We start from the raw sequence: 60,948 nt of genomic DNA, 5'->3' as shown, positions 1-60,948 counted from the left end.
AACTAAAACATAACTGTAAACAATCTTACTTTGACAGTTAATTCTCATTCAAATTAGCTGTTTTCATAAATACAAAAAATATAGTGCTGCATCCTGTTGGTAAATCTTATAACTTTTTAATGCTTTTGCATATCATAGAACCAACTTTTTAAGTTGAAACAGCTGACTAAATTCTTTAATTCCCTTTAAATATGAATACTCATAAGGTTAACATGGACAACTAAAGAGCCACTGGGGCGAAGCCCGAAAGGATTTTTGAGATAAGAATACGCCTATATGCTAATCGGGAATGTGAGCTATAATCATGCCAAATTTCAGCCCAATCCATCCATTAATGCGTGATTGAACTTCAAACAAACAAACAAACACACAAACTTTCACATTTATAATATTAGTAAGATTATTTAGCCTCCAGTAAACTAAAAACTAATATATTATTAGCATTAATATCTTTAGTAGAAAACAAAAATTACATGTTTAAGAACGGTTAAAGATGATTTTGATGTTAAATGTCTCCTTTAGGTATGTTAAAATAATCAAAGAGTTTTGGCATTAATATGACCAAAAAGAAATTATCATTTAAGGTTTGTCCTATGTATTCTTATCAGAAAAGCTAAAACGATAAACTTATTGATTATCTGTTACCATTTCTCTTAAATTATCAACTAATGTATCCCTCCATCAACAGGTGTGCTTTATATAGTAAATACACCAAGGGCGTAAACTTTCCTCTTCCAACCGTTGAAAAACCCGTAAAGCATTCAATTTGTATTTTTGAACAAATAGACTGATTCAATACAAGCTTAACATCGGCAAGAGTTAAAAAGCTTGATCCACTACAGTGTTAAACTAATTAAAAAAACCTGCATTTTTTATAAGTCTTCTTATTATCTCCCTACATTGGCTTCTCTTTTGTTTCGAGGTTTTAAAAGAATCGGTGTTATCGACTGTATCTTTTCTATTTTATCTCTCACAGTTGTGTAAAATATAAGTTAACAAGGAAGAAAAATGTTAAGCGGACATTCTCGACTCCAGTGGATTTCTTTTTACACTTGAAATAAAAAGATCGGCTCTAATCCCACATAGCATAGATGCACATATGCATAGTTCTATTGGTGTTAACATAAAAAAGGGAGCCTATTTTATAATTGTAAATTTACTGGAGAAAATCGGCTGTTTTTATTAGAATAAAAACAGCCGATTTTCTCCAGTAAATTTACAATTATAAAATAGGCTCCCTTTTTTATGTTAACACCAATGCCAATATATTCAAGAGATTGACTTATTTACTAAAATCATGCAACATTACCACAAAATCAGACACCAATGCCGTAACCAAAATTATAATTTGTACATAGTGGATGTTGACTTGTTTAGAGAGCGCAAGGCGGAGCAGGTGTGTGTATGTGGTTAGCTTGAGGTTGTTGAAAGCTTCCGACGAAAATGGTTTAACGTACATTTACTACATTTATGGTTTGTGAATATTAACAATAATATTGTTTAATTCGTTATTATTATGACGTGTCATGGGTAATGTTGTTTATAGTTTCATCTCCAAATACAAGCTACAACTATCTAATTTTAAAAACGGGAATTTCTTAATCAATAAATGCCTGGTCAAAGTTAATTTATTCGTAGAACTTCAGGTCAATTTAATTGAGCGATTCTTCTTGGATTAAACAAAAATTGAAGCGTAACATTATTTTAAGATTATGTTTAAAAATGTCCAGTAAGTTTCGATGACGTTAATATGCTACTAGACAGTAAATTTATCAACGTGTTTTACTCTTTGCTTAAAATATAAGAGGTAAATAATTAGGTAACAAATAGATTAGATACGGTTGTTACACTTTTATGTCTGGAAGATGTACAAAGATGTTAACTTCAAAACTTTCTTTATTTTCTGAGACAGAAGCAGAGCATAAAATTATATCCACCTAAACCAAAAGGTTATAAAGCATTTTATTATGGAACATGTTAAACTAACATGAAATATGTATGGGATGAATTCCCTTGTGTAAATTCGCTATAAATACGTCGGCTGCGCTCTAATTTTAAATCTAAAATTGTTTTGGTTGACCGTATGATTTAATTTACATTGAGCACACTGTCAACGGACACAAACTACGTATAATGATTTATTCAAACATAAAATCTCTGAAACTACTATGGTTAGTAGTACGTGGATTTATGGTAAATTCTCATGCAGTTTGTTAATATAAACATTGTTTTAGTGTATTCATGATAAGCAATAATTGTCATTTTGTCTTTTTATGGATTGTCAGTTTTTTAGAGGAATGGTAATAAATTTCCACTCAATATTGTAATCCTAAATTGTTTTAGTTATATGACTGATGAGTTATTGTGCAATGACATAAATAATTGATTGTCAGTTTCCTGAACCGTAGTAAATTTCTAATTAATATTGTAAACTAAAATGATTTGGTTTTGGGCTGTGTAGGGTCCATTAAGCATTCTGCCATCACTTATAATGTAATATTCTGTATAGCTATTTATTCATTTTATATACAGCTATACGCCATTAACAACATTTCGTTCATTTTTGGAAGAAGTATTAATAATTAATAACCGATATAATTTTAATAATAACAATAATAAAGTATAATTTTACGGTTGTATAATATAATGTTTCATTATATAACAAGCATGAAACTGTGTCAATAGACTTTAGAAAAAGACAACATGACAGGGACCTCAAAAATAAAATAAGCTCGACACGAAAAAAAACTCACACAGAAAACCTTATGAAAAATAATCAAGAGTAGCCATTTAAAGACGCCATCAACCTCACAACTATCACTATAATGCGACCCATTAAAGGCACCTCTTAGAGACCAACAGTATATCACCGCTCTGCAGAATCACAAAGGAAGAGGCCTCAGGATAGCTGCCGATTTGCTGTTTTTGAAGCCCAGGAGAGATGGACCGAAGAAGTAAACCTCAGAGGAAAATCGTCAGGTCTCATAAGCCTTGGGACATGCAATTTCTATCACATTTAATACGTCGTAATGAGAATAATTAAAACAACTGTTCTTTTAGCGTATTTATGATGAGTGTTTTTGCATTAGACACTGTCTTAGGTTGATAAACTGCTACTATCTGGGTTGTTCTAAGTTTACTGAAACGTCCTTGTTAAGTCCCCAATTAATGTTTTGGCTGCAATGACATATGCACTTACCCGTTCATTGTAACAAAGTGGATAAATACTCAATCAATATTGTAATAGAAGTAGTTTTAATAGGATGGATGAGGTAATTAGATCATCAGACAGAAAATTTAACAGCCCAAATAAATTTTAATTTACTATTTTCACGTCTGTAAGTTTCCAATCAATTTTGTAAGTTCAAATGATTTCGATTGTAAACATGGGTTTTTGGAAATTTTTATCATGGCTCAAACTGCAAGTTTAGTTAACTCTAACAATATCATTAAATTTCCAATCAGTTAGAAATCCAAAATCGGTTTGGTTGTATTTATTAGGCGTTTACTTATATAGAGAATAAAGTAATCAGGATGTAATGCCCTAGGTTTTGGGTCCATTGATGCCCATTCCCTAAAACCATTTTTATAATAATTTCTCGATAATTTCGTAAACACAAAACAGTTTTGATTGTTAAACTATGCGGCTATCATCAAGTGCAATCTGTATTGTAGAAATATATAATCCTATGTATATATATATATGCATCAATAACTGTTAGTTTATCATAATCACAGATTTTAATAAAATTCTGTACGTGAAATGAATTTTTTTTGTAACGAAAAAAAGTGTCAACAGACATAAACTGTAATTTAAATAATCGTTAGCTTAATCCACTGCAAAGAGAAACTTCCATTCAGTGTTGTAGTTAAATATCGTTGTGATTCTAAGCTTTATTTACATTGTGTAAACTGTCATTAAGTAAAAATCACCTAAATATTTTCCCTGTAGAGAGAAAAATGTTATCAGTAAACTTGCAATCAATCTAGTAATCCGACGGTCCAATACTCGGGACGCGTCCATTGGAAACATTAATCACGCGACTAAAACCTCATTTAAAAACTCGTTAACCAAACCAACACTTTGCAATTGAATACGTGGAGCGTGAAAACCCCAGTAATTTATTTCATTACCCCTCTATGAATACGGAATACGAAGTAAAATGAAACAGCAATTAATTAAAAGCCATTCCGAGCTCGGACAATCAAAGCGTTCACGGTGCGGGAAACTGAGGTTAGTTTTGTAACTTAGGAAATATTTGGCACACTGAAACTGCAAAAGGAACTTTGTGAGTTGTGAAAACAACGAAAGCTTATGCGAGCCACTTAACTGATTAGAAGATTATCTAATTATCTCTGCATCTTTCGACGGAATCAACGATGTCTCAACGAGTAATTAGTCATTCTTTTATCGACGCTAGTTGCCGAAGTGAGCCGAAGATGCCCGATGATTCCCAAGCCACCCCATCCCCCACCCACTCGCTGAATGTTCACAACATAGCGCGCTGACGCTCGCCGTGTACGTAACGTGTTGTGGTTGTGTGTGTCGAAACTTTTGTAGTGTAAGGTTTGGGGATTTATAACAATACTTATAGGTAAGAAAATTGGCTACAGCTGTAATCTTCTATATACATTTTAATAGTTATTCTACTACCTTGTTAGGATTTGAATGGATTAACATTTTAATCGTTAACTGTTTTTTATACATAAAAAAACTTCAGTCAGATGAAAAAGAAAGTAAAAAAAAAAAAAAAAAAACACGATCCATGTGTCCATGAGGAAAAATATTAGAAGACAAGGCTCAGATTAAGACAATATGAAAATTACGGATAAAAGAACAACACATCTCAAGGGATCAGCTATATTTTGTATAATTGACAGCATTTATCGAGTTTCCCGTTAATGTAAAATGAACAACGTTATACAACGGTTGAAGTTTAACAAAGTCGGAGGTGCCAAGTTATTAGAAGTAAGGCTACAATAAAAGGTGACATAAGTAATTTCAGAAGTTTTATGCTCTATATTCTTCGTACAAAAGTAAACCCATGACTTTTCGATTAGAAGTACATAAAAGCTTACGTCGTGATGATAATTTATAAAGCAAGAGCGTTTTTTGCACACACCTAGTTATATGTTGTTTTGATCAGCATGGACCCTTAAGATAAATAAATGTCGTATTAAATATATGTCATAAAACCCTTTTAGAAAATTTCCCCTATAAGAAAGACCTATTAATATGCGTGGTGTTGACTTAGACTTCAGACCGATTGACTTTTTGTTGATGTCCCTAGAAACAAACACAGAATTCGTTAACATTTATATAATATATGAATCCATGTGTCTGTGTGTGCATAAACACGGTAAGTCAATTTCCCCCATTTTGATGAAATTCAGCGTGAATGTGTATTGTAGGCTGAATAAACTTAATTGAGTCCGAGAACTATCAAGGTGATGAGAATAAAGTGTTATGAGATTTTTATAAATTTTAAAAAGCAGCTTTTTCGAATAACTACCATTCAATCATAAAAGTACCTAATATTTTTTAGTCATCGTGTAGAACTAAAAAACAATAATGTTGTGCAAAATAGAAATGCACCTTTATGTGTTCATGTGTTTTAAATTTCATTTTTTGTTGTAAAAAAATAAACAGTTTTTTACTTTGCTTTTCTATATTTTCAAAAATTAGGAAAATTCTTTATTTTCATACTTTGTCAACTGTTTACCAAAAAGAATTTCATTCCCTCTAGAAGCAAACCTAAAGTACTCACAAAACGTAAATCATTCGAATCGGGAATACATCTGACAACTTCAACGAAAGCTTTTGGTTAAAATACAATGCGGCAAATGGAAATTCGCCTAGTCTGCTGGTTTGCTGTTGCAGGGGTTTTATGCATCATAAAACGGTGTTTTGATTGTCTTACTATTGAATGATTACCCTAAAATTGCGTATATAAAATCGTGTTTCAAACATATTTGCCTACTTAAATTAATGTAAGTACACCAATAAAAGTATAAAAATTAATACTAAGCGAACTTCTAATAAAGTATTTTTAAAACAGAGTACTAAAATAAACAATAATAGGCCAATAACATAGTTGAATACATAATTTATAAGACAATTACAAAGAAAACTTGTATATAAAAGTTATGATTATTTAAACACGTTGATGTTAAATTACTTTAATGAATGATTGGAATATTTTTCATCCATTACCCACTCACCTCTTCGACAAGAAAATACCAAATTGTTGGATGCGTTTACATTCTTTCCATAGCTTATGGATTTTTAGAAATTATCATATATTATGAAATACTATAGGGTGTTACTGAGTCAAATAGGAAAGCATTTCTGCTAACGCAGTTGGAATTTGTTGCATGTAGGAAATAATTTTATACAATATTCTAGTATCTTACAATTTTTACGTAGACCTATTTAAAATTTAACAAACTTAACATAAATTCTAAGGCTTCTGTCGTTTTAATTAAAGCCTAAGAAGGTAATTGAACTCGAATGATACGTTTTTTTGCCTTTTTAAGTCGTAGAAATCTGGACGTAAAGTGTATTTTTTTTTCGTAATTGCCCTTGTTGTATACGTAAACTTCGTCTTTCATTATCATTACTATTATCATTTTCAACAAACAAACATTGTTGTTATTGTTTTCATTGCAAACAATTGAAATATATCAAGACTTCAGTTTGTACGGAGTATATTTAAGTACATATTAGAACGTAATTACATTGAACCGTCAAGCTATAAATACAAGTTATTAGATCCAACAAAGTACACATCATTTTTTGGTTTACAAAAAAAAAATAATAGTGTAAAATTCAACTATCATTAAACTAAAGCAAATTTATTTTTTCGTCTCTAATTGGAAAGCAATATCCAATACATTGAACCGTCAAGCTATAAATACAAGTTATTAGATCCAACAAAGTACACATCATTTTTTGGTTTACCAAAAAAATAATAATAGTGTAAAATTCAACTATCATTAAACTAAAGCAAATCTATCTTTTTCGTCTCTAATTGGAAAGCAATATCCAATTAAGAGAGATTAAACTCCAACTTAAAAATGTATCGTTTAAGTTTCCTTAAAAGACGAACCCAAAGCGACAGTATGATTTAGTCAAGTAGTTGTCACATTGTTTGAAGGTTTTGGGAATTGTTGTGATTATATCAATCTCAGATCTCCAAAACTGCTCCAACTTTTAAATTAATCTCACATAACCTAACCACGCATCATATCATATAAAACTAATGAAACTATAATCCCTAAAAATAAACTTATAAACAAGTCCGCTCATCGTCCACATTTTCCCCGTGGTATCAATATTATAGAGACCTGGGTTTTTGTCACTCTGGCGCTTGAGGATTTATTCATGTAGACTTTGACATGTTATATATAAGGGTTTGTTTTTACATTTCGTACCTTCATATTAGTAAAATTATTTGAAGTATAATTTTAAATGCTGTGTTGTTTTTAATTGTTTACACATTTAACTGTGAGTCAAGGTATTAATTTTCTCTCGGCACAGTTTTCATGAAACATCCACAAAACTGATAATGCACTCTTGTCAATGTCCTACATTTTCCTACGACATCTCTATAATGTCGCCAACATGCACTTCACATGAGTATACTGTCAGCCTGTGGGCGTAAGTAAGTTAACTATCTGTTAGCTAACATCAAATTAGGTAAAATCGGGTTTTTTATAACATAACTATACAAGAGAAATACATTTTTAAATGAATTGTATATCAGAAATGGGACCAACATTTCAAAATAAATTCCGCTGAGTATTCTATCTTTGCACTTTAAGCACCGTAACATACGAAGCAGTTGAATTTTAGATTATGCTGGAAGATAATATATGTAAAAGTACCGAATATGAAATTCTGCTTTGTATACAATTTATACTTGTAAGTCCACGGCATGGTCTCAATATCGGATTGAAATAAGTCCTCAGAATAACAAGACCTGTTTAGCCTATGAATAGGGCAAAATTAAAAGATTGGCCAACATTAAAATACTCCATCTTAGAATTATAAATGCATTTGTTTACATTTTTAAAATGGTTTAGGACAACAAATCTATTTTAGTATATTTTATATTGTGAAAAATTAGACGAACAGAATCACAAAAATGCATAACTCTTCCGTAGATATACACACTGTATACGTAATTTATGTGTACTAAATTTACGTACTGATTCCTAGGGTCAAATTAAAAAGAAAGTTAAGCATAACATTTTTTTAAAAATCATTTTTTTAACCAGATATCCGCCATTTTGTATTTTTACATACACATTTTTATCTTTGAATTTTTTCAACCGATCTTTATGAAAAATTGCTATGTATGTTGAGGTTGAAGAAACCCATGTTAGAAAGAAAATTCATCTTGATTCAACTAAAAGTTTCAAAATGGTGCCAATTTCGATTTTCTTTACTTAAATTACAAAAAAATGATAGATTTTACGAAAAAATCTTACGAACACTTTTAAATGGCATTTGTAATTCCCTATCAAACAGAACCAAGTTCAAAAAGATCGATTAAGTAATAGCTGAAATATTAAGATTTGTATAATGGGGCATACCGGCATACCTGACTAGCTTCTGCCTTATTCTACCCCATTTTACAACTAAAAACCTATTGCTTTTTCAATCTCTTTGAACTTTGATAGGGTATCGTCTTTTTTATTTTACCGTATAGGCCCAGTCTTTTTTGGTATCGTTTGACAGGGAATTAGCTAAATAAAAGTATACTTAACATGTTATCATAAAACCAGCCATTTTTGAATAATTTAAGTTTAAAATTATAAAATGGCCACCGTTTTGAAATTTCTTGTTGAATCAAGATGAATTTTCTTTCTAACATGTGTGTCTTCTACCAATACATACAAAGTTTCATAAAGATCAGTTGAAAAAAATCTAAGATAAAAATGTTTATATAAACAATAAACAATTTGGGATATCTGGTTAACGGAGCGATTTTGGGAAAAATTTTATTCTTGATTTTCTATTTATTTTGACCCAAGAAATTAGTACGTAAATTATATGCCCACCTTTTTTGAAAACGGTTGAAGGTTTTTGAAAACCTTTTTTGAAATAATATTGCACATAGGAACCCATGTACTATCTATCTATTATCTATTTATGATAATTATAATTGAATTAATTAATACAAAAGCAGTTGACTACAGTAAATGCTTTTAGAAATTTCCATCTTGGCTAAAAATATTTTGAAGAAACCACATACATGATTATAGGAAAACTTTCTTCCAAGATTGCAACAATAGTTAGTCTTAAAATTCACTTTTTTCCTACAAGGTCAATATAGCAGCCATGTCAGAGTTTCGAAAGTACATATTTGTAGAGTTAGTCGAAAAAGTTTTGTATTTACTTTGCGGAATGAACAAGGAACCTGCGTTCTGTTTGGTTTTCTGTGTCCCCAATTCACAACTCACACACTTGAGTCTTAGGGAGCAAAATCCTGGAAATATGACGTCAAACAGAAAGTGTTTTAAGTACTGTAGTATTAAAACGTTTTTACATCTTCCAAAAAAATGGTATTAAATGCAATCTTTATTAATTAGTCAATAATACAAATTTTGGATCAACTCAAAGTTGAATTCGCCTCATTACTGAACCTGAATAAGCATAAATGTTCCACATAATTAAGTTTTTTTTTGTAAATTCAAACATCTCTTATGCCATTAATATTCATTTTTACATCCCTGTAAATTTTATTATATCAAATATCGTACTGAAATACACATTAAAGCCAATACTCGAGGGAAAAACTACACTGTTTTTCAAACTACTGTTAATTTGTGTTTAGTTAATTTTTTGGTCTGTTTGTTTAGTTTTACCACAATATAATTAACTTATGTTTTAACTACTGTTTGCACTGGAGGCTGGGGTGATAGATTGGGCCTAATAATGCCGCAACATTTAATAGGGCCCTTTCACACGAGGCCACTGGTGTCCTCCACCAGTTACCGGCCGGCAAACTGCAGTGGATGATACAGGCAACTCACAAGCCACTCTACTATAGCCACTGTACAATGGTAGTTGTGAAAATGCTGTCGAAGTCGAACTATGAACGTCTCTTTCTTCTCGCGCTGATAATAAAGAAAATAAAGCAAAGACACCGTACTATACCAAATTGCCGGTTACTTTTCAATTTCGCAAATTAGATCTTCAGTATCCACTTAGTCTTCTATTATTTTGTTTATTCTCTTATTCTGTTGTTTTTCTTTGTCTTTTTCTCACGGTGGCGGCCACTGGTTGCTACGTATGAAAGCTCCCATTTAATTCAATGCCCCGCGACGAGTTGCCGCCACTGCAGTTGCCGGCGGTTGCCGGCGGTTGCCGGTTACTAGCAGTTGCGCGAGGAGACACTGCTCGGCCACTGTGTAGTGGCGGGCTACTACAGTGGCTGCGTATGAAAGGTCCCATTAATAATAATGTTAAAGCTGTGGCGGCCACCAGTGGCCTCGTGTGAAAGGGCCCTTAGGCCTAGCTTGAATTGAAGTAATATATAAACAATCCTGGGCTTGATTCTACAAAAATCAAGTTAAAAACGCGTACTGACATTATTAAAAAATTAAAAAGTCCTGACATTTTGCTTCGCAGTGCAGTAACGCAGTGTTATATGGAATATGGTTCGGAGTCTTACTTGAGATGGACTACCTTTCAAGGGAAAATATACCTCTAGGAAGTGGTTAACTGTATCTATGCTGGAGCCCCTCTTGACAAACCAATCAAATATAATATTTTCCTCATTCTGTATAAGAAAATAGTTCATAGCTGAACTTTACGAAAACCATCGTTTTCCATTATGTCAATAGGAGCGCTAGTGTAGCACTGCATTTGTTTATTACAGAAAATATTCGACAACTGACTTTTGAAAAAAATTGAAAACTATAAGATATGAAAACAAGAGAATCACTAGACAATGGAATGGTGTTTTATTGTTTTATTAATTAAAACGAAGAAGCTTTGTGTGTTTATTTGCATAGTGACATGTATCGTTCACCTCTCGTCACGAAGGATACATTCCGTGGCTGAATTTTTGTAAACCACTAAATGGATTACTTATCGGAACTAGTTGTGAAATATACCATTATCCGGGTAAGACACAACCACACCTTTACATGGTTGCAACGGTTTTTGTCACGCAGCAGATAAAACAATTCAAGGGAAACGTAATATAGAATGAAGTTTCTATATCGTCATAACAATATTTCAAAACAAGTCCTTTGAAGAAATCACAAACATAAGGCACATATCTGAAAAATATACGTCCTTAAGGCCAGATAAACTTAATGATCCTATATGTTGTAGAAATATAATCTTATACATTTAAATAGTTATTTATGCAACTAGTGAGCAGTTGCACTTTGCACTAGAATTGCACATTATATTTTTCCTAAAGTTACCATAAAACAAACAAATTGGTAAAGAAACGTGACATATTTTTACACAGAAGTAAACTTTTAATATGACATTTAATATACAACAGTGCAACAGCTGACCAGCTGATTTACAGCCAGTGCTGCCAACGTATTTCGCGCGCATACGACCTTGTCTGCATGTTACGCACTCACTATTTCGTGCATTCACGTTGCAAATCTGGAGCGAGTGAGACAAAGTAATTAGAGTGAGACAATGTCAACATTGTCTCACTGATGAGCGAATTGGCCACTTTGCTTTCTCAAATCAGTGAGAGAACATGTACATTGTTAGATAACTGTAGGAAAAATATTTTTTTTAAGATTTTTGCTCCAAAAGTCAAAAATAAAAGATACATTTCAAACTATATACTCTTATAAATAAAAAATTTTAAAACGATTATTAGATACCATAGATACCATTATATTTAGATACCACGATTAAATCAGTTTCTGTCAAATAAAGCTCGTCGCTAACAACAGTCTAAGAAGTGTTGAAACAGATTTCATCCAGTGTTCTTGTTTTACAGTTCTTTATTAGGCCAAACTTTTAATACTCATTTATAAGTAATTGCCGTGTTTCATCGTGTAAGTAATTTTTTCTTCGAAAACAAATACTTTATTGTAAATAATTATGCTATTCACTGATGTCCATTATATTATTCTTGTCTGGGTCGACTTGTGTGTTACTTTTCTTTAACGTATGACTTTCAAAAGAGGAGGTTCTTCATTACGAAGAAGGTTCTTCTGATCTAAGAACTAAGCTTTTTGCACCCACTTGCAGCTTCGGTTAAGCAGTCACGGCCTCACCACTTAGCTTTTGTAATGACCATATTTGAATCTAGGCTTTTAGAACAACTAGGGTCCCTTATTTAAACCAATAGATTAACCCCTCCCCTTAAAAAAAACACATGTTTTTATGGTTTCAAAAGCTACAGAGATTTTGTTGGTGTCCAGTCCACGTGAGGGCTTATACATTGATAAATTAAGAATAGTGAAATGAGTTGTTCGGTTTCCAATACGATTTATTGATTTAATACACGATTGCGGGTAAATTATTTTTTGTGTGTATACTTAAGCTTTAAAAATTACATGAATAATTTTGTTTTGTCCGGCCTGAAATTGTTGAACTAAGCACCAGGGTTAAATGGTTAATGCGTTAGTCTAAATGTAAAGCACGTTTCTACTTGCAGAATGATGCGTTGTTTTGCAGCTATTTCACTGTCCTGGGAATTTAAATTTTAGTTCAAGGGCAAAGGGACATTACGTGTTTTTAATATTCATTCTGCGAGATATCTCCATGTCTGGTTAATATTTCCATTCTTATAATTTTGGCTGTCAAAAACAACACATATAGTTTTGGTTGTGTTTACATTTTATTTTTAACGTAAAACGATAATTGGCTTTTACCATAATACGTTTTTATAACCATGACAAGTAGCCTACTATGAATATTTTTGTTTGTTATTATTTGTCTTTGAACACATATTTGTCCACGAAGTCAAGGGAGTAACATTATAAAACCTGTGACCTCTAGATTTTTGTAATACTTAAGTCCCTGTGATTAAATTCAGATCCAATTTCGTTTTGCATCATATATTATATGACACCGTTGCATGTTTAATATTTTAAATAGGTTTCATGTTATGGCAAGTTTTTATTCAAAACTGTTAGAACGCATCGTCGTCGTCAATACGCATAAATACAGCATTTACCAAATTCGATAAAAATAGATAAAATTTTCCCAATGTACCTGGTGAGTTAGTTATTTGTGCAACTTATCAAGAAGTGCTGCTGGAAACTAGAGGGAAATGATGACGCAATCGCCCGGTCTTGTCCAGAGTTCGGAAAGACACTTTGAACATGGATTCAACATTAAATATGCTTTACTGTTTTTGTGTGTGACATCTAACAAAAAATATGTGCTCAAACAAATGTTTTAAATGATCTTTACCGTAAAGATGGTTTGTAGCTGAGCTGAATTATCGAGGTGACGGAATAAACAATGTTGCCATCTTTTAAAAGCGACAAACGAAAAATACTCTCAACTCACGTAGCGAGGGAGAGGAGGGAGATTGGTGTGCAGTGTAGATTGTTAAGGAGCTTACTGTTTTGTAAATTAATTCTAGATTATTAAATGATATAATGTTTTGACAACTCTAGACAGATTATTTCCAACTCTGAGGGGCAGGACATTTCTCGAGCCTAGCATAATGTCAGTCTACATTATGAACATGGTGTCTTTTTGTCTTTGTACTTGATTGGTTCTAGATAAAAATATATGTTGGTGAAGTAAATTAATTACTCAGACGTTACCCAGAGGCAGCCATTATGCATGCGGCAGTTATTTAATATTTTGAATATATAAGTTTCATTTTAATTTTAAAAGTTGTAAAAAATTTTAGTAACTAATTTGTTGCCAAAGTCAGTGGAAAGCCGAAGCTAGAGACAATTTACCAGCTTGACTTGGCCAGAGTCGAGACACTACGGACACTCAAGGCTTTTAGACGCATTAAAAAACTTTGCTCGCTCAGCAGCTTAATTTGGCAAACCTTTTACTAATGGGGAAAGTTGATGTCTTTTACTGCAAAGATTTTAGCAGACGACGCTATTATTTGTAACTAAACATTGGGTAATCTTTGTTTAAAAGTTTTAAATTTTAATTTCTTTCACAGGTTAAGTTGGTAATGCAGTTTCATATCAAAGATAATCAACTGTGTATTTTATATTTCATTATGGGCAATGACCATAGATATATAAACGTTAGTTTCTATGAGTAAAAGAATTCCAATGTCAACAGACCAGAAACTGTAGACAAGATGTACTTCAACACAAATGGGTGTACTTAAACACACAAAAGGGTACACAAATAGATGCTCATTTCAATGAACAGTAAATATTATTTTAATCCATAGCTGGTCACTGAACTGTGATTTGGTGAACAGAAGCAAAACAAAACTAATAACAAAAGTTCGCGTATCAAATGCAAAGCAGTTTTTATTTTCAAATATATTTTACAGTGCATAGGTTTAATATTTGTAGAAAACTAACAATAATTGTTAACACCCCTTCAATAAAAAAATTAATTTATTTACAAAAAAATCCCCTTATTGAATTTACATTTTTGTAAATACCGTTAGAAATACACAATGAATCATTTTTTTATAGTAATACTTCTTTTTATGGTTTACAAATAAATACTGCATTTTTAGTTAGTTTTGAGCAAAGAACTACTCAGTAAATTTAGTTTATCCCATTGGTAAAATTGTATTTCGCTAAACACAGTACATATCGTATTATGAATAAATTAATTGGAGATATAGTACACATACAGATCCAGGTTTAACCATGGGTAAAGGAATTGAATTAATTGAGAAAATGAAGAAAATGCTAACAATGTTTTATGAAGTTATAAAGTCGTTCAAAACTAGTTAACGGCTTTGAAAGTGTGTTAACTATGAGGCGTTTAATAATTGGGGTAGTCGGGCTTTAGTATATTAATACTTTATATTTTATCAATGTACATTTCAATGCATGTGTAAATTAGTTTTGAAATAAAAGGGATCTAGGTTTAAGAGATTTTTATAAGCACAGTTTGATAAATTTTATACTTTAGGTTTCTCTTGTTCTAATCACCGCAGATATCAAGGCGCAGAGTAGGCAATTGAGATACACCTGGCACTCGGACACGTTTAACCGTCTGAGTATAAAACAAAAGTGTATTATTGATACATAATTTTTCTGTGTAACGTTTTTTCCACAATTAAATATAAAAATCTATTTGTCAACTTTTACTTGGAATTCTACCATACATATAAACAAGGTTAGTTGTGAACTCTACTAAAAAAACAGAAGGGCTACTACAATTCTACTATCCAGTTGACAACTGGGCATTAAAATCAGAAACACACGTCAAACGTTTCTCCATAATTCAAAGCTAAGATAGAAAATGGTTACTATTTTAATTCAATTACTAGACATAAATCGTATGTATGTAGTTTAAAGGCTACGTTAAATAATATCTGATACAACATTAAAACGATTTTGCGATCTGTTTGTAAAACGTAACAAAAAATCTCAATCAAATTCTCATAATTTCATCCTGGCTGGGGCATCTAGCATAAAATGGAAATTACAGCTGACATATTGATAAGTAAACGTATCCGGTGATTTATGCTACACACTAAAATTGAAATGCACAGATGTCTCTTTAAAACGATACATTTCCAAGTTGTAGTTTTGATGTTTGGATATTTATGTTTAATCTATTTAGTACAGTCAGTTTTAACGTTGCAATTTTTATGAGTTATTAACGCTAGGAATTCTAGTTGACCTAAAATGCAATGGCATATCAAACTGTGTGGAAATTCAATCTACTACATTAAAAGCAAGTTAGTAGTTGCAAAAATTGTGTCAATCCTACTTTGGTAAATTTTAGATCGATCAGCATATTACGGTTATAAATCGCGATACGAAATGAGGGCTATGTAACTTTTATAGCTATACCATCTTATTATAGACAAGACAATTCATAGGTTGAATTTTAACATTACAGAAAAATCATTTTGGTTTTAGTTCTTAATTTAAAACATTTCAGTTTCACATTGAAATAAAAATTAAATTGAAGAATAATTTGAATTTCAAGGTCTTGGGTGTCTGCAATTACTTGACAATATTACTTTAACTAACTGTTTACCACTATGATATTTGTCATTTTGCAGAGTAGACCTCCTTAATCTACCCGAACGGGACTGGACCTAGGTCGGATAACTCAAAAGGTCGGTTAAAACGGGCAATCCCTAAAAACTGAAAAAAGAAGTGCTGTTCATGCGGAATCATATAATCATTATTCTGAAGTCATGTGTGAATTATTTACAAAATAAACTACACTAAAATAAAAAACTCAACCCAAAACACGGTAAAGTCCAATTATTTCAGTGGAATAAATTATAGTTGTAAGCTAGAGTCAATAAAAATTTTCATTTTAGTGCCTTAAGTAGTATTATAGGATGTACCTTGCTAAGACCAATATGACAAACTGCAATACTTTTTAGGATAAAAAATAACTTTTTTTTCGTAGCATCCTGTACAGCTTAGCGTATTGTTCCCATCGCCGAGCATGAGAGCGTAAATGCCAAGATTCCTAGACAGCAGCAGTTAAACCGAACTGCTTGTAAAACAAGGGGTGTTAAAACAAACTGAAAAATGTTACAAGCGAAGGCGGATAATACGATTATCGGCTATGAGGGGGGTCTTGGTCCACTGTAGTTTAATACGTTTTATAGTTTTAAGTGAATCCTACAGACATTGAAAAGCTGAAACTCCATAATGATAAGTGTGACTGAAGTAAAATCCTTTAGAAGTACTCTGTAAATTAAAGTAGGTGTGTTGTTAGCCTAGGTTGGCGTCTCGGACTTCGGTACACGGGCGGGTTTGATTCCCAGCTTATCCACAAAACTTATGAGTTTGGACCCCTTCCCTAAAAAGGGTTCCATTAACACTCTCTGTTTCATCTCCTCTGAAAAATTACACCGTCGTAAACAAAAGCAAGAACAAGACAACATTAGATCTTTACTAGATTTTTTATGTCCATCATCTATTTCTTATACAGTGTTCTGAGATAAGAAGTAGTATATGTTGATACATCAGGTGTTATCTAACACATCATTATTAAAATAGCCAAGGGATAGCATGGTAAATCACGGATACATCAGCTATGTTCTATAACATAAGGCTTATTCATGTCAATGAATTAATGTAGTATCTAGTGTTGCAGTAGACTTGCAGAGTCAATATTTGCCTAGATGAAACTAAATAGATATAGCGTTGGTTAAGTGTTGACTATTGTTGGTTTATGTTGCAGGCCCCGCTATGACGTAACACAATGCTTTGGTGGGTCTTTGTAATGGCAGTTTTGGGTGAGCTATCTTGTAACTCTCAGTCAGGTAAGTGTTAATCCATATTGTATCTTGACAATACTGATTCGTAACTTTGAATCTTATAATTTCACTTCTCACATACAAGGATATTATTACCTTATGACTTAGTTTTTTTTTATTATAATACAAATTACTCACTCAAAAAAAATACTTTCCTTCGTGTAATATAACTATTGGAGTACTTGATCGATTGTTTGTAGCTACACTGTTTTCAACAATTACTCTAAAGTAAGAGTTAAGTACTTAATTTTTACTTAATTTGATAAAAACCACTCAGCTTCACGTTTAACTTAATTTGTTTGAAGATTGTTTATATATACAAGCAAACTTGTAAAGATTCTTTTACAAAATTTGTGTTGAAATAAAAAAAGAACCATTATAACATATTACATAATGTTAAGATACCCAAAAGCAAAGTCGTTTTATCGTGTTTTAACGTAACAACCACAGGTACGTTAAAATAGCGTTTAATTATCTCTATACGAAGATGAATTTAAGATGAACCAACAGACCGGTCCAAAAAAGAAATGTAACATTTATTTTAACTTGAATTATGTAAGTAAATAGTATATTTTCTATCAATAATATGAACATAATACAGATATTGACAATATCCGTTATTAGCTTCAAGTGGACAACTTAGCTCACTCAGGTGAGCCTAGTATCAAACTCCGCCAAATCCACTTTTTGGTCAAATTAAGTTAAACATCCTATCCCATGGATTCCAGCACGCTGAATTTAAATAAAACATCAGTGTTTTTAGCTAAACCCTCTACTGTAAAACAATGTTAAAATTGTGCTTTAGTTTCAAAAACCATCAGATCCAACGTGGTTTACGCCATCATTGGTTTCAAACCCCTCCACATCCGTTGCAGCCAATGAGAACGCCCGCTTTGGTAACTTCCCGCCATTCTCACCGAGTGTTTAATTGTTTAAGGTTTTTACTTTACACAATTTTTGTTATAGTTAAAAATAAACATTTTATTAATATACGTTTACACCTAGGTGTTTATTTATTTATTTATTTTGCTTCCAACGGTCCAAACAAACCAATTTACAATTATTTTTTATATAATGCTTACTCAATGTTCCTATAACTAAAGGGTCAAGCCAAACATGCAAAGGGGCTTAAGAATCTACTTAATGAGAGAACTTGACAACAAAAACAACAACTAAATCTGAGCAATGTTGACTAACAATGATAAATCTTTGATATAATTAACATTGAATATAAATGTGTAGCCAACAAAGATAACAAAAATAACAACAACAACAACAAACAACAACAGCATAAAATACAATAGCAACAATAATAAATAACAACAGGAACGAATAATGACAATAAAATATAACAAGAATAATACTACAATAACCCTACACTCACTATAACCCTATTAGTTTTACCAGTTTTTTTTAAGATTAACCCTTTGAAGCAAAGGTTGAATTCATTTAAGTTTCCAAATCCAAATTTCAAACAGCCATTTTCTTCGTAAAAAAGTTTGATATGGTTGATATGGTTGATATGTTGTCATAAGCTGTGACTTCGATAAAAAAGATTTAGGAATTTGTTGTGAAAAAAGTATGTTGTCTGTCAGGTACAGTTTTAGTCACACTCACGAAAAAGTATGTAACTGTATGTGGCGAGTTTTGATTCTAGGCACATCTGAAAATTTCTCTCTCAGTCCTTTTAAGTGGACAACTTAGCTGTCAAAACAATATTTAGAGTTAAGGAGCTTATATGAAGCTAAGGAGAGTGCCCCAGAGCACGTCGTTGGTTTAAGTAGAATAATTTAAGCATTTAGAAATTAATTCAGTTATTATTTGCAAACAAAATCTAATATAAATTATATTTTGTTTCTTTTCACAATAATTACGACTCTAAATTACAAAGAGACACACTTTGCATATATATTCCTATAACCATCCTATATGATCCTACTGTAACTATTAAACGAATAGTACTAACTATTCGGTTAAAGGTGTTTTTATGTGTATTTTTGTTAAGAACACTTTTAACACACTCACCATATGAAAAAAGCCATATGAATCTACAATTTACAGAGTGCTTTCACAGAAGGTTTATTTACGTCCGTTGTAAGCCCCTGGGTGCTGTTTATGGCATCTCTAATTCAGGGCAGTAGCTATTAGTCAATATTGGAAGCCGTTCAGTATTATATACACAAATGGACCTTTGTTGGGTAACAGCTGTTTTGCATCACTGTTATTTCCCAAAAGGTAAACTATTCCCTTTCAATATTGATTCCTAAATAACGCGAGTCCCTAGCATCGGGCCAAAATGTGACAGGTTTGATCCCCTATGTACAGGAGTTTTTTTTTAACGCAACCCAAATAGTTAAAACTACGGCGAGACACCTTTTTAAAACAAAACCAGCACATATGTTGGTATTCCTGTTTTCTTTACTTCATTGCCGATCAGCATTGTTGTTGCATGGATATAATGAGGTTTAGTGTTATTGATAATTTTAAATACGACTGAGCACGGTTTTTATCAATCTCAAATCGAGTATGTATTATAGATTTAGGGTTTTTTGTTTTTATGGATCCGGTTTCCTTAAATTTAAAGAATTCAATGGGTCACCAAATTGAGGTTACTAATTAGACGAGGAAGAACTCTTAACTTATTGAGGAATCCAATTTGTCCTACAGGGAATAATGTGAAAAGTGGAGAAAGATAGAGCCAATTTAGTTGTAAAGGGTGACATTATTCACAAAGCGTGATGGAAACTTCAAAGTATCCAGGTTATGTCGCCACCAAAATTTCAGTCGCTACTGCAGATGTTGTTTTTTATGTATAGACGTATAGTAGGTCATTCCCTATCTTTATTTTTCACTTGTATAAGCTTAAGTCATGTCTCCAGGTCATGACGACACCAACATTGAGTCGCTACTACAGATGTTATTCTACGAGTCCACATTTTCCCCCGCCCCTGCAGTCTCTACCACACCCAGGGTGTTGCCGTACTTCGAGACAACCTCCCTGTCCACCAACCTCACAGCTCAGCTTGGAGACCCGGTCGTGTTCCACTGCAAAGTCAACGACCTCGTGGACGACGCATCGGTAATGCTAAACAAAAAAAAAATGTTAGTGTGTAAGAATCAGTTTGTGGACGTAGGCACTAGATTTGTTTGGCAATATTGATTTAATCTCAATAATCTAATCCTTATGTCTGGGATCTTTAAATTACCTTACCAACTTAACTCTTACATGCCTTATTTGGTCAATATTTGGTTGACAGGATTCGAGGAAGACAGGTTAGCGTACTGTGCCAAAACTATTGATAACATACATATATACATTTCAGAAATTAATTAAACCTTTTCGGTGACGTAAGAAACGATGTATTACTGGATAACGAGGAAATCCAGTTCTTTGTCTAGTCTTAGTTCCTGGAATTCCATTTTCATCGACGAATGTTTGATTTTGTAGATGACACATAGCTACGTATTAACTTTGAAAATGAAAATATTTGCTAAAAAAGATGATAAATGTTATATGTGTAAGTAACGTGGTACTTAACCAAATGCAGGTCAAAGTGAATGAGATGAGATATTTTAGTTTGTTGAATAGTTTAAATTATACGACAAAAAATAAACTATACTAGAGACTTTTACCCAAGCCTTTGCCAAACAAAGCAAACTATTAAACCTTGATTAGTAAAATCCCAAAGCTTCACTGACTACACTACTACTGGTGTTCAAAGGTATTCTTCGACTTTTACACACTATTTGCATTTCACTGTTGCAGACCAAAGACGAGGGAATATTTAATGGAAACGAATTAACTTGATATCTTCAATGCTAGTACACGTACATGTGGCATAATTTATTTTAACAAGTGCAGGTTTAAGTAAGATATTGTCTTTCAAAAAGATCGGTTGTAGTACAATTAACTGGTTGATCATACCGTTAACTATACTTCAATGGATTGTTTTGTTGTCGTCAACAGACAACAGGTATCTTAAACCTTCATTTGTTAGTTTTACGACCAAACTACCACTTATCAAGAAATCGTTTATTTTGTTGTCAATATTGTTTGTACACTTGATATTTCCTTAATTGCCAGGTGTCGTGGCTTCGTCGGCAGGACGGTCAGCTGCTTCTGCTCTCGGTCGGAGTGGAGGTGTACAGCAAGGACACGAGGATAGCCGCCCACCTCACCCCGCCCAATGACTGGCAGCTGCGACTAGCCGCCGCTCAGCAGGGTGACCAGGGCGGCTACGAGTGTCAGGTCTCCTCTCACCCGCCCATCGTCCAGACAGTCCATCTACATGTCATAGGTGAACATTCACTGTACATTTCAAGACAAAATTATTCAGGGTATTTATAAATGTTTTGGTTATTTTTAGAAAAAGAGACCGACATTGATAAAAGGTAAGACTGATGTGAACTCCAAAACACACATCAAATTGATGTCAACGTTGAAAGCTACACCAAATTTTGTTTTAGATTTGTTAACTAATCTATAACAATCTAATAATCCAATCTAATCTAATCTAATAACCTGTGTACAAGAGTTATTCGAAAAATGTGAGTGACACAAATTGTATTATTTATCGTAATCATAAAGTGAACTATACGGATGATTATTTGTTTTACCAAAAAAATATTCACTACTCCTACTGGATGATTCATTACTTATAAAAAAATCTTCATTCGTACTGTAGGATGGATTAGTCATAAGATGTCAATAAACACATACTGTATATTTACATTATTTACAATATTTACATTTTAATATAGCATGGTAGGTGTATTTCAATGTTATTATCGGTAAATAGGCTCTTCACTAAGTTTCCCCAATGAATACAGTGGCCTTTTTACCAAAGCTCCACGTATAACCTTTCTAAAGTTAAGGAGGTCTATCTCACGCACTCGCAATGGCAGAGCATTTAATTGACAAGCTTTTTTAGAGCTGGGAAACTTTAGAGTACGAACCAAGTGACAGCATAGCCCGTTAACATGCATGACCTTTAAAAAATGCTCGCAAAGCGTTTAACATGCAAATTTCACAGTAGCGTAAGAAATTAATTACTTAAAGAGAGCAGTGCGGTAGGCCAATTAACATTCGTGCAACCGCATGGAGGCTTCCTTAATTAACATCTGTGCCTTCACATTCTGAAGTTTGGACGGAAAGTTCTGTTCAACACATGTAGCGGAGAATTTACTAATTACTGGAATAATTACTGAAAAAAAACGTATTAACTGTTTAGTTCTAAGCCAATAGACTTTGTTCGTTTTTAATACAGTTATTGTAAAAGCCAATAGACAAGGTTTAACAAATTAATGGCGTAAAATTAAGCTAATTTACGTGTGATGGTATTGTGACCTGTAGCAACAAATTGAATTGGATCTAATTGCAAAGGTCAAACATAAATTTGTAGTTTTATTTAATTTATTGATAGTGTTTGAATGAATTAAGTAATTATGAGAGCCCCAGCCAATTTCACTACTATACAATTGATAAAACAACTTACTGTATTACAATACAGTAACACCTTTTTTACAATTTACTTATAACATGATAAATTAGATAATAAGTATGCTTCTCAAGAAAATTTGCATTGCTTTCTCGCTGCTTCCTGGTTTTAATTTATAATGAAATTGTATTTACCAAGTAGTTCTAACACATTACCTTTTACTAAAACTAAATAAACCCACGAAACTATGTATCACACTTACTTACTTTACTTTCCGTGTCCGGATATATTTATCACAATGAGCTTCAAACAAGGTAAATTGAAAATTATAAAAAAAAATTGAACCTGAATGAAAAAATCAATAATTATCAAATTATCAGTATTTTCAGGTTGCTAACACTTAATTTATTAAATTCATCGGTGAAGATTTAAATGAGGACAAAATGAACAAGAACATAAATCGAGAAGGTTTGTGTGTTGGTGACTGGTCAGTCGCCCATTTGTCATAGATCGTACATGGTTTCCTTCACTTCTAGGGCCCTGTGTCCCTGATATATGGGACGCAGGGTTGTGTAAAAGGATTGATTTGTTTGACGAATACAAAATATAGCATAGTATAAAAGAAGAAAAACAAGAACTAAAGACAGATTAATCATATTTTATAGTGGATTTTTCGTTTTGTGCTATTTATTGCGATTTACATGTAAGGTGCTCTAGGATCTTACTGAAATGTAAAAAAAAATCATTATTATAGCTTTTCGCACTTATATATTAAGATATGGGTTTTTAATGTGGTATTTTAGAAGCGTGTTGTTTTGTAAAAAAAACCTTATACGGTATAAAAATGCATTAGATAAAATTTCTATTTCTTTGGTAATCAATAGTTCGGGTAAAATATTATCAATTCCCACCACACTATAAAAGCTACACGAACTTGGGATAAAAGTATCGTATTATATATTGGTGGTCGATGCACTGCAGCCTTTGATGCAACACATCAATAATGCCCCTAATTAAAATTACCCGATAAATTAGTTGTCGGTTAAACAAACATTAGCTGTTCGGTGAATACATCAAAGTGAGCCACTTTTATAATGGTTTCCCTGAACACTGTTGCTCGTTTTGTTTGTCCATGTATGAGCTGCCGACGTCATAAATAACATGACACGAGTACTATTTTATTATTATTTTTTGTTTTCTCGTAAATGTTCATAAAAATTATGTTCATAGTAGTGGATTAGACAAATAACTGTTCAAGATGAGTAATTTCAGTCGATAAAGTATTTTCTGGTCATACTATCCCACGGCCTTTTATATTTGATTTTAAGAGGCAAAAAGTCCACAAGCTATTGAAACTACCTACAAAATTTAATGCAGTTAACACTTAAAAATCGAAAACGCTAATAACCTATCAAAATCTTTAATTACAATTATTATTTACGCAAGCACAACTCACCATGAACAGCTAAAGCTGTATGTGGACATCTGCTGCAACCTGTGAGTCGTCTGACGAGTTTTTAATCACTTAGGAATTTTGACAACAACATGATTTTAATTCTGACTGTTTACTGGTTCGAGTACTCACTGAGGGTGTGCGTGTTTGTTTGTTTGTGTATCTACCAACAATGTGTTATTTACTATTTAGAAAATTAATAGTTATCAGCTAAGGGGATTCATTTCAACCTAAAAAGTTGAAACGAAACCATAAAAAAATATCTGGTGCTAAAAGGAGTTTGTATTATCAAATAAATATTTATCGAAACACTTAATATGTACTTGTCTATGTTGATCAGTTCCTGAGCTGGTGATTGCTGACGAGAGGGGGTTGCCCATCAGGAACAAATTCTACAACGCAGGCAGCACAATAGAGCTGAAGTGCATCATTAGTAGAGTACCACACCCGTCCAGTGCCATCACCTGGAGACATGGCACTAGGACAATCTCGTCGGACACTTCTAGAAGAGGCATTAGGTGAGTAGTTTCAATTAGCTTTTAAACTAAATAAAAATGCAAAACGACATTTATTCTTAAAAATATGTTTTGTTTTCTTGGTGATCAAATAGTTGCACGAACCATTACGAACGAAAACTTCTTCCATTTCAATCTTGACTGGCTTGTTACTTATTTACTTTTCATTCAGTTGTTGACGAACTCATTTAAGAGAGTATGACCTGTCCTGTATCATGTTACTGCCGATGCAATGTCTGTGTGTGTTGGTTTGACCTATATTTTTCCTTAGCCTATTTCATAAAATCTCACTGGAGCATAAGACCTCTGGAAGTGTTTTTCCCTAGTTCTGCCATCTCTATCTAGCCAACACTTAATTTACAAACATCCTTTGGAGTTCCTTATCCTGTTTCGTAACGTGGGGTCCGATCAAGAGCTATCACTGGATTTTCTCACTTGTGTTCCATTTTTCCTACTTCGTCTTCCTTCCCTCATATACAGGAATTTTTAAGCTTACCAGATAAACTCAAGCTGTTCCTTTGTTGGATATCATTTCTGGCCACCAAATGTTCATGGTACTACTAAGACTGCGATTGACTATTAATTGTGTGTGTGTTTAGATAGGATGTTGGTTATTACTCCGATTTCAAGGTGAATACCTCCATAACTCTGGTACTGATGGTCTTCTTCGTGTTCTAGTGTCAAGACTGAGGAGGATGCAGAGGGCGCCACTAGTCGTCTGTTCATCGCCAACGCCAGGACAGTAGACTCCGGGGACTACAGCTGTTCTCTGGGCAGTCTAGTCTCCACCTCAGTGGCGGTGCACGTTCTCAATGGTGAGCCACTTCAACTAAGTAATACACACTTGTAACATGTACACTTTGGGGCTCAAGAGGATCCCCATTATAATGGTCACAGTCGTTCTTGACTGATGATGCTAATTTCAATCTTTCGGGATGAATCAATAGGCAGAGCATGAGTTATTGGAGCTTACACGTCCCAAGTATACTTCTTGAGTGGGAAAATTGTAGTTTCAGCTTCAGCAGTGCAGCACCATAGCACATACTACGAGTGTCAATAGCAGTTTTGCAGCAACACTTTTCAGGGCGGATCATTTTGTGATGCGATATACATTGGTCTGCGTGGCCCTCCAATTTATACCTCTGTGACTACTTTCTATGGGGTTATCTCAAGTCATTGGTCTACAAAGATTGTCCAAGTGCTCTAATAAGTCAAAATACATCATTTGCCTCGCTATTGCAAAAACAAATGTGGATGCGCACTGCGCAGTGGAGAGCTTATAAAGTCTTTAAAACTCAACTGAGACCGTGCACTCATAATAATGGATCTATGTGCACATAAATTACAAAACATAAATAAGCATTAGTTATTAATTTAAATTTAAGTAAACATACATTTCTAATGCTATTCTGTGTGTTATATAAGGAAAAGCAATTTAGTTTGTATACATTTTGTTTTGTTGAGTACCAAAATACGCAAGGTTGCCCACCCTGTACCAAGCTAAAAAAAGCTGAAGCAATAAAACCTTCAAACTATTTCAATAAACATTCTTGATACTATTTCAGGAGAGACACCAGCGGCGATGCAACACGGGGGAGGCTCAGTGGCATTCCCCTGCCATTGCTTCTACTTGCTTCTCATCATCATAAACCTCTTGAGCTCAAGATAACATTGAATCTGGCTGTGCTTGTTCAAGATTTACGTATAACAACCGATACTTGTATAAACTATTTTTCCTAAGATGTAGCTGAATGTAGATTTTTGTACTCTCACACTTGGGTTATTTCACATTGTAAATCTTTTATTAGCGGTTTTCGTTGTGAATAGATAGGTTAACGTTTTCTCTGTACTTTCGTATAAAAGTTTTAAAATTGCTGACATTTTTCACTATCAGTCTATGATAAACTTGATAAAAGAATCCTTGATATAAAACTTCAAATTTTCGATACATTAGCAGGAAATATGAGGCATTATGATGTAGCTTTCTACTAAAGAATGTAAAAAATTACATTTATCAAAAATCTGTTAGAAATTTTAAAAATAATTTAAGTTTGATAGTTTTGCATTTTTAATTTTAATAACCTCTCACGGTGAATTAGCTAAAATATGATATTAAGTGATAAGATTCGTAATGTTTTTGGAAGACTTCGATGTGGTGAATGTTATAATTTTGTCTATTAAAAAGTAAAACATGTTTTATTGTAAAACTGCTGTTACACGTAATTGATGATTAAACATTGATTTATAATGATTTATTTTGTTTCCCTCTCTGCAAAAATATAACACCTTATTTTTACCGTATACAACACAATAGTACCAACAAATGTATTACATATAGTTTTAAAAATTTCAGACTAGGACATTAAATTCAAAGTTAATAATTTAAAAAAGAATATTGGTCATGTCACGAAGCGAACACAGGTTATAAAATGAATAAATATCAATGTCATGTTTGAACTGTTGAATAAGGAGTTTCCAGACCAGAGATTAAGTATCGCGCAGTTGCGCACAATATTAGTCTTATAAACTTTATAACTCCAAACAAATCTTTTCTAGTAAAATTACTCTAATGACTTTGCATGCATTTTACACATAACTATTTTGGAAAAATTAAAGTTTATCCACTAAACAAAGTAGTTTGCAATAAAAACTGAATAAATTTTAATATTTCACAAACTTGGTAATCCCACAGCAAAATTGTTTATTAGATATTCATTGCTACAATGAAGTTAAAAAATATACCACCAAGCACTTAGTCTAAGTCTAGGAAAATTACAAAGTTTTAATGCACTATGAGATTAAAGAACGGCACAACTTTCAATGCAGTGGAAAGTAAAAAAAAAACTTCAACGTTAAGTAGGTTTTCAACCTCCGTTATGACATAGTTGAAGTTTATTTTTGACATCTTTGAAAACACGCAACGATTTATATAATCATGTTTACTTTACAGAGTAAGCTGAATGTGACGCTTTTATAATCATGTTGTACTTTGAGTCCACCCTTTTGAGCATTTCCTTTGCTAGTGCAAATAATTTAAACTATTCTATTTATTAGTCTGCTAGTAATGAGGAAAATTAAATTTACACAGAGTTTAATGTTATTAGAGTTAAAACCGACCAATTATCTAACATACTCCAATTAACCACATTATATGCATTCAATTAAAAATGTAAACAATGCCTTGACTGTAAAACGAGTTTATTACTGAAAAGTACCTATATTTAAACATGCTGTTAACAATATTATCAAAGATTTCGAATTTATTTACAAATTTCATTGATTTTAGCTTATATCCAGAAGATAAAAAAACATCTTAGTGTCAGATCTTAAATTTATTTTCACCAACAGAGAAAACTATATTCAATAAAAAAAATCAATATACCTTTTGTAAACATAAATAAGTATAACTATCGATATCATGTCATCATGCACAGCTGTCAGTAAAAACATGAAACCTCGATGTTCTCGACAAAGCGAGAAAAGAAAAAATATTATTTATTTTATTTGATAGGTAGAATTAAAAAAATGGGTTTATTACTTATAAGTAATAAGCCCAAACACTATTAAGTAATTGAAAAAAAAAATATTTGAAGTGATTATACTTGAGGCGTCGAGAGGCCAAGGGAGATATGTGACTTTTTAAAAAATGTCATTGTATTTTTTTCATAGTCATAAAAAATAAAATAAAAATAAAAATAAATTCACTTATACCCCTTGGCTTCCAACTCTTAGGTGTTTAGTTTGGAGGCCAAGGGATATAAGTGAATTATTTGTTGAAATTCCACCCTTTTTTAACAAAACCCGTTACCATGACAACATTTTTTAAAAAGTCACATATCTCCCTTGGCCTCTCGACGCCTCACTTGTACTTTTATTTTCGGTGTTGGTTTGATTTTGCATCTGATTGAAATCATCAGTTCAGTGACGGCTATGTATTTACGTGGTGGGGACAGTTTATTCAAACAGCGCTGTATTTGTGAACCGTTTCGTGTTTACGTACAACACTTTTTTGTCACAGCCCTTCGTATATTTAGTGTCTTATATTTTAATATCTGAAAATGTTCCCTCTAATAATATCTGACATATTAACCATGGGGTAATTTACCCAATAAACTAAGTTAAAGTGGTGATGTATTTTACTAGTTCACTTTAATATAAGAAAAAAGCATAGTAAAATTTAACGGTTGTATCATTAAACAATATCAACATAAATTAAGATTTTACGATGAATATATGGTTACAAATAATAGCATAATCTGCAGAAAAACCTTTGCAGTAAAATACACCAAGTTCCCCCATTAGTAAAAGGTTTGCCAAATTAAGCTGCTGTGCGAGCAAATTTTTCTAAATGCTTCTAAAATCCTCGAATGTCATAAAGTTGGGCTGGTATATTGTCTCCTACGCTTTATACGAAAATGTATTTGTAACATTGTTGTTTTAAATATTACGAAGACATCATTTATGAAAATGGAACAATTTAACATGGTGTTAGCGAGTTCCAGAGTTAGCCAATTCCGCATACCCAACAGATTAGATATGTGCATAATGATGTTTGAGTCCAAGACCTTAGGAAATCTATAAACGTGAAATAAATACTAGCAAAGGTTGAATTTGTTTGAAAGCCTGGCAATGGTTAATTTATTTAATATGAGAAAAACATGATCTACGTACGTGGTAGTACGTGGTAATTTTCATGCTTTCATGCTTTTCTGACTTGGCAGTGTACATGAGGTATATTTAAATTTATTTGTTTTCTACTTGCTAGTTTCTCGGAAATACATTGAAAATTAAGTCGTGTTTGTAGCCATATCAAAATAAATTCCTGTTATCCGTAAGAATTTCAAGTGATGGAGTGAAAACCAAATATTTAAAGGGGTTCTGCTTAGACAAGTATGAGAGCTGTAAAGCGGTGACACAGAAAACTAAACAGAATGCAGTGCTTTGTTAGTTTCTAAAAGTAAATTAGAAACTGCTACTACTAGCTCTACAAATGTGTGTCTGTGCTTTTACGTAAAGTAAAGCTGATCAAGAAATCATCATTATGCGTTTTTAGAATTCTGGCCAGGCTCGGACTGCAATATTGCGCCTGTAGAGAATGATGATTTCTATACTGAGATTAGAGACCTAGTGATTGATTAAATCTTGTAGGAAAGTTTTCTTATCAGCTTGTTGTTACTTTAGGCTTTTTTATACATGAGCACACCATAAAAATTTGGAAAATGATTAAATCGGCTAGAAAAAGTATTTATTGTAGTAAATTAATTAAACCTTCTTCTGATTGGAACTTAATTAATAGAAATATAAACATTCTTAATACAATATTTACTATATTAAAATACACTCTATTAATAATAGAAATTTAACTAAGTATTTATAAAAATTCTAAAGAATGATGCAATTTGGTTTAATTTTGTTCGTCTGTTTTTCACTTTATAAAATTAACAAAACATGTTAAACACTAAAATTACCATAAGGATTGTTTAGTATTTAGCTTATCACTCAGCCTCAGGCTTTAAAGATCTTCAGGTTAAACTCATTGGAGAATTTTATTATTTCTATATCCAGTAAGAACAATATGAAACCAAGATAATAATAATTTACTAAATGTATAGACATTCATTTAACGGCAACTTAAAGAAACCAGACAGAATAAACCCGAGTTTTTAAACTACGAAAACACATTACAAAATTAGTTTTTAAATACCATTGTTACAGCGACAGTGAAACTTAGGTTCGTAAGGACTTTATCTTAGTTTAAGGAAATTACAAAGTTTTAATGCATTGGATATTGAGGAACGGCAAAACTTTCAATTCAGTAAATAGTAAAAAATAACGCCAACCCTCCAGCCTGTTGATTGCAAGACTGCAGTTCTTATATTAGATTATAAGTGGTAACTTTCTTTGAGTTTACGCAACCGTTCACATAATCGTGTTAACTTTACATACATAATCGGGCTACTTGGATCCATGATAAATGGAAGCGAAGTATGCCCTTTTCTAACCTTTTTTTCTGAGAACCAAAATAAGTTAAGTCCATTAACAAGATCATAAGGTTATAACCATCTAGGATGCACTACATTTGAATATTAGTTTTGATTACGTTTTATGGAAAAAAAGTTATATAATTCAAGACCAAACAGCTCCATTTGGTTTTAGTTCAGTATTTATCTAGTCAATAAAACTTTAAAACTCAAATCATATATCTAAAGAATAATATACTTAATAGCTTATTATAATATTTAATAAAAAGTGGTACGTTTGTTTAAAGACACGGAATAAATTGCACACTGTATTACTTACTAATAGTGAATGAATTTATAACAACGGCAAAGTAAGAAAATCCAAACCCAAAACCTTCTGTCCTAGAAAGTCATGCTAGTTAGCCTTTTACTAAGTTTGAGTTTTAGAACTACATTCAAAATAAATTTAAACATGAAGCTTCACAAAAAAGTACTTAAACATGTGCAAAATCAGTGGAAATAATTGATGCTTTGTCATTTTGAAAATCTCATGACTTTATCCCTAACAAATTCAGAAATAATACTAGATACCTTGAAATTTGATATTAGTTTCCTGCAACTGAAAAATATCAGGCCAGTTTTTACTTTGAACACTTAACACAGTGTACTTTGAGGGACAAATTAACACATTAAAAACAATATGAGCGAAAACATATTAAAAAATATATATTTTAAAACTCCTATTTTGTTACAAAGTTCAGTCGACATCATCATTGAACGGAATCTCCAAGAAGTTCACTAACTCTTGTGATTTAATTCTTACGCTTCGTATATCTGACAACTTATGTCGCCTACATCTGTGCAACTTTTCAGAAATAAGGAAACGTGTTGCAGTAATAACTAAAATACTTAGTTTAGAATGTCAGAAGAATGGACGCACCTTGCTGGACGAATCGTGTTGTTTAATGTAATAATAAAATACAAAAATAATGCTCGTGTCCTAACAAAAAGGTTGTTCGTTCGATCTCGAGTAAATTCAGATTCTATTTGATAATAAATATTTTGCTTGGAAGCTACATTGACCTTAGTTAATAAATACAGTTGAGAACGACATATTTGACCTAAACGGAACTTTGTCAACCCCAGAAGTAGTAGGGAAAAGCCGGTTCTGGATCAACCCCGACAGACCAGGGATTCTCATCTGTTTACTCTTCCACTCATCGAAAAGTTGTTTCTGCACCAACCTCCAGTAGACTAGAGATTTGCCCATTTTCAAGCCACCTCCCTTCCAGCCAGTAGAGTATATATGTTTGTCCTACTCTGGGATCCAATATAGACCCTTATGGGAGTCAAAATTGGGAGGTAACAAAGACCCACCACCACTTTCCCTAGTAGTATATATATCTGTGTCCTACTCCCGGAGTTTATATGGGCTCTTATGGGAATACCTCCCCACAAAATCCGGAGGTGTTCTTCAACCCCCCACATGGAGTATGTATGTTTGTCCTGTGCTGGGGTTTAATATAGACCTTATGGAGACAAAATTAAACCCTTGACTCATTCCTCTGGGGCAAAAATAATATTTTTTTTTTCTTACAGTGATTTCCTAGAAATTGTTTACAGTTGTCTAATGATGTTTCTCGAAATGTCATAACTGAATCCAGTTTCAGAGACCACGACTACGTATGCTGTTGTTCCGGCATCGGCTTGTGCGGTCGCGATAGCATTTACGAAATCTAACTCAATCTGGATGTCACTTCTTGAGCGATCTGTGCTCATTGGGTGGAGATGAGTGTCTATCACCAACAGTGGATAATCATTCTTGAACTCTGAAGGAGATACAAACACATTGGTGTCTCCAAAGTTCACCAGACGATATCTGACCAACTGTTCGTACAACAGTCTCCATTTGCCTTCAGTGATGTGTATGTTCTGCATTTCTTGAGGATAACGTTCTCCGTTGATTTTCACTGCGACATTTTTTATGTTGCAACTATCAAAACGGGAGGGAATTTTCTTCTGGTCATTCCAACGGCTAGTTTGCAACCCCACAATGACAAATTTCGGGTTGTATACATTTCTATAAACGTTAGTGATATCGAAGTTGAACGAGGCCCCGAAAACACCTTTTTTCTCAATACACTGCCACTGGTAATAGTTGTACACCAATTTGCTATGATCACTCAAACGCGTCAACCCATCTATCAATTGAATCTTGCTGGTGGCCGTATACTCGACTAACGGAACTCGAAGAACGAAAGATTTGATTTCGACTTTTCCATCCTCTGGTATCGTGTCTGTTGCGGCTGATCCTTTCCAAATGAATAGTGCATCGTTATCTTCAGCACGAGTGAATACGACTTCGAATCCGCCTTTGTACATAGGATACCGTAGATGATCGAAGAAGCCGAGACCGAGGTGTGCAAGGGTACCGATTACTTCAAAATTACCTCCACCAGTGAACGTGGATACGAAACCACAGTTTGCTAAAGAGTTCTTGTTCGAACTGGAATAGTTGAGGATTCCCTTGACCGTGCTTGTGACACCAGGATAGTCGACAGTGTCGATTGTGGTGTTGTGTTTCTTGAGTTCAATTCGAGTAAACAGAAACGGTACGAAATTGTCGATGAGTTTAATGTTTGTTTTATCGGCATAAGCTGCCCCGTCAGATTTCTTGACGACTTTACCACAAATGTGAAATTGTATTCCTGAATCGTAAAACGTGTCACCGTGATCGAGTTTGAAAACCGTGTAATTATTTGGAGTGTTGAAATTGAGTTCAGACACCGGCATGACAGAGCGGTATTCGCTCTTCACCACACCGCTTGAAAACTGATTGTATGTAGCATCCATTTGTGTTGGTTACTTAATATAGGCTGAAAAAATATACTATGTTAACATTATGATTTTACTCTTTAGGCCTCATGCTCAGTAGCGAACTCAGGAGCCGTGTATTAAATCCGTGATTATGTTCGTGTTCTTCGAGGAATTCCTTGGACACGTTTTGATACTTTATGATGTAGTACCAATCTACGTTGCCTGCAAAATCGTGTATGAATGATTCAGACAGTGTTTGATATTTGCTGACCACATACCAGCACTCGTTAAAGTTGATAGCCATTTCCCGGAGGAAGCTCTCATCGAACTTTGTCTTTTTCAGTACGGCATACCAGTTTACATGATGGAAATACGTGCGTAACATGTCGATGCTGAAATCGTAGTTTTCGGATAGGAGACCCCAGTCGAGCTCCTTAGCGTACTTCATAACGAACTCGTCTGTGAGAACGCCCTTAGGTGCTTTCGCTTCCCGAGAAAGAATCGTCCATGCGTTTTCCATGTTGTACTCTTTCTCCCACTTATATACATACAGACGTTCCTAGCCCGAGACCGAGTTTGCGCTTCATCCACATTGCACCAGTCGTACCGAGTGCGACAGCGCGTTCGTTTAGATCGGCGTCAGAAGACGTGACCCTATTCCAAGCAGCGTCTTGCAATTTCTTATCTGCCACCCATCGGTCTTCGGCACGCCTATGATCCCGATACCATATGTCATGTTTCTTGCATGCCTCGTCTAAGGGGTTGACTCCTTTGTCACCACGAGCCAGGCGATCAGATAGCTTCGTACCAGGTCCGCAATAATTGTACGTATCAAGATTCCAATTACGTGGAGCGTGTAGCTCAAACGGTAAACTGTTGATTAAGTTGTTCAACAACCCCGATCCTTGAATAGCGTGTTCAGGTAACGCTGACAGACAGCGTATGAGATACTTCAATCCGTTTGGTCGTTCGATTAGCTCCTGCATGCGGTCGTATATGAATTTCACGACTGACAGTTTCTCATTGTGAAAGTTATTGTTTCCAGCAGCCTCCTCAGCGTGTATGAAATTGAGCCGACTGATCAGTTCGTTTAAATCCTTTATGTACCGATATTCGATTGGTGTTTTGTCATCGTACCGTTTCAACCCAGACCCAACTGTCTCTGTGGGTGTTGATGTAGTTGGGGTTGCGGATTTATTCATCTCATCCCAAATGGGTTTGATCATCTGTTTCCACTTTTGACCCTGACTTGATTTCGGTCGTCTAGTCGAGGGATCGTTCTTTTGATACAACGAGTTGGATGTCAACAGAATTTCCTTGTATGAATTCCAATCGTCAGATGTGTACTCATCAGACTTAACAAAACCTTTATTCGTCAAGAGTTTCCAAAGACCTTCACTGCCGACAAAACTTTTACCTGACATCACTATATCATCGTAATTAAAGGTGATTGGTTCTGATCCAATTTTCAAACGTTCACTCGTCACATCATAATAAATACCAAACTGTGAATCACTTGCACGAGGTAAGTATCTCGCACCAACACTGCCCAAATTGATTACATTTGAGTCCACCAACTGTCTGATTGATTTGTTCTGAACGTTTTCAGTTTCCACTTCATCTTCGTTATCGAAGGGAATTTGTTTACGATCTGGTGTACTGTATACTCTGGGTCTAAAGCGAGCAACCATTTGATTGTATTTTTGCTTTTTCAACCACTCCTTTGTCTTTTGTTCTAATAGATCATCTTTTTCTTTTTTCTCTTTTATTGCATCGGTAATGGTTTGATATTTCTTTTCCCTTTCTCGTTGTTCCTCTCTATCTAAAATGTGTACGTTAGCAAATTTTTGTTGAAGTCTATTTTTTACATTTTCTAGTTGCTTTGCCTTGGTGACAGTCAATGGTTGTTTTTGGACATCTCTTGTAATGATTGTGGTGGATGGACTTTTTGTTGGAGACGATACAACTGATATCTCTTTAAGTTTTTGTTCACGTTGTTTTTGCTCTTCCAATTCAGCGTCATGAAACTTTTTCATCAGGTTACTCTCGATAGCTTCAAGTCGCTTAGCAGCTTTTGCATCCATCATAACCTGTGTTCACTTATATTATACAACGTCAGAAAAAACGACATATATCGTTTCTAGTATAAAATTGGCATATCGTCGAAAAACGACATTTCAATCAAAAAACGTGATATAACGTTTCTAGTATAAAAACGACATATCAATCGAAAAACGACATTTCAATCAAAAAACGTGATATAACGTTTCTAGTATAAAAACGACATATCCATCAAAAAACGATATTGCATTCAAAAAACGTGATATAACGTTTCTAGTATAAAAACGACATATCCATGAAAAAACGATATTTCATTCAAAAAACGTGATATAACGTTTCTAGTATAAAAACGACATATCCATCAAAAAACGTGATATATCGTTTCTAGCTTAAGATGTGACATTTCACTTTGAGGTTGTAAATATAGTTTTCTTCAGCATGCATTTATATTTTCCAGAGTGTGCTTTTTTAGTGGTATTGATGGTTACAAATCTATGTTGTTCCTGCCAACACCGACGACAGAGCTTTTCAAACTCAGATAACGACATATCGGAACTGACAAAATCCTCATGAATACGTGTCAAGTAATGCTTGTTCTGTTGAAACACACACAGCAGATTTAGGTTGTTACGGATTACTTGCATATCGACACGACCATAGCTCTGACTCAGGTATATACATGATATATTTTTGTGACGACCTCTGATGTAATAGTCTTTGATTTTTGATTGCTCATCAAGTAAACAGTCATCAAACACAACCAGTGAATTTAGTTTGCATTCATCCAATGGAACCAAGTCGGAACAATCAGAGAAGAAGAACGCAATTTTGCAGCCGAGGTTTTTCTGCACTCTTTCATAGTGTTTTTGTAAATCATGGTACGCTGGTTGTTCTATTGATCGACTGAACACGTAGAGATGTTTAAAAGTCATACCATCTTTGTTGTATATGAGATTAAGCAGTAAATTCGTTTTCCCACACCCTGATGGACCAACGATCAAGCAACGAAGTGGTTTTGGGAAGACACCACCTTCCACCCTTTCACCATCTCTATAGTAGACGTTTATTTCCATTGCCTTTACTTATAATACCACTTGGTTGGTTTCATAGGAAACTCCTTGACAGCCTAATGTCTCGCTCTGTTGATTTAAACATCGACTGTTGTTGCTCTAGACCTACCAATCAAAGTTTCTACTCGGTGTAGACGTTTAGACAGCTCTAGAAGTTCAATTCCGTTAATGGCGTCATATGCACTGTTGCTGCGACTGATGCCACAGATCTTTCTACCTCCTTTGATCTGAATACAGTCTTTTGTGACTTCGAGACCTTTTAAAATACCATCAACTTTATCATTTACTTCTTCAAGCTGTTCTTTAACAACCACATCAGTCTTATCTATAGCTTTTGCAACTTTCACTATCCTTTTGTTCTTGGCACTAATATAATGTTTCTCGAACCCGACTTGTTTGTTTATAATGGAGGTCAGATCCTTTTTTAACTTATCAAACATGTTATCTACCTGAGAAATAAATTCTCTTTTCATGTTACTGATCTTTGAATCTGTATCGTGACTGCAAGTGAATTCCAACGATGAAAGTTTTTCATTTAACTTATCTGTTGAAATGCTATTTTGGTTAGCACTGCTGTCAGCCAGTTCTTCTCCGAACCGATCGAATTTAAATATAGACATCATGATGCTCTTATAATGATACCAAGTCCAAGTACACCAGGTTTTCAACATTACTATTGAGTATCGGGTTGTTATCTTGATCAAGTATGTTGATTGTTATGCAGTGAATTGTCCTCAACCCTGGTTTCAAATCAACATATAACCTTTCCTTCGGTTGTTCAGATATCTTATACCCATGTGGAACTTGAGGGAAGAACGTGTATAGCAGTTCAGTTTCCGCATGTTTGTGATCATGTGTGTCATGGTTGACGAGACTGTTATGCACTATATTGCAGTGTATCTCAATAGTATCTACTGCCCTAAACTTTGGAGGTCTTTTTCCTGTCACTGTTTGATTCTCAACATAGTATGAGCTACTGTCGGCTCTCTTCTGTTTTTCTTTTGTTGGAGGATCAAAACCAAACAACTTGCAGCATGCTTGATCCATATAGAACTTCAATGGTGAGTACACAGAAAGAAAATCACCATTTTTACTCAGTCTAAATTTAGTAGGATCAATGTTCAGATTCAAGGATTTTATGTAGTCCTTTGCAGTAACTTCCATAGACTCAATCGTCCAGTAACCTCTTGTGAAAGTGAGAGGATTCGGTATTGCATGGATGTCACTATCCCAGAAGAAAATATTCGCTTCATCACGGACGTTGTAAATATTGTTGTCTGTAAAAAACGCAACAAGTGCCATACGATGCTTCACGTTTTCCTCCAGATGGATTGGGTGTTCCAAGTGGAGAGTGACGCGAGAGCTTGTACCTCTAAGTTTTAATAGTGGCATGGTACACTTATAATTTGCTCCACCAAGATTGCCACGAGTATTTGTCATCTCTTAAAGTGTTTATGATCGTGTTCCAATTTGTATCATCGTTTGAACATCGCTTCAGAACTTCAAGGCAGAGATGACCACAAATAGGAGGGTCTTCAAACTCCTGTACTCGCATATCATTATAAAGCAAATCACGCTCGCCTAAATACTTCACAAGTTCAATTGGTGGTGGAGCGTTGCCAAATGAATCGAAATACAGCTTTTTACCATTATGCATTTTGATATAACAGGTCCAGTGTGTACCATTCGAGTCCAAGTCACCGAGATTCAAAATACCACATTCCATTTCCCATGGGGATTCTGGCAAAACTTCACGCATGAAAACACCTCGAAATCCTTTCAATCCCAACACTTTGGCCCATCGTTCGAGGTCACCAAGCGTTAAGGGGCTTATCCGTTTTTTTGTAATAGTAAAGCATCCAATTTCCTGTTGATACATCTTTTCAAACCAGCGCCCTTAGGATCCTTGTCTATTATCGTGTCCAACTCATTGTCAATCAAATGCTTCAACCATGGAATAAACCTTTCCTTCAGCATCGGTGCTAGGTGTCTTCTGACAACAGGTGAGATGAAACGTTTTCCACCAGGAACGGCACCCTCCACAAATTCCAACACTTCTTTTAGGAGGCCTCCCTGTTTATTTTTCAATAGCTGATCGTAGCTGAGGTTCAGCCGGATACCTGTTTGGTTTAGTCTAGCTTTCTCAATAGCCTTATGCTGGACACTGTCTAACAGGATATGGTCCGTTCCACTACGACCTATGTCGTCACTTGTCAGTCCAATTATAGCACTCCTCCGTTTCTTATAGGCGATACGAAGCTTACGTTTCTGCCCTTCAGACAGACGAATGGTGTGCCTGTGCAATTCACTCATGTTGTGCTTATATCACTATAAGTACTCTTATTATAAGCTCAAAATGGTATACGTATTTTATTGTGCCAGGTGTAAAAGGAAAACCGCTTCGGCTGATGTGGAACGTATCAAGACGGTTAACGACAAGTGGCGGTTAAGAGGCCGATGTGTCGAGTGCTTAAGCGAGAAGAGCACATTCACAAAAGCACTTATACCGGGAATCACTGATGTCAAATTTGAAGAGGCACGAGAGCTACATCGACCAGTAACAAAAAAGTTTCCAAAACGTAAAATCGTCACTCTCTGCATAGACGACCTGTGGGCAGCTGACCTGGTTATAATGGACAAATTCTTCCGGGAAAACGATGGATATAAATATATGCTAAATGTGATTGATACATTTTCCAAGTACGCATGGTCCGAACCATTACTCAGGAAGAGCGGTGTCGAAGTGACAAACGCGTTTGAAGCCATCATACGAAGAGCTAAGGGCAATGGTCACAAAGCACCTAACCTATTACACACTGATAAGGGTAGAGAGTTCGTCAACAAGGATTTTAAATGTCTTCTCACCAAACATGGTATAAAGATGTATCATACGGAGAATGAAGAAAAGAGCTCCATAGTTGAAAGGTTCAATCGCACACTCAATGAACGAATGAAAGTGCATTTTGAAGCTAGGGGGTCATTCCGTTGGATAGACATACTGCAGGGTCTGTTGAGTAAGTACAACACAAGTGTACACTCCACCATTCACATGAGGCCGGTCGATGTGACTGTGAAAGTCGAACCAGAAATTCGTAGCTTGTACCTCGATCAATTTCGATCAGTTAAACGTCCACGACCTAAACTGAGGGTTGGCGATCGAGTGAGAATAGTAGCAAAGAAAGATACGTTTGCCAACAAGTACGCTCGAAACTGGCGAACAGAGATTTTCACAATTTCTCACATTCAGTCAACAGCACCGGTAACATACAGAATCATCGATGGTGATGGAGAAGAGATCCTGGGTTCGTTTTATGAAAAGGAATTGCAAAAGAGTAATTTCTAATGGTTTATTGAATAGTGACCCCAGGGGAGGGAATGGATTCCATCATCTAAAATGTATCGTTTATCATCTTGGTTCGACAACACTACTTTATTGAGTGCTATGGTATAGAGGTCGTGACTGAAACTTCTAATCATATTTATGGTTTTAGTGGTTTCCAAACCTTCAAACAAACATTTTTTGTAGTCGTCAAATGTTATTTCCTTCTCTGTGACTGACTTTTTGACTCCTTTTGACTTTTTGCATACACTACCATCCTCGACTTCATGAGCATACATCTTAGATCTTAGAGCAATCTGTTCTCGCATAATCCTCCCACTCAGTTCATCTTTCATTTTACCAAGGACCTTCTTGTTGACTCTAGGCATCCCATACGGGTTGTTCTCAGGATAGTCACTTGTATCAAAGTAATCTATCATGGTTTTCATATCCTGGTAAAAATCGGAGGTGGCAATGGCATATTTCAAGGAATCAGTGTCTGTATACTGCAATCGTGCTTTGTCACCGTACTTCGATTTAATCACATTATAGTGAAAATCGTATATTAGAGTCTTTGAAACATCCAATACACTCATACCAACATATATGGGTTTATTGAACAGGAGTTTTGTCCTTTTCATGTGAACAGCAGAGAGGTTTTCAGAAAATATTGTACGATCCTTGAATGTAGGTTGAGCAATCCATTTTACAATTTGTTTTTCCTTTGTCACCAATCGCACATCCACTCTGTTACGTATGTTCTCCATCGTCTTCCCAAACACACCATTATTCATCAGTTTGTAAAACTCCTTTTCGAAATCGTTCTTTGCCTGAGTTCTCAGTTTAGTATTCAGGTCAATATAAGTAGCTATCCAGTTTGATTGCTTAAAGGAAATGACTCTATGGATCTTCTTCAGTTTCAATCCAAGCTTGAGGTACAGCTTGAGATTCCAATAATGAACCACGTACTTCTCTTTGTCGTAAAGTGTTGTCAACAGTTTAACCTCTTTTCCTCCTGGTGGTACTCTCTGCTCTGGTGCAAGAGGAAGATCGGAATGCAAGTCGTGGGCATCTTTAGGATATTCCAAATCCACTTCAAGTATATACCCCGTATCGGCATCGTCAGGGATTTCGGTGACATCGATGTTTGTATCACACCATTTGAAATCTCCGTACGGCATGTGTTGAACCATTGCCCACCCATATAGGTTATTCGCATCTAAGTATACCAGATACTCAGTTGGTTTGCTCGAATCGTAATCCTTCATGTAGGGATTATTGGCTTTAGCATGGCGATTAGAACTTTGCGATACACCACCTCTAATTCCCTTCTCAATCATAAGTAGCATATCGTAATCTGAAATAAGTTCCAGTTCAACGTTTGTCGTTTTTAGCATAGCACTCCAAGCAAGACCAGGTGTTGTGAAAAACCATGCAGGATCTAGTTTGTACGTTGACATACACACATTTCGGAAGTTCTCCATAACATCAGCTAGTAGGAGGACATCTGATTTATTATACATCAATGTGTACTCTTTCATATCCTTCATTTTAAATGAATCCCACACTCTTTTAGCATGTTCATAATCTTTAGGGTCAACATCTGTTTTAGTGAGTATGTTGTAGAATTCTTCCTGTTTAGGTAAATGAGTTAGCTCATATTTGTCCTCACTGTCCATGTAATCATATGGGTAAATACCTTTTCTCAAAACCAGGTTCAACTCAGATTCATTGAAGTATTTAGCAGTGTGTGTAAACTGATCTTTCTGAAGATTTTTGGTGAGTGCATCAAGGCTACTGGACATAAACTTGAACGAATCCAAAAACCTCAGTTCGATCATGTTCTGCCTTTTAACTGTGTATGATATGTAACGTTCTTCATTGTTTGGGATCACCTCTATTTCCTCATCATTCATACCTAGCATTTTAATAAACAAATGTGTGTCATAGCCCGAGAGGTTGTGAATGAAGACAGGAATAAACTTGGGTTTCCTGTACAGAATGTTGCATTTGTTGTGTGCAACTCCTCTGAATTGTCCTGTCAAATGGTCATGATCAAGGACCCTATCATCTTCTAAAGGTTTTTCACAAATATGGCATGTTGTTGAGTTTGATATAATACACTGGTCATCTACCGTTAAATCCATAGGTTTGATAGCCTCACTAGAATACAAATGTCTTATTTTTTCAGACTCCATCTCAAGTTGTTCCACAAAGACCCTTCCAGCATCTGCACCAAAGTATGTGACAGGAGGTTTATAGTCTCCATCTTTGGAAACGATGTAATATGCAAAACTCATAGCCAAGTGTTTTTGGTAGCTTTGTGTTTGTTCAGTTTTGATGGTTCTGTTGGACTCAAGAAGACATTCAAAGTCTGCATACACCACGAACGGGACTCGCATTGACTTGTTGAAATCATTAAACTTGATGACCGTCCCTTCTTCTGGAAGATTTATTTTTATACTTTCATGTCTGCTGCAATCCTCTCTATGTCTGTCCAAACCTTCTTTTGATCCAAAGTGTAACAGACAACGTTTACACAACCATAACATATGATCATGTTTTGATATCTGTGATTGTACAAGTCTAGATAGATTCTTTATGTAACAATAATGGTTTGTGTCTGCAGACTTCAAGTAGAGCAGGTCTACGTGTCTTTCCATCTCCTCGTTAGTGATTCTGAGAGGAACAACTGAATTTTCGATTCCGTGGAGAGTGTAAACATTGACAGAGATGTTGGCACGTTTTTCGAACTTTGTAATGTCATCTAATTTCATGGGAAACTCCATGTCTTTGAAAACATCATCAAGTTCATGTTCATAAGCTCTATACATACTCACTCTATTAACATTATCCTTCGCGGGGTGTAAAGCTGCAAGGATAGACCACAGGAAACATTTCTGATCATTATTATTTATGTTTATCACTGCTTTCTTGGATTCTATCTTCTTCGGAAGTTTCATGTAACTAGAGCCCTTAAGAGGTGTGTATTTATTTACTCTGATTTCCAAATCAATGACCTTCATCAAAGTCCAATTAGAGCCAGTTGCTTGGAAGTCTTCAATCTCTGCAAGTATCTTTGCCTTTGCATCATTGTAATATTCAGAGATGTCTGTTGTTGGATACACAATTTTATTAGTAGTCTTGAAGTTCATCACTTGTTTTATTTTCTTGTCTTGATCTACTCTCTGAAATTCAGCATGAAAGACAAAGTTGACTTTTATATTGCTTTCCACGACCATTTCTTCAATTTTTTCTTCAACCAAATCTGTGCACATGTTCAAAAACAACGTCGGATCCTTGACATTAGTCTTGTTGTCGATAACAAAAGTTCTGAGTCTTGACTTGAATGCTGTCTCAATTTGTCTTACCTCCAATGACCCACTGTCATCATACCCTGCGTTGTTATCTTCTGGTATCTGTTCAGCTTCACCATTAGTATCATGCTCTACACCAACTTCCGGTGTTGGTGGTAGTGGGCTAATTGGAGATGGTGGGGGAGCAACCAAATCAATCGAACTTTCAGACGTTTCCCCAAGGGTTAGTCCAGGAGGATTGCTCCCAAAGGTAAATGGTGATAGTGGATTATATGATGGACTGTCAGGAATATGGAGTGGAGATCGATAAACAGGACTGCTTGGTATATTCAGCTCTGAAGGAGAAGGAATAATGAGCTTAAGAGAAGGTCTTCGGGGGTTCTTCACAACAGAGTGTGGTTCATCAATCATTCCAAAATCAAAATCCTCAATAGCTTCTGCAAACTGTTCGTCTGTCACAAAATCAGTATATTTTAGAATGTCATCCAATGCATCAATGAGATTTTGATGTGTAATTTCCTTCACAACATTTGGAACATCAGCTGATGTCGATGGAAGTGGGCTCTGAGGGGTCATACGAAGGAATTTGTCAGGTCTCTGCGGTCTAGTAGGTTTTCTCACCATAGCATTCAGATCAACATTGTTCATAATCGGGTGTGGAACATTAACACTCCTTTTAACCTTCGGATATCTCTTGACCAACCGCCTAATATCCAAACTAGACTTTTGAGGTTTTTCAGGACGAAGATGGTGTTTGGAATGCTGAGACCATTCTGACACTTTTACAGGTTTGATACAAATCCTACACACCTCCACATCGGTTGAACCAGCTCGAGGATACACATATTGTTTCACGGGTTCACCACTCGTGGAAGGTACAGCATGTTGATTGTTTATAGGTGGAGCAATCGATACAACATTTCTGGAGCTCACACCTGCCATATTTTGAGTTTGTCTCAACATGCTAATATGACGATCCGACAGTTTATGATGCTTCCATTGAACCGGTAGCATTGACACTCCACATAACAAACATGTCTTCATTTTTGGGGTAGTGCTTTCACGAACAGGTGGACTGCATCGTTTTGATTTCTGATGTCGGGCCAAGTTCGAAGTAGTAACAAGCTTACCACAAGTTTCGCACTCAATCTTAGATAGGCGTCGGGGCTCTATGACAACGTCAGGTACCAAAGCCGGCTCACTAGCTTGTGTTGCAGCTAGACATTTCTTTGACTTTTGATGTCGTTTAAGATTTGCAACAGACACACTATCTCCACATCGGTCACAAGCTACCTTCACACTGTAACGTGAACTCTTCTCTTGAGGAGTAGCTTGAACAACCACTATATCAGCTCTTGTCTCTTGTGCGCTTGCGGTGTTAGAGCATTTCTTGGTTTTCTTGTGTCTTCCTAAGTAGGGCTTCGATACACGTACACCGCAGATTGGACACTGCACCTTAGTGTCAACGGGTAAGCTAGAACCGACTATTGGAGAAACGTCAGAACCGGCTTCCTCGTCGGTGAGCTCAAACGATCTCATGTCGTCATCCGAATCAACAGGCAGAGGTGACACGGTGATAACCATGCTTTCTGGGGTCGCGGTGAAAACCACGCTTTCAGGTGTCGCGGTGAAAACCACGCTTTCTGGGGTCGCAGTGAAAACTGCGTTTTCTGAAGAGGCGTTGGAAAACGAAGTATTGCTGTCCATGGACTGGCACGCTTCCAAATACACATCATCCATTTTCACGGGCGAGTGTTGTCCTATATAGAGTCTGGGCATACACAAAAAAGGGATGAGAAGCAGCAGTGATGAGTGGAAGAGTAAACAGATGAGAATCCCTGGTCTGTCGGGGTTGATCCAGAACCGGCTTTTCCCTACTACTCCCAGATAAATAAACGTGTATGGGTTTCCAACAAAAATGTATTCGTTTTCAACCAAATGTATGCTAATGTGTGTCAGTGCTTCTTTATTGTCACACTTACTTATCAAATCAAATCTTTTCCAACAAGAAGAAGATTGTAAAATAATATTTTATTATACGTTTTACTAACTAATATACTGGCATTTGGGAAATATGTTATCTAACAAAAGGTCAACCAAAATAGGTGAATCAGAGATAGGACTGTCCCAGTGTCCCTTAACAAATCTCGAGTTATGCTACTAATGTCAACATTTAATGCAATATGTTATATTTTAAGTTCTTATTGGGATTATTTTATGATATCTACTAAGTCATATGGCGTGTGTATCAATCCTAATAGGAAATCTTTATTTAATACCAAAGATGAATATAAACTATTTGTCCAGGCAACGAAGACATTGTAGAGGAAAAAATCATGTTTGCTTGACAGCATTTTCAGCAATTTGACATTTGAATCATAAAAATTGATCCAAAATTAAGTCGTTGGAGTCGTCACAAAAACCGTATTATTTGTAATATTTTCAAAAATTAAAGTTGTAATTTAAGATAATATTACAAATAATATGGTAACCATAATAATATTCGTATATTTCATCTTGTAGTCGCCATTACATCATACAGATAATGAGTCCAAAGCTGTTTCATAATGTCAGCTCTGATACCATAGTTGTATGCATCTTGGTCATTTAGCCAAACTTTTGACGTATAGTAAAGATAATATCACGTTACTGTGCTTAAACCTACCCTACATCATTTAAACGAATTTAATGAATTGAAAAACGTAACCATACGGTTGTTAAACATTTTCCCGTTTAAAAGCTATATCTCCCAGATACACACATATAGTTTGATGTTGTATGGAGGAATATAATAAAAGAATTAAATATCAGTATTCAATTAAATCTCTTAACTTAACTTTCAATTTAAATAAACACTTGAAGTAAATATTTTATTGTGGTTAGCCTATGTGTATGCAACATTGTATGTGACTTACTGTATAACAACCCAGTCGTAGAAGATGCAATTTGTGTGTATCACGCTGGAGCAGCTTGCAATATTGACTAATAGTCATTGCCCTGAACTGCAGGTTCTACATGTGGTGAGGGATTTGTATTGGTCGTAAATAAACTGTCGTAATTGTCCAATGGAAATATTGAACCGTTGGCCACATGAATCGTATGAGTAGTTAACTAGCTGGAGCATTGAAAGATTTCAGATTGTGTTTCATCAGGGAAACGGAAAAGGAATAGTATTGGAGCAGTCTACTCCAGTCTATTTCTCATGTAAAGTCATAAATTCTATACAAATTTAAATTGAAAATTAAAAGTGCAAATATTGCCAGGAAATTTAAAATTGTGCAAAATATTGTTGTTTTAGTTATGGTAAGACTTGAAAGCAAATACAAATACAACCTTGTATTGATGTTTGAGAATATGATTTTTGGTCTGATAACTACATGTTTTATTATGGTGTGGTGTCCAGTTGATCGCCGTGCCGTTAAGCTTCGAAACTAAAAAACATTGTACCAAACAGTAATGGCAACTCTCAAAAAATGAATTGGCCTGAACAGCTGATTAGTTGAAGTTCGAATCAATACAATTTTACTTCTATTTTCTCAATCCTTGAACCTAATTGGTCCGTTACTCGTGTTGTTAAATAAAAAAATATTGCTGTTAAGTAAGTAAACAATGCTGTTAAGTGAATCTTTTAAATTCTAAAAACTGAACCGAAACGGCTAGTCTACAAAACGGTCGTAAGTAAAATAAATACTGGCCGTTCTTTTACGGATAATCACGTCAATCTTAGGCTCTAAACCGCAAATAAAAATCAGGGCATTGTGTTCTGAAAGAAAACTTTAAAGATATAACTTACAAATTTACAAGTGCAATATTAGACTCGTGTTGTACTGAATGCAAACATTTTGTCAAATGTTTGGACAGGAAATATCCACTATGGCAATCAAATAGAAGGGCAAACAAAGGTCTGATGATAAAAAACGTATGCACAACATACCAATATATGGGTTAATGCAAACTATCAAAATGCAAACTTCCAAACACGATGTTGCAATATTGGACTCGTATTGTACTTAAACATGGTGTTGTATGCAAATACAAAATTAAATGATTGAACCAGATTTACAAATACAAAATTAAATGTTTGAATCAGATGTGCAAATACAAAATTAAATGTTTGAATCAGATGTATTTCATTTAGTTGATGATCAAATTGTACTAAACAATTACCGATATTAAATAATTAAGGTATTTACCTTCGTCTACAGCTCAAACTGTTGTAACTTGAGTTACGGCCGTTTCGGCATTATAATGCCATCGTCAGACGTTGAACATTCAGCTGAAGTAGCGTCGTCATAGTTGAAACACATAACACGAACACGAATAACATTTTACAATTACTAACGAAAACACAACGAACAGGCCTGTCGCACACACTCCGTGAGTCGGCATCCAGTTCAGATCGCGGCAATGTCAACCTGTACCGTGTGTGCGACAGGCCTGTTCGTTGTGTTTTCGTTAGTAATTGTAAAATGTTATTCGTGTTCGTGTTATGTGTTTTAACTATGACGACGCTACTTCAGCTGAATGTTCAACGTCTGACGATGACATTATAATGCCGAAACGGCCGTAACTCAAGTTACAACAGTTTGAGCTGTAGACGAAGGTAAATACCTATTTTTAATTAATATCACAGCTCAGGGGCTAAAAATGGATTTAAATTGCCGATATCTGTTCATATCCATAGAAATGCCAATGTTTGCCGAGACTTGTATCGAATCAAGTGTTAACCAGGCACGTGAAATGTTTAATGTTGAGATGTAAGTTATTATCATCCAAACAATTCACCTTTTACCAAACGAGAATAATATTAACAACCTATGAAGTGAGAAGTGTGAAGTGGGTATGAAGTGAGTTTCAACAACACTTACTGCGAAAATACTTTTTCATGTAAAAATAACAATGTCCACAATATATTTTAAAAACCTATTCTATTAATTGTGAAAAGTGTTAAAGCTTTCTGTGCGTAAATAGGCTAGTTGTATAAAGTCGTCTTAAAATCTTCGTAGGACACGATGTATATAGTAGCCCTACTGCTTTATCTAAAATATATCCTTTGCGATCTGTACGCACGGTAAACTCTTAGTCAATATGATCTGGTTATTATTAAATTATGTTTAAATATGTTAACCTACATTATTCAAACGGGTTTTCGAACCAGCATGATCGGAATATAGGAACGGGGTTTTACAGAGCGGAGTTAATATGGTAAAATTTGTGTTTTCCAGTTTTTATCCTTAAAACAGAAACAATTTGGCGATATATTTCAAACTATTATGTAGGGTTTAAAAACAAATAATTAAATATATTGTAGCGTTAGTGTCCGCTTAATTAGTTATAGGGGGGGGGGGGAATTCTATGTCAATTATAACATTTTGTAGATTTATGGATAGGTTTTAATCAAATTTGGAAACTTATTTATTTTATAGTAAGTAATACAATTTCACTGATTAAAAATCTTACTATTCCTTCATGTAGCAGAAAAACTAGGTACTCGCTAAGCCTAATGTTATTTAAATAGGGAATACAAATGACATGCGAAAGAAAATATTTTAGTTAAAATCCAATCACGACATGGAATTTCGCTTTGTTTGTAGGTTTGCTGTAGCAGCAGGGGTAATTTATATTATACATTATGTTGTCCTATCTAGTCAACTAATTGTTGCGAAATTAAATGATGTTATGTAATTTTTGTAGAAATTAGTAATAGATTGTAAAGGTTAGTATAAAATCTTGGTGCATGGTCAGTATATATGTTATCGTGATTCCCATCACAGTATAATGCTCAGTGATGGAACTCTCATTGTTTACCCGACATTTAACCAGCTCTGTGTTTATACACGATATGCTGACTAGTGTTTTATTGAGTGAAGACCATATTTGTGTACATCAGGTTGTAAACGATCCAATATTTCCCCCTGACAATTCACATTCACACTAGCGAGAGGTTTTTGGTTTGTTTTTGATGGTTTCTACCAATTATTACCGTCAATTAAAGTCAATATGGGTCCACAACATTTAAAAAAAGTTTGGATCAATTTTCCTTAAAAGCCTTTGAATTTACTGCACTACAAAAATGCTACTGGCGTAGTCACAGACACATAGGGAAAATATAGAAAAGCTTTCTGGATTGATTGAATGTTATGCTATATTTTTATTGCAAAAAATACGTAATTTGAGAAACATTATAATAAGTAATGCGAACTAAACAAGTTGTACTTTTACTGAACCACGTGCAATAGTTTTACGTCTTCCTACACAACGAAATTTTTATTAAGTATGCTCTATCTACGCAAATAGCGCTATGCAAGTATCACAAACGTTTTATGGCGAAACGGTTCAATTCAAGTTACCTAGTTTAAGCTTGTAGTCATTTTAAAAACCTCATAAACTACAAATGTTATTTGCTGTGATATCCAGACATACAAGGTGTGAATGAAATACATTTATATTAATAACACTTTTACACACCACCGAACATGACCAAACAACGAATCGTCTCTTGCGTTTGTAGAATAATGTAAAACAAAACAACGTGCACTTCTGGACGTAAGAATGTGCTCTGTATTTTAAATGTCATCTTAGTTTTTTACTCACGTACGCAAGCATATCATACCGATTATCTAAATGGTTGCCCAACAATCCTTGTAACAACCCTTTATTTTATTTTTACATTACTAGTAGCTCTTGTCCAGTCTTACCTTTATAATGTATGGTATTTATTAGCTCAACACTTCACTTGATGTAAATGATTTTCAATGGGCAGCACAGAATTTTGACCTTATATTAAAATGTTTTAAGCATGTCAATGTAGCTTAAAAATCATTACTAGTGTTCTGATGAACTCATTAGGTAAATACAGATCATAATACTGATGATCTTAGACATTGTTTTTTAAAATAAAATTAAAACAAAATATTTTTTGAAATTATATATTTTTCATTTTATTTGCTTAAACGTTATCTATATATTAATTGGCAAGCATGTAATAATTATTATAATGATAATAAATCCTGCGTTTGTTAATTATTTTGGAATAGTATGAAACAAAATAATAAAACGAAGAATCATTTAGATAAAATGCAAATATGTAGACTACATATTCGTAGTATTTTGAAATATATAATTTTAATACGATTAACCAAATATGAAGAAACAAACTTGATTATAGATACGAGATGAATTAATAATGTGTACCATAGAGTACTCATAATTAAGTACTCTTTATGTTTTAATTGGGTATGTTAGACTAAGCCTTAATTGCTAACATAAATTATATGGGATTCGATGTGAATTGCAAACTAAGTACTAGATCTTATTAAGATTAACAGATTTTGGAGGTAGTGTCCTATACTTTGATTCTATTAAAATTTATGGGTGTAAAATATTATCAAATTTAATTTATTTTCTTGACTGATATTACTCATAAAATAGTTTATCACCTCGGCTTCGCCAAAATTAATCCTTTAAATTAAACTAGTATTGAAAAGAGTCACATTAGTGATAATTTGCTATTCAAAACGGAAATGTATTGATAGTATATCTTTTTGCATTCGTACAATAAAATAAGGCATAAATAATACACTCTTCTCGTTTCAATAAAGGTTAAGAAAGCGATGAGTTATATTTCCTAAAATAACATATGATCGACAATGTTTCCACCTACATCACTCTAAGTCACTCTAAGTTAAAAGAAATACTTGAATACGTGCTTTGGTTCCCTAGATATCCAAGTAATTTCTTTGCTGCGAAGAATCTTGCAGTGAATGAATAAAATAGATATACAATAATTTTTATGCGTAGTTCAACCAAAATAATTATTTTAAAACTAATTTCAAAATTCCATTATTTGATTTTTGCATTTCACTAATCTACTTGTCATTTCATCTCTGATCCGATGTAATTGAAATATTGGCTTTGCATATAATTTGTATACAATATATTGTGTATTGTGATAGTATACGGTTTTATAGGATAGTAGCCTAAATTTATAAGAAACGATGTTTATTCTAATCTAAAGACATTTAGAGAGAAATAAATTCTATTTTATTCCTACCAACCACTTGCGGTCACGTGGCCTATGTAAACTACTTAACATTTTCTAAAACTAAACCTAAAATACATTTCCTGATCGGAATCGGTGGATCAAATGTATATTTTGTTTCAACAAGCTCATTTATTTTATCTGTAATAAACTTTAAATCTTTTTGATGACTGAAATAAAAATTCGCAAGTCTTAAGAGTTAAAGTTAAGATTTAACAGAATACCACTTTCAAATTTAGAGTAAAACTAAACATAAAAAGAAAAAAAAGATTAATAATATTGCCAATATTTTTGCAATAGGAAATGTCAAGCTGCATATATTAAATATGTCAAGGACAAAGTAGGTGTTCCTCGCTTGGTATAATCCGTCAGATAATATGTCTTGCTGAGTTGTTTGTCACAGACAGACAATAGATGTACCTCATATACGTGTAAGAGAAGTGACAGGTAATTGTTTTCAAAACCTCTGAATGGAGAGTAGTCATTACTTAAATGCTTTTAAAAAGAAATTGCAATAATCCAGAGTGAAACGTGTTTTATCATTATTGCATTTTATGTTTGAACAGTTTAATGTTGATGAAAATACCTCGTAAGTGGTTTTATAAAAGAACCCCCAAATTGTATTATCAACCATTACGGTAATTATTGCCTATTTTGTAGTAAATTTTCCTTTTTTGGCATTGGTAATCAGATTAAATACTCAAAAAAGAAATCAAATCAAGACGTATGTAGTCTTGCGTGACTTGTAATGCGATTGTCAAGAGATATTGCTGCAATCAGTAACTCACTAAGTTATGGTCCGGGTCGAGATTACAAGTTTGATTACAAATGATTAAACGTAAACATTTACTTAATCACCAAACAACTCGAGTACTGACATTTAATTTGCATGGGGACGATTAATAGGATATATAAGCTTAATGTATTGTTTGCAGCTGATAAATGTTAATATTATGAAAGTTATATAAATTCACGTCTCATAGGACAAAAAAAAATGTTCCAAGTAACCCAATTACAATAAATAGCTAAAAAAATACTAGTTTTGTTGATTTTATTTAAAGTTAACAGATAAATTAGACGTTTCAGATGTCTTAACAGCCACAACGCTCCTTAAACAATACTTGCTTTGTAATGGTGATCTTTGATTAAATATTATTATTGCGAAATATGCAATATTCATTTTGGTAAGCAAAACCAAACAATTGATCAAATCGAATTAAAAAGGTACAGTAAAAGTGTGAAAATCCGATGGTAAAATGGTAAGAAGGTCTGCTACCTTTATATCTTAAACAGATTTGCTCATTTCATATTCATTACTTGTATTATAATCCATACACTATTTACTTTACTGTAGCCATGGAATGATGCAATATAAAGTTTCTAAAGCATCAGTTCAAAGATCATAAGCCAGCAATGTTTTTATCTTTACACTGTATATCTGCATTGAATTTTTGGTACTTTGGTATTATCCGGAGGCCACTCATAAAAAAGTTAATGAAATGGATGAAAAATAGCGGAAGTATAACTCATCTGGTATCATTTGATTCTAACGAAACGAGGAAAGTCCTACAAACATATTTATGATAACCCAACCAAACATAACCACCACAGCGCGCTGTATAAGGGTGACCTCCAGATAATTAAATACCAAAGTACCGAATTATCATCGCTTTTAACTTAAACGTAGTCTCCTCTAAATGCCATTGAGAATCCATTTATGAATATATGGTACTCACACACTATATACCGGTAATATTTTTGGAGTTGCATTATTTCACTGAGTAAATTATTATTAAGCTTATGAAATAATAAGGTTAAATTTTTTATTACATTCCGAACTTTAAGGATCCTACGAAACGTTGAATAATGCACGATTCTTTAAGAGGATTTTGTAATGCCTTATTGGCTCTCATAAGATCCATTTATCTATTTTATGGCTTTGAATGCGATGCAAACCATAAGCTTTGCAAGACGGTGAACATGTCTCATGAAACTTCTACAAATGTCTTCAGAAACTAATATTTGTACATATATTTTCAACTCAGAGTCAGAAACTAATAAGGTTTCCTGTTTTCATTTGAACCATGAATTGGATGTCGTCCCTTTTTCTTTGGCTGAGTCTTATAAATTATACACGAGTGGTGATTAAAAAAAAAAATCTATTTGTGACTTAAAATGGAAATAATTTGATTTATTTTCACATAGAAAACAAAAATAATATTTTAATTTATTATATAGTAATATTCCATATCTATACTACAAATTTTACGGCAGATAAAAAAATTCGCTTTAAAGTAATTTGAACGTCTCTTTAAAGTTTAATGTAATATCATATGGAATTTAGTGGATCGAAAATTATTGCGGTTAGTTTAGTAGGCTTCCTGCAATTTTTGGCAACTTTAAAGGATTTTGTTATGTTTTATGAGTTATGTTTTATTCGTGTTATTCCAGCTGAATGTATGTTGTTTTTACTCATTTTATAACCATTTAAATCAATGTTACAAAAAAGTACAATCAAGTTCTAACAATGTCACACGAACTAGAACTCTAATTGACGGTTAAAGATTTACATAAACAGTGGTTCATTAATCTTAATTATTCCTGTTTAACCAACAAAGAAAGATCAAATGATACAATTGCACTAGTAAATCCATTTTATGATTAGTTAATTATTTAACCGTTAAATTTAATATAATTCCAATGATCGAACGCAAATGAACAATTATCTTAGAATAATTATACGATTAGCTGTGTAATCTTTAGTATGCTTTAGGGAGGTTTAAATGGATGGGTGAAGTTATGCTTCATTATGCTAAATTATGCCTAACTTCTTTTGGTTCAAGAATTACCCTACAAACTACAACAATAAGCTTTAACTAACACGAATTAATAGGCACATACTATACGTTTTATATATACTGGTACGGTTTAAATGAAATATAAGTTTCGTAATACTCTGTGTCTAAAGACATTTTCTACTCAGTGTGAGAAACAAGTAAAAACATTCATATTAACGGTTTTATTTATCAAGTAACATAAAGTATTTTTGACATAAAGTAATACATATTGTAAAATAAGTGATTGTATTTTGAAAGCAAAATACGAAACGAAACTCGAGCCTCAGTAATCTCCAGAAAACAAACGAGTTTCTTTCCACTGATCTCTTTGAAATCCTCCAGTGATGAAACCAAAGCTTTGGCTAATGATTTCACAACCATCAGAGTGAAGTAGAGGGTTGAGAGAGAAGAGGTTTACTACAGACAAACTATTTCATTCTAAATCATTGTGAAACTGTTATCAGTCTTTTTAGTACTTGCCTTTATCATAAACTATAAAAATAAGTATTTACATTAGTTTTGAGAGCAGAAATAACATACTGCTGACAAATATGCGAGTTTCTTCTACTATTTTACACATAACTATTAAGTTATCCAAAAAATCTCCTTCTAATCATGTTTATTTTACTTGCAATTTCTACGCAGTCAGGAAAGTTTGCGAACGCGTGATTATAATACAGCTCTGCTCAGTATCACTTTGGTTTTAAATTATAATTAAATTATTTACAGATTTGGAGTTCTTATTTGTTCGTTTTACACACTATAGTAATAAAATACCCCTGCCGCAGCAAACCTGTCGTCTAAGCGAATTTCCATTTGGCCGAATTGATTTTCAATTGATCTATTTAAATAACATTAGGTTTAACGAGTACCTAGGTTTGCTGCTACAAGGAAACTAATAAAGTAGTGTGTTTTTAGTAAAATATTGATAGCTTACTATAAAATAAATAAATTTGCCAAGTTTGATCAAAATATATCCATAAACAAGCAAACTGCAACATTTAACAATATTCTCCATAAGAATAACATGGGAATTTTAAATTTACCATTTTTTTAGTTTTCTCCGTAACCAATAACCGTACAAAAACACTTTGATATACTGAATTGTTTGTTTTTTAAGCTCTTTAAGAAGGTTTAGAGAAAAATTGGGAAATTTTGTGTTTTGAGGGTCAAAAGTGAGAAAAATCAATTTTTACCCCATAAAACCCCCCATATAGCCCTGTTCCCATGGTCCGATCATGCTGGATCGCGAACTCATTCAAGTTTATCCCGCCTTACACCTTCAAACCAAATTTCATCAAAATCGGATAAAAATTACTCAAGTTATCGTGTTCACGGACACACATATATATATATATAAATCTATATATATATATATATATATATATACATATATATAAATCTATATATATATATATACATATATAAAAATTTGAACGAATGGTGTTTTTGGCCTCTGGGGACATTAAAATGAAAAAGTAAATCGGTCATGGGCCTAAGTCTTACCATGAGACCTACGGTAATAGCTACTTCCCTATAGGGAAATTCGCTAAAAATATAGCGTGTGAAACGAACTCCCCTGCAATATTACAAAAAACTAAAGTAAATACAGTCGAATAAAACATAAAAATTAAGGAGGACCTATTATAAAACATTATCACAGAGAAGGTTTTTAAATTTAAATAAATCCGTGAAAAAGTTATTATAAAAATACTTAGTAAGTAGTATTAAATGAATAGCAATTGAAACAAGTTTAAACTTAGGCAACATTGGTCATTTTAATAAATCGATATAAATACATTATTTAAATAAAAAATAAAAAAATCAAACAACAGGTCAAAAGTCAATACAAAAGGTGTGACTTAAGATATAAAATCGTACAAGTGCAAAATGCTGGAAAAGTAGAATTACAAATGAGGCGATACCGCCTTTAACAGTTTTTAAATGCTTTTATCTCTTTGAGTTATATACACTTCAAAGCGTTTACAAATGCAACCATTACTGAGAATATTCCATTTGAAACCTTTATTTACCATCGCTTCATGTTATTATGTATTGCATATCTTTAGATTGATGCAATTGTGGATATTTATCGCTCAATGTTAGTTGAAAACTTATTTACCTGTATAATTTAAACATATATTTAAATATTTAAACATTTTGGTCATTATCAGGTATAGTATGGTGCAATTAGACCTAAGCCACATCATTCAATATGAGAAGCTTATTTTTTACTCCAATATGTTCAATATCGTCCCCGTACTGTATGGTTAAAAGTTATACAATTTTGACAGAGCTTAAGCTTTCAATTTATGAAGAGGACCATTCTTGTTTGCCGATTATCATAGGTTATATTTTTATAAATAACTACCCTATGTTGTGCTAGGCCACATAGTTTTCGAAATATTTTCTGAGATCAAATAAAACTACTTTAACTTTTTAACTTTAACCTTCTCTTTTCCTCCCAAACGCAACTCTCAAAATGGAGTATAATTTTACCATACAATACGGGGACTGTATTAAACGATGTGGAGCTGTTACTCTCAGGCCGTATTTATTCGGCCAATTACACCAAACTATTATTAGATACAGTATTTACAAACTATAGCTACAGCAGTAGTGACTCGTTTTTATAATTACTTAAATATACTACTTACTTTACTTGCACGATTTTTATTCTTTTAGAAGTAATATTCACACTCCCTTGAATTATATTTAGGTTATAAGAATGGTTAATAAATCGTTTTTAATCGTGCGTGCTTATAGCCCAGGTTAATTTATTAAAACGAGTAAATCTGTGGTTCTAACTTCTAACTCTCAACGTAATAATACATTTATAATAATAAAAAAAAAACAATTTACTATATTTTTATCTTCATATCCCTGTTTTGGTTTCACTAATCTTTCTAATCCATTGTTATGTACTGGTAAACGTTTTACTGACCGTAAAATCTGGCATCTAATGGAAGAAGTAAGGTATCAACTTTGATTACGGACATGTTTCACAAGGGATTGCTTATAGTCCATTTAGATTGTGTCTACGATAATACTGGAAAAGGCAGGTTGATCAAATGTTTCTGCCTTTAGTAGGTAGTAAACATATCAATTCAATGATGCAATCAAAAACTATTGTAATAAAACAAGTATTGCCCAGTGAATAAATATTTATCTCCCCCGTTACACAAATCTATGATGTTTCCTAAGCAAAGAATAAATGCTATGTTGAAACTATTCAATTCTATAGCATTATCATTTCCCAACCAGCTATATAAAAAATTGAAAATTACCCAATCTTATTTTATTTGGGCTTTTACAAAATCATTTGTTATTCCTTAGTGAACCTATCAGCACACTAAAAGTTAATAAGCTACACCATGCAATTCTTAACCTCCGAAAAATGATAATTTGATAAACTGTTAACTAGCCTGAAAATATTAAACTGCTTAGTAAAAATTGGATAGTTACAGTTATAATAGCTGTCTCAAAGATATTGCAAAAATAAAATAAATAGTTGCAATACGTTCAAAAAGTTTTTGATTGGAGAAAATTCATCAATTTAAATTCTATTATTTATAAACCTTGCTTATAATTTTGTGATTTTATTTAGTGTATATTTAAGTTGGATTTGCTCCAGTTTAATGATTTAGAATATACTGCTAGCTATCCCTTGAAGGGTTCTATCAGCACAAACTAGTTTTTATAAATATTAGTTCATAAATCTATTTGTAATAGTATGTTTTTACCTTAATTTATAACTTTTTCGATTCGTCCATAATTGTTTTAAACCCCAGACTATATGTGTGCAACAATTAGAAAACGCATTATCGCTGTGTTTTGTAATATGAATATTCTACTTACTTGAAAGGTAAACACACCCTCCAAACGCGACTACGTTTGGCGTTTAGCGCCAACGTTTAGCGTTTTATCACATATTAAAATGTTTCACATTAATTATTGATAATTCTTGTGGTGAGATAGTTCGTTTTTGTTTTATTCGATTTCACCCAAAATGACAAATGACTACCAACCGAAAATTAAGGTACAATAGGAGATGTAAAACAATAGTTTCTCGTTCTAGGGAAGTTTGTTTCAAGATATACATAAGTGTAAGGAGGTAAACGGAAGACCCTTACAATATCACAATAACACAATAACAATATCACAGAATTCTTATTCAACCTGGAAGGAAGCCAAATCAAATCAAACGGAAAAATTCTTTGAGATTTCTACTGAATTATTTTATAAAATGCGCAGAAAATATTTAGGGGTATATCTGTATCTTGAAAACTTATCAGAGGAAAAAATCTATCGGAATGATACAGATTGCTTTGCCATGTTCCCTGACGTTCAAGGAGATTCAAAGTAATGTAGTTTTATGGAAAAGTGTGTTTCAACAGTATTTGTATTCATAGTTGTATCTTGTTTAGTCATAAAAAATACGAAGAAATTGTACTGCTAAAGATTAGTCTTAAAGTAAAATATTTTATAGATTTACATACAAATAATATTTTGTAATTTTCTAATGCCATTATATTATCGTGTTAAAGACAGCCTTGACATAGATAATCTTATAAACTGTTTCTTGTAATAAAACCATTGAGTTCTTCTTTTCCAGAAATAACTATATATACATTTAATGAGATAAATGCTTTGACTGTATTGAATAACCCTTCCCTTGAAATCAGACAATATAATTAATTATCTTGTTTAAATTCATAAAGTAAAGTTCTAGTATTGAAAAGCTTGGAAACCGAAATCTTGGATGGTGAGGATAAAATAAATGAGAGATAGAAATCCGTTTGGTGCTAGAATAATGAATAAATTAAGGTTCATTCGACTGTGACAACGAAACGCCGATATCAGATTGTGTGACTTGAGTTTAGTGTAGAAAAATTGCTGTTCAGTAGAGTATACTGTATGAATATTCATTCCAAACCTTTTGGGTACGTTTTATTAATTAATTAAACCATTTACGTATCTTATTTGTAGCACATTCGGTTGACAAAATTTTTAATTTTAAATAGCCTTTCTTTCTCTAGTCGAGTCTTTATGTTGCGCAATCTAAAATTCACAACTATAAGTTTGTACACAAATAATTTATCATATAAACTATACCATTTTTGACAAAAGTATATATATATACTACTATATATTATGGTTTAAACTCCTAGTTAATAGGCAAACAACTTTATATCTTTAAATGAGGAAATCGAATCATCCATATTCTTAATAAAGGTTTCCTATGTAACATCCCTTATCCGCCCGTCCTACACAACCTATTTTTACAATTTATTCCTAAGCTAACATTGCCTAAAATCCTGGGCCAATTTCGTAGTATACCCTACTCATCATCTATCTCACTAAATGCACGGTGTATTGCACATAATACTTTATACCGCTTGTTCAGTGATGAATAGGTAAATTATTAAATTCTAGGTCGTTAGATTAATATTGAGTATTTAACATAATTCTACGCAATACTTACGGATAAAAATAAAACAAACCTTGACGTAATTTAGGAATTTTTTAATCTACTGTAAAATTGTATTCACAGACTATGATTTTTTTAGCTGTTCTACATACGTTAATTGGTGGCTGAAAGCTACGTTTTGCTGGCCATGCCAGATGCGATCGTCATTTGGGGACCGATCAGGTTTTTACATCCCTAGGGCCGCAAAATCAGCTGCTCGATTACTTTCTTAAAACATTAATGCATATTAAATACACAATCAGTATCAATAGCATTGCAATAGAATTGTTTTATTGTTGCCGTTTATGTTTATGAGCCATACAGTATCTGTTCTAATACCTGTGGTAGGTACCACAACTGTACAAAGTCGACATTCTCCAGACCAATGTGCCAGCAAGTAATGTTTGCGTTTATTCATCAGTGATTCATACCAGTCGAGTAACCACCGTTTCATTAAGAGTCAATGATAACAACAATTACTTTTGATAACAACATTACAAGTGTGATGATGCCCACACAACTCCGGATTATTAACTTGTGTATTTAGTTCTATAAGTTTCAGTTCTGACTATTTAGAGACTGTAGTCAACACAATTTATACGCCTAAACTGAGCGCTTAACCACGCTATATTATCTTACTGCTTGTTTGTTAAGTCCTAGGTTAAAATATTTATTTAAATAAAATGGTTGCAGACGGTTGCCACAAAACGCTAATATAGGATTTTATGTCACGGGAGATACAAATTTGGATTCCTTTTAAAATTGTTGCTTCGCATAAACTTATCGAAACCATTTTATACTCATAAAAGCTTATAAATTTCTAAATTCATAGATTGAAAATGTTTTTTTTTATATTTATCTGAAGGTAAATAAATTTGAAAAGTGAATTTTTTATTAACTGTTCTCTATATTCTAATCTCTACTCCTTATCATAGTACTGTAAGTTGTAGGTTATACATATTTAACATTGGCAATGATTAAGTCAGGTGTACATTTTTTTTTGTATTTTTCACGTTTTATTATAATTTTTAAAACTCTGATGGTTATTTACCTGATAAACTAATGAAAACTCAGAGATTTATGGTGGCAGAGTTGTCTTTAGTTCATTTAGATGGTAGCTTCGATAAAGTGAGATGAGACTTGGTACTTTATTGTGATCAACATTATAGAGATAAAATGAATTAAATCCAAAAGCTATATGTTTAGTACAGACAAAATAATATAAAGGCAACTTAAATAACTATTGTAATTTGA

The 60,948-nt window shown here is 33.6% G+C and overlaps 2 protein-coding genes across 2 annotated transcripts; one reads left to right on the top strand and one right to left on the bottom strand.

Annotated features, from left to right (window-relative positions):
- Nucleotides 1–4,493: 4,493 nt before the first annotated feature.
- Nucleotides 4,494–27,053, top strand: LOC129002219 (obscurin-like). The gene is made up of 7 exons (XM_054429868.1): nt 4,494–4,595; nt 17,321–17,402; nt 20,276–20,475; nt 21,481–21,694; nt 24,628–24,805; nt 25,481–25,617; nt 26,368–27,053. Exons 2-7 carry the CDS (start codon nt 17,342–17,344, stop codon nt 26,469–26,471), a joined length of 894 nt encoding a protein of 297 aa, XP_054285843.1. The 5' UTR covers nt 4,494–4,595; nt 17,321–17,341; the 3' UTR covers nt 26,472–27,053.
- Nucleotides 27,054–32,379: 5,326 nt separating this feature from the next.
- Nucleotides 32,380–33,615, bottom strand: LOC129003723 (uncharacterized). The gene has a single exon (XM_054432018.1). It carries the CDS (start codon nt 33,613–33,615, stop codon nt 32,380–32,382), a length of 1,236 nt encoding a protein of 411 aa, XP_054287993.1.
- Nucleotides 33,616–60,948: the final 27,333 nt, after the last annotated feature.

This window comes from Macrosteles quadrilineatus, unplaced genomic scaffold, assembly GCF_028750875.1.
Source record: "Macrosteles quadrilineatus isolate MER2022 unplaced genomic scaffold, UCM_ALF_1.0 Scaffold_9__3_contigs__length_116548681, whole genome shotgun sequence".
NCBI lineage: Eukaryota > Metazoa > Arthropoda > Insecta > Hemiptera > Cicadellidae > Macrosteles > Macrosteles quadrilineatus.
The sequence above is the reverse complement of the archived record's forward strand: the minus strand, read 5'-3'. Positions and strand labels throughout refer to the sequence as shown.

Excerpts from the sequence above, each read along its gene's own strand:
- LOC129002219 (XM_054429868.1), top strand. The coding sequence starts at position 17,342 with ATGCTTTGGTGGGTCTTTGTAATGGCAGTTTTGGGTGAGCTATCTTGT. Across the intron at positions 17,403-20,275 it reads ATCTTGTAACTCTCAGTCAG|GTCATGACGACACCAACATT; the intron begins GTAAGTGTTAAT and ends TCATGTCTCCAG. Across the intron at positions 24,806-25,480 it reads ACTTCTAGAAGAGGCATTAG|TGTCAAGACTGAGGAGGATG; the intron begins GTGAGTAGTTTC and ends TTCGTGTTCTAG.
- LOC129003723 (XM_054432018.1), bottom strand. The coding sequence starts at position 33,615 with ATGGATGCTACATACAATCAGTTTTCAAGCGGTGTGGTGAAGAGCGAA.